The sequence below is a fragment of the Odocoileus virginianus genome, chromosome 13, assembly GCF_023699985.2.
Source record: "Odocoileus virginianus isolate 20LAN1187 ecotype Illinois chromosome 13, Ovbor_1.2, whole genome shotgun sequence".
In the NCBI taxonomy this organism is placed as follows: Eukaryota; Metazoa; Chordata; class Mammalia; order Artiodactyla; family Cervidae; genus Odocoileus; species Odocoileus virginianus.
Window position 1 is genome coordinate 61,459,894 of NC_069686.1, and position 71,463 is coordinate 61,531,356.

The 71,463-nt window shown below is 50.9% G+C and overlaps 1 long non-coding RNA gene across 1 annotated transcript; it reads left to right on the forward strand.

The window, feature by feature from the left end:
• Positions 1-44,089: 44,089 nt before the first annotated feature.
• Positions 44,090-49,334, forward strand: LOC139038010 (uncharacterized). Its single transcript, XR_011490908.1, has 3 exons — positions 44,090-45,933; positions 47,038-47,195; positions 49,008-49,334. It is a non-coding gene; the product is annotated as an uncharacterized lncRNA (long non-coding RNA).
• The last annotated feature ends 22,129 nt before the right edge of the window (positions 49,335-71,463 follow it).

Genomic DNA, 71,463 nt, shown 5'->3' on the forward strand with positions numbered 1-71,463 from the left:
CTCATGAGTTTTATAGAACAATCTGGCAGCCATGAGTTCTCTGAGAGCAATGCCTGGGCAACCACTCAGTGGGCACAGTGCGGGCATTGTCTCAAATCCTGGGCAGTGTGGGGGTGACGGCTGGAGCCCTTCTCCAGCCAGCAGCTATTAATACTAGGACAGCAAGAATAGTAGCAAGACAGTTGCTTGTTCATGGGCGTCATCTCATTTATTCCTCACCCCCAGGAGTTGGACGCTCTTTCGTACCTTCACTTGTCAGACATGGAGCCGAGGCTCAGAGAAGTTAGATAACTTAGCCAAAGTCACCCAGGCTTTCAGGCACAGAGCACAAAGATTCACACTGCTGCAGAGGTTGGGGTGCCTCTCCTTACTCTCTGGAAAGAGATGGGTTTTGCTCCTGGAGAAAACTTTTCTTTGGATGTGTTACAAAGCATGTTCTTAAACATTTTTAAAAGGCACAATAACTTTGCCATAGTGTTTCTTAGTTAAAAAAACAAAAAACAAAATATGGAGATTTGAGAGCGGTGGGTCCAGGGTGGGACAGAAGCACGATGGAGGATACCGGGGCACATTTGCTACCCCTCACCTGGCAATCTTCCAAAGTGGTGCTTCTCCATGGCTGTGAAGACGATGACAGAAAGATGAAAATCGGGAGGTTGGCGTTTCGGGACACAGGTGAAGCCAGGAGCCGCAGGAGTGCCCTTCAGATCTGCTTGCCTTCCCATCAGCCAGCAGTGTCCCTCATCCGGGCTGCCTCCCTCAGATATGAGAATAGGGAAGGCCATTAATGGGGGCCCTGAATACCCTCAATGTCCCCACATCAGGTCCTGACCTCCCAGGAGGGAGGAAATATAATTGCTGGAGATTTGATAGAATTATCAAAAATATATCAAGTCAGCTACCTAAATTGTGAAACATGCTGGAAAATGTCCTACCATATAAGAAACCATCTCAAAGCAAGGTCATGACTGTCATCTCTTAATAGACGCCCACCACCATATTCACATTATCTGTGCCACCTTCAGCACACAGACACACACACACACACACTCACTCACACAAAGACCTAAATGTTTTTTGCTTAGCCCATCATTCTGAAATGCATGGATTCCCTGCATCTGATCAGACTTCCATGCAATAGACGTTTTCCACCTGTCACACTTTTTTCTTCCAATTCACCAATTCTCTTTTCAGCCATGGCCTTTGAATGGTTTTTAATTTTAATGACTGCATTTTATGTTAACTTCTCAGCTTAGGGTTCTGGCTTGAAGCTGCTGCTGGCATGCCTTTAAGGCTTGCACTTCCACCAGGTACAAACTTGAGCTTTCAGCTTTTCACAGAAGACTTTAAAAACCGCACTCAGAGCTCTGAGCAGAGAGGATGCACCCCCTCGTCTGGGTTAGTCTCATTTTCAGAGACAGTGGCCTCTTTTCCAGTGTGTTAGCTTTTTGCAAAGGTCCGCACTCCAGCTGCCCCCCAGCACAGGCCCCAGGCCATATCTCCTGCCCCAAACTGGCATTAAACGCCAGCTTCCACCCCTATCCCCAGCGTCTCTCCCCATGGGAAGCTGAAACATCAGCCCTGACTGACCAGTGTCCCTGGCCATGTTGTCTCTTCGTTATTGGCCCTGGCATCTCCCTTTCCTTTAAGGTTGGCTCTGCATTTAAAACCTTTTTAAAAATATCATGTAGGCTTGGGCGCAGTGTTTCTCTGTGCTTGCATCAGAAGTGGGGGTCCCAACAATCCCACTTCTGGGCATACACACCGAGGAAACCAGATCTGAAAGAGACACGTGCACCCCAATGTTCATCGCAGCACTGTTTATAATAGCCAGGACATGGAAGCAACCCAGATGCCCATCAGCAGACGAATGGATGAGGAAGCTGTGGTACATATACACCATGGAATATTACTCAGCCATTAAAAAGAATTCATTTGAATCAGTTCTGATGAGATGGATGAAACTGGAGCCCATTATACAGAGCGAAGTAAGCCAGAAAGATAAAGACCATTACAGTATACTAACACATATATATGGACTTTAGAAAGATGGTAACGATAACCCTATATGCAAAACAGAAAAAGTGACTCAGATGTATAGAACAGACTTGTGGACTCTGGGAGAAGGCGAGGGTGGGATGTTTCAAGAGAACAGCATTGAAACATGTATATTATCTAGGGTGAAACAGATCAACAGCCCAGGTTGGGTACATGAGACAAGTGCTCGGGCCTAGTGCACTGGGAAGACCCAGAGGGATCGGGTGGAGAGGGAGGTGGGAGGGGGGACTGGGATGGGGAATACATGTAAATCCTTGGCTAATTCATTTCAATGTATGACAAAAACTACTGTAATGATGTAAAGTAATTAGCCTCCAACTAATAAAAAAATAAATAAATAAAATAAAATAGAAAAAAAAAAAGAAAAAAAAAAAAAAAGACCCAAACCAGGATAAAATTAAAAAAAAAAAAGAAGAAGTGGGGGTCCACTCTTAGGAGGCTGCTTGGCCTAGCAGCCTTTTCAGTAGCTGAGTTCACTCTGCTGCTGCTGCTGATGGTAATGATGTTGAAGATGAGACGAAGTCTCAGGGGTGGGGGACAGGGAGCGGCATGATTTGTGCCCCTCCCTCCCGCAACCACCAGGCTCTGTAACAATTGTGGGTGGCTGGCTGTCCCTCCTCTCTGCTCCTGGGAGAAGGTTGTCATTGGCTGAAATGACAGAGGTCCCAGAAGTCCTCTCTCCCGGGTCATCTTGCAGCTTTAAGACCCCCAAGTGACCCTGGGCTTTTTTAAGGCTGAAGTCCATCCCCCATCACAGGGAAAATCCATTCCCCATCACTGGGCAGAGTGCCTGGGATTCCCCCTCTCCCCGCCCAAGGGACAGGGCTGTGATATGGCTCCTTCTGCCCTGGGTAATTCAAGGTGAGTCCTGAAGGCCCTGGGAGGTTGGGTTCATCAGGGGACCATGGAGTGCAGGGCCTGGTTCCGTCCTGAAGTCCTGGAGGTGAGTGGGCGGGGCCTGGCCATCTCAGGCTGTCGCTCGGAGATGTAATCCCCTCCTTCTCCTTCCGTCTTCCTCCTGACTGTGTCTGCTGCCTCCTTCCCACACCACCCACCTGCCTCAATACGGACTTTCACTCCTCTGGGCCTGTTCAGATGCGGGGCAGCTCTGGGTGGGAGTTGGGTGCTTGCTCCTAACCCTCCACGTGACCTCCTCCTTCCAGGCTACAGTATCCCCCGCTGTAACTGCAGAGGTGGATAGGATGGTTTCCCGGAGCCCTTCCAGCTCTAGCATCTCTAGCATCCCTGGTCTGGGGCGGCTGGTTGGGAGCTGGGGAGGGCTTCCTGGTCTGTGTCTGAAATACAGAAAAAGCTTTATATGCAAAGATGCTTCCCAGAGCATCACTTATAATTGTGAAACACAGGGAAAAAACCCACAAGCCTTATAAGAGGGGTTTTGTTCAATAAACTGACACATTTCTTAGATTGAATATCCAGCATTCTGAAGAATTGCTAACAATATGGTGGACAGTTGGAGTGGTTTGAATATAGCAGAAAAATGTACCGTGTCACAGAGCCAGTGAAAGGGACGTGCGGACCCCTTTCTCTTAGCTCTGCACACCGATGTCCTCTGCCGGCTCCTCCTGTGGCCGGTCTTGGGCTGCGAGATGTGGTGACTGTTCTAGAAATCACATCCAGACACAAGCATATGCAGAGGAAGAAAAGGGACTTGCTCTTTCAAGATCAAGGAAACCCAAGAGGCCACAAGGACGCCCCTTTGCCCTCATGGCCTGGAAATAGGGGTTCACTGAGGTAGAGGTTAGATGCCAGGTCTGGGCCTCACCAAGACAGGCTGTGGCCAATTCCTGGGGTGGCTGCATGTGGGGCCCCCCATGCAGGGAAAATCCTGTTACCACATGAAGGGGAAGAAGCAATCCTCAAACTGTATATAATGGGAACTCTGTCATTATCTTTGTTGGTCTCCTATATATCTAAAGTGACTTCAACATAAACATTTTAAAAAATCTAAGATCATTTTCCTAGGCTAAGCTTTTGGAAAATCAATGAGAAGTGAATACATCATACTGGGGATGGTGACGTATTTTCCCCTCACTGTTTCCTTTCCTCGATTGATAAAGAGAAATCAAAAATGATAATGATCCTACTGCCACTGAGGTGTGATAAGGAAGCCAAGCTTGTAGTGTCTAAATATGCATGAGAGAAAGTGAAAGTGTTAGTTGCTCAGTCCTGTCTGCCTCTTTGCAACCCCATGGGCTATAGCCTGCCAGGCTCCCATGTCCATGGAATTCTCCAGGCAAGAATACTGGAGTCAATTGCCATTTCCTTCTCGAGGGGATCTTCCTGACCCAGGGATCAAACCTGGGTCTCCTGCATGCATATGAAACTTTAAAAAAAATGTTTTTTAAAATTATATCTATATAGTAATAGCACTCTCTGTTCTAGCCCAGCCTCCCCGTCAGCAGAACCAAGACCTGGGCATGCAGCTGATGGTTGATTCGGGGACCATCACCAGCAGCTAGAGTGAGGGGTCTGGAAAGTGAGAAGAGGAGAGAAAGCCAATTTAATACTACATCCATGTGGGCAACGGGGGCGCCACCTGACCGGAGCCATATATCCCAGTTGGGTGGGAGCGGCAGGCACAGTGGCCAGGACCCCGACGCTTGGGCCCTGGCCCATCCCCCACCCTGCCCAATGCACAGGTCAAATGCCCAAGGCCCTACTGTAACTACTGATAAAGCTGCCGAGACAAGCAGAGATCCAGCTCCATCTCTCCACTGGGAAGCAGGGGTAATAACAGCTCCTTCCCTGAAACTGGGAGGAGCCAGAGAAATGAAGCTGTGCAGCTTACTCGATGAAAAATGATGGTTCATGTCCAGAGTTTCCTCACCCCAGGCCTGGGGGGTAAGGGAGTACCTAACTTGCCCAAGGCCACACAGCCAAGAAGCAGCCAGCCTGGGCATTTAATCTGAGCCTTGATCCCCTAGTGCATGTTGCTCTCTGTCTCTCTGTGTGGGGTTCTGCTTGCTGGTTTCTGCGGCCATCACTAACACACCTGGCTGTAAGGCCAAACTGGCCATCACCTCGGTTCCCTGCTGGAACCACTGGATCCCAGAGGCTGTGAGCTGGCCCCGTAAGGTGTGGGGAGCCTGCCCCCGGGTGCAGCCGTGTCCCTGGAGCTGGCAGCATTATGGCTGTAGTGAGGAATGTCCTCTGGATAGATTTCGTGTCTGGCGATAGACTTGTGGGCTTGATTTAGCTGTCCGCCTCTGTTCCACCCAGAGCAGGCGGCGCACAGCTGCCGAGTGGATAAAAAACCAGAGAAGATCAGAGGAGTCCATGGGAGCTTGCTGAGGGGAGTAGGAAACTTGAATCTGAAGAGCGTTTATTGGTGCTGGGCCTGTGATCTCAGGGGATATGCGAAGAAAACCTATCAGGTCACATACCCATTTTACAAGAGTAAGAAACTGAGGCTCAGGGAGGTTAGGGAACTTGACCAGGAGGCTAGTCGAAGGAACTAAGGAGCTCTGCTCACTGTGGGGAAGGGCCTCCTGGGGCCCAGCACCTGCCCTGAGCTTCCTCTGGGACCAAACCCTGGGGGTTCCATGCCCTTTGCCCCTGGCCCTGCCAGTCTGCCTGTCATCAGAATCCAGGCCCATTCATGGAGCTCTCAGCTATGCAAGCTCCCTGTTTCCAGCTGGTGGGAGACTTCTTGCATTAGCCTGGCCAGGGGCCCAGTACCCTGCAGAGCAGGCCCGTGGGGGCCCCAGGATCTCCCTGTGGAGTGGCTGGTGTGGTTCAGCCAACATCCCCTGCCTTCTGTGTCTCCCTACTGCCTCTACCTTGCCTCTGCCCATCCATCTGGTCCCGCCCAGGTACTGCCTGCTTACAAGGCCTTTTCTGATGCCCCAGCCCTCAGAGCACTCTCTTCTTCTGTTGCCTCAGAGCCCAAGTGGTTCCCAGCGGTGGTGAGCTCCACCCTGGCTCTGTGCAGTATGGCCTTGCTCCCAAAACATCCCATCTGGCTGCCTGTCAGGAGGACTTCAGGAAGATGCCCCTCCAGGGCACCTGGAGACATCAGAGAGGTGTCATGGGTCTCCCTCTCTCCTCGGGCCCCTCCAATGCACTCAGCCTGAGGGGTGAGAGCAGGACCCTAGGCCCCGTCCCTCAGCAGCTAAAGGATGATGTCGTGTGTGCTGACCCAGTGGCCTGGAGAGGAGCGGCGCTGATGCGGCCACGGGTCTGCATCTCAGGGCTATGCATGCAGGAGCACGCTGCTGCCTGGTGTGCCGGATGGGAGATGAGTGGGCCGGTCTAGTCCTTTAATCCCAACCCTCTCGGGGACTGAGGTTCAGTGCTCTGCGCCCTGCTGTGCTCATGAAGCAGGAAGGAGGGGGCTGTTCGTGGCCGGCTCTGACCCATCGCCTGGGGTCTACGGAGGGCAGACTGTCCTGAGCTGACCGCAGGCACCGCTGCCTGTGCTGCCTCCCGGTGGCCTTCTGGAGTCTCTGGTCCCCTCCCAGTGGTGCTGTCCTCGTGGACACACTGCCTGGGCTATGCTACCTGCTGCCGCAGTTCTCAGTGGGAATCACTACAGTGTCCCAGGGAAGACTCAGACCCGCCTCTTCTGGCCCGGACAGGAGAGCAGTTGGAATGCTTGATTCATTCACGATGTGGTAATAATGCACAATCTGTTAGGTTTGCTGTTGCTGCCATTGATTCTCCACCATACCTATTATCACTAGAGTCACTTCAGACGGGCGATTTCAAAAACACATATCTGGGGGCATTATGGTGGGGTTATTGCAGTGGCTACTACGTAGGGTGTCAGGAGGCCTGAAACCTAGGCCTGCTTTCATATGTCTTTGAATTATTTACCTTACTTTTTTTTTTGGACTTGTCAGTATCATCTACACTGTTCAGAACAGAAATTTCCAAACAAACTGGTTTCAATAATAACACATTTGAAAAAGAAAATTTGTTGGTTAACATAAATGAAAACTCCTGTGGCTAGGTAGGCTTCAGGTATGGGTTGGTCCAGTGATTAACAACAGCTTCAGGCTCTGGTGCCATTCTGTCGTTCCCGTCGCCCTTCCTCATGTGGGACAGTGGGTGCTCAGTCCTGGCAAGACACCAGAAGCAGTTGTAGCGATCCCACCACACATCTCCTCACACCCCTGGGCCAGAGCAGACAGTGTCTGCCGCCCCTCACCCCTAGCAAAGGCCTTGATGTTCACACTGATTGGCCTATCTTAGGTCTCAGGCTGAACCCCAAATCAGTCGCCACGGCCAGAGAGATGGAATGTGCTGATTGGTTCAGCCTGGAACACAGATCCCACCCCCAAAACAGCAGGGAGGCTATTCCCCTGGACCGTGTGAAGAGGTCTGGAAGAAGGGAGGTGGTGATGGGTGGAGAGGAGGCAACAGCTACCCACTTTATCTATGTTTCAGATATGTCGTTTAGCCTTCATCTCTACTCCTTCATTTAGAAAACAAGAGAATTTGTCTAAAGTCCTTTCTAATACTGACATTCTGGACCTATCGGTCATCTTTATCTTCCACACTGAATCACTGAGACCAGAGGAATAGCGAGAAGTGGCCTTGCACTATCGACAGCGAAGGGTTTTCTGCTCCAAATGTAGAAACCATATCTTCACCAGCAACCAAACAGTCACTGTGTCCTTTATCTGCGCAAGGCCAAGTACTGCCACTGTGTGAGTGTAAGATCCAGCCCCTGGCCTCGAGGGCCTATTGGTAAATCTGTGGCATTCAACAAGCATTTACTGAGCACCTACTGTGTGCAATGCAAATTACAGACAACAGTGACATCTTCCGGGTGTGAGATTTCCACTTACTAAGTCAGTCCTGTGGGGCTGACAGATGTCACTAGACAAGGACAACAGAGGGCAGGGCAGAATGGAGCTGGTGCAGCAGTGACAGCCCTTGCTGTCCCAGGCAAGGGTGCTGGCTGGGGTGGAAAACGATTACAGTGGGAATGGCTTGGATGTGCTTTGAAGGCAAAGCTGGCTACAGTAGTTACAAAATTAGGCGCAACATGAAAAGGCAGGACTCCTGTTTAAAAGACAGGGAAGGGGACTTTCCTGGTCGTCCAATGGTTAAGACTCTGCCCTTCCAATGTGGGGGGTGTGGGTACGATCCTTGGTTGGAGAACTAAGATTCTATATGCCATGCAGCCAAAAACTAAAAAGGAAAGAAAGAAAAGGCAGGAAAAAGTGTCACTAAGGATACCAAAACTTAAAGCTTTTTCCTTTCTGATTCCTTTCTCTCTCAACTTGTCATGGTGTCTACTTGTTGGCCACTTAATGTCATTTTAAGTAATGACAAGTAAACACTTCATATGATGCAAATAAACTTATCTACAAAACAGAAACAGACTCTCAGACATAGAGAACAGACTGGTGGTTGCCAAGAGGGAAGGGGAGGGTGAGGAAGGGAAGGGGAGGGTGAGGAAGGGAAGGGGAGGGTGAGGAAGGGAAGGGGAGGGTGAGCAAGCAAAGGATTAGGAGTTTGGGGTTAGCAGATGCAAGCCATTATATATAGAATGGATAAACAAGGTCTGACTGTGTAACACAGGGAACTATATCCAATCTCCTGGGATAAACCATAATGGAGAAGAATATGAAAAAGAATGTATATCTATGTATAACTGAATCACTTTGCAGTACTGCAGAAATTAACATTGTAAATCAACTATACGTCAGTTCTTTAAAAAGTAAACATTTTAAATGATGAGCATGCATTTTACTGTTCATCTCTAGACTGTGCCAGGCCAGTTTTAAGCGTAAATAGAAGAACGTTTAACTCACATGCAGAATCACCAGGATTACACCAGTCTGTGTTTCAGAGTTAGTCCATGCATATGTATTTCATTTTTACCAGAGCAGCGGAAACGCAGCCCAACACTCACTCAACTGTTTTTATTTCACTTCTTGATATGCACACACTCTACCTTCAGTTTCCTGTTGGAAGGAAGAGGGACCCGGGGCTGCGTCATTGTTCCCTGTTCTTCAGGCCTCACGTCCAGCACGCCAGGCTGGCAGGTCCAGGAAAGAGGCAGAGTAAGAAGGAACGTGAACACTCCTCAGCCGTCCCTGTTTCCTGCATGCCGTTGCCTTCTGTTTGCATTGGGAGCGAGCTCTGACTCAAGAGGAAGCCATGGCCTTTCAAGGCAGTCCACGCCAAGGCCCACGCCTCCATGGACTCACCTGGTCCTGAGGGGGACTAATCCCTCTGCCCACCCCCCAGCATTGGACTTAACCCACAAAACACAACATCAAAGACCAAATTACTGAGAACTTCCCCATGGCAGCCCAGAGCGTTGACCCAAGTGTGGGGCCCTTGAGTGAGGGGCCTTGGGAAGATGCCTATGGGGCAGCCTCTGCCGGAAGGACAGGAATTTGTCCAGGGAGAGAGAGGGTGAGAGGGCATCCTGGGTGAGCAGAGGACAGGCTTCGGCAAAGATACCAAGATAGGAATTCTCCTGGTAGAGTTAGCGGGGGGAGGAGGGAAGAGTCTGATTAGGGATGGGGCTCCACACGGCTGGTGGTCAGTCAGAAGCCAGCAGCCTGCAGAGAGCCATACACCTTGAAAACCTCAACGTCACCATCAGTCCTGGGCCGTGATCAAGAACAGGGCAACTCATAAGCCCTCTGTATTGCCTTGAATTGGCCCCTCCCTGGGAGTGGGGGCTGGTGGTGCGCTTCCTCTCCCTGGGCTGTTTGTCCCTCAGTGTCATTATTTGCTGAGTTGGACCAACCCCAGTGATCCCAAGCTCCTTAATAAAGGGGTAGGTGGTACACTATATTTCAGCACTGCCCTTTAGTGCCAGACATCAGAACTTCAATAAAAATTTTATGGAAGGAAGAAAAGAGAACTCATTCTTTGGGAATTAAACTTTTTTTAAAAAATTGAAGTACAGCTGACTTACAATGTTGTGTTAGTTCCAAGTGTGCAGCAAAGTGATTATCTATTTATATTATCTATCTATCTAATATCTATACATATTATTTTCCATTATTTTCCCTTATTTTCCATTATAGGCTATTACAAGATATTGAATATAGTATGTGTTATATAGTAGGCCCTTTTTGTTTATCTATTTTATATATAGTGGTGTGTGTGTGTATGATAACCCCAAATTCTTAATTTATCTCCCAGGAACGATGCTTCTTTAAGTGTTTTAATTCAAGTAATGAACTTTTTTGAATTTTAAAGTTCCATCTTGAAAATGATCCATCCCTCCCATTATCCATTCATTTCGACAGGCTTTCCCTTCAGTAGACAGCAGGGAGCCACACCTGGACACAGGAGTGACTGCTGACTGATGGTGGGATGGGTGGGTCTTGCTGCTTCTGGCTGACGTCATCCTGAAAGCCTCAGCAGAGATACAGACATGGGCCCTCCTAAGATGGTGACTGCGTGTGACGAGGTCCGGAGAGAGCGAAGGAAGCGGGTGAATGGATTGTAAAGTGAAGATAAATAGAGAGGATAAACTAACCCTAGAGAAGACCAGAGCAGCCTGAGGTCCACACAGCTCTGCTGGGCCTCGACCCTTGGATTATTTCCAAGCTGTAGTGAGGCCGGGTGAGCAACTGAGACACTGGCACAAATTGTCCCTGGAGTTCTCTGGGAGAGAAAGAAAGAAATATTTACAAGCCTTCTGTGAACACGTCACATGGTTAAAAAGAGCAAGGAGGGACAGCCTTTGTCAGATTATATGTTGGCCTAACACTGTGTACCACCAAACAATTAACTAAAGATGTGGTTTCCCTGACTTGGTTTTCAAAATTCCAGTGCAATATAAACACTTAAATTCTTGGTGGATTTTTTCCCCCAATTTTCCTCCAGATGTTTGGAGGGGTGCAGATACCACAGTACGTACGTGTGTTTAAAATGCCACTAAATTAGGCAAGTGGGTGTGAGGGTGAGACTTTCTGCCAGCCTGCCCTGGGACAGAGGCACAGCCTGGAGCATGAGGTGTCTTGCACCTTCGGAGTGGGGGGTGGGGTTGGGGAGCTGGGCTGGAAGTTTCTGGAACAGCCAGGCACTAGACAGTGAGGAATGTACCCATGAGGCCGACACCCGCCTGAGCTGTCAGAATTCACACCCTGGAAATGCAGGCAGGGGCCGAGGGCGGAGGAGGACGTGTGTACATGGGGATGTGCAGAAAGACACTGCGTGTCCCTGGGGGCAGCTGTGGCCCGCATTGGGCTGGAGTGGACAGAGGCAGGGCTTGGCTCTGGAATCCTCACTTCAGATGTCAGCTCTGGGGGATCTGCGCTGCTGCCTGGATGGGGAAGCTGACAAGCAGCGGTTACATCACTGTCCAGAGGCTTGATGGAAACTGACTCACACCGCCCACTAAGTGCCTCTTATGCCTCATGGCCCTGGGGCCAAATGAATCTGCTTGATGATGTGTTACCCGGACAGTTGAGCAGTCCGAGGAAGAAAGAAAAAGTCGTCCTTGGTGGTTTTAACTCTGAGATTAAGGAGGGGCAGCAAAAAACACCCCAAACTACCAGCAAGTAAATGACACAAAGTCGGCCTTGCTGGGGAGGGAGAGGGCTTCCTTGCCTGCCTTCCTTCAGAGCACAGGCCAGGTGGGGCCCAAAGCACCCTGGCTCGGAAGATCCCTTGCCGCTGGGGAGGCAGAAGCCGTTAAAGATGACATATGGCTGTCAAAGGCTGCTCTCAAAGGCGCGCAGGCCCCAAGAGGGCCCCTGCCCACCCGAGGCACCTCTTTGGTGTCACGCTGTCCCTGGCCGTTTCCTGGGGTCATTCGCCGGCTTTGATATCGTGGTGGTAGACTTACCTGGGTTTCCACCTTTGAGACTGGGCCCTGGGGAGCTGTCGGCTCATTTACGACTGTCAAGCCCCAAGATAAGGCGCCCCCAGATCAGGGTCACTTCCTCATACGCCAGGGGGCCCTGAACTGAGCATAAATGTGTCAAACACCTGTAGCCCAGAGCTGAACAGCTCTCAGAGATGTTGACCCCCTGGCCCCAGCCTTCACCGGGCTCAGCCTGCTTGCCAGGAGATAGGATTTCTCTCCTTGTAGCCAGGGAAACTGAGGCCCAGAAGTAGTCAGGAGTCACTGTAGGAACCGCTAGAGAATGGCAGCCAAGAGCCTGGACCTTGAACTTGGAACCAAACTGACATACCCGACCTCCACTCACTAGCCAAGTGACAGTCAATCCAGCTAAGGTCCATTTGCCCATCTGTAAAATGGACAGATGTGTCGTATCACCTTCTCAGAACTTGGCTGTGAGCTTCAATGGGGATTCTGAGAAATTTCTTGCTGCCTCAGCCTTTTTTACCGTGAACGAATTGCTTTCTGGGGCAGCCAGGCACCTGAGCCCCAAGCTCCAGCTTAAACCTTGCGGGCTTAAGGACTTTTAGAATTTTGGGTCCAGCAGGGAGAATTTGCCTGCAGAATCCCAAAGAGAGGTGGAGGGAAGGCTTTGGGACATCCAGATGGCCCATGAGGACAGGGAGGTGTGGTAACACCGAGGCCGGGGGACTGGCCTCGCAAACGCAGAAACGTTCCGGTGACCCCAGCTGTTGTGGAGACGGCTTCCCGGGTGCCTGGGACTTCGGAGCGCAAGCGTGGGGCCCTTAGCTACAAGAGGACCCCTCTGGTCTGCTGGCTTAGAGCATGTGTGGCTACCAGCAGGAGATGCCCTCCAAGGACCGGCAATGCTGATGTGGGCAGGAAGCTGCCTGGCAGGCCTACCCCGTAGCTGCCAGCCACAGCTGCCCAGGGATGCCACTATCCACCACGCAACAAACCACCAGCTGTGACTTCTTGGGAGACCTCCAAAGCCCTCCCAACAGTCCTCAAAGGCTTATGAAGGGGCCAAGAAGGCCCAGTTTATGAGTGGGGTGTCTTGAAACTGATTTAATCATATGCAGATAAGTGAATGGGGCATTTCTTGTGTCCAGGTATCACAGAGGTGTTCACATGTTTCACCTACATAAAGAGTGGGCACACAGTCTAGGACAGACAGGCCTTCAGCAAATGTCTTGCACATGACTCTTGATAAAAGGGCCCTGAACTAAGACCGTCAGCTTCAGGGTGTTTCTGGTGGATGAGCCCGGCTCAGGCCAGGAGGGCACTTGGTGCTGTTTAACTCCTTCCCCTCAAGCTCATGATCATGCTACCACGGAAGCAAGTGGCCATCCAACTTCTGCTCCACAGAGGGCTTTGGGGAACAAGCATTGCTCCTCAAGGCCCCCAGGGTCTACACAGATTCTTGAGTGGGTGGTGTCAGGGGACTCTAGACCCCTTGCCCTTTGAAGAACTCCCACCCCTACACGATGTCCCTTGTGACAGTCACACGCTTCCTGGGTAGGATTCCATGGTCCTCATCATCCAAGTAGCCAGGCAACTAGAAATCCTCGCAGATGATGGACGACTGCATGGAGGACCACTTGGGGATCAAACTTCGGGCACCAGTGCCACAGGCCCAATCTCCAGGCCTCCCTGGATTCTCATCCTCAGTTCATGTACCCTGGGGAGTGTTTCTAAATAATGCAGCCATCCGGCAAATCTGCAATACCTTTATTTTCACCAAGGAGCACTTATTTCTCATGTCATCAGGCTGGTTACTGGGCAGCTATTTTCACACATACACCAAAAACTCCACAAAGCAAAACGTACCGATTCTAACAGTCTCTGTGTTGGCAAATTGTGGGCTGTATTTTGAGGCAATAGCAGCCCTTACAGTAGGGTTTCCTCAGGAATGGCCTCCTGGCCTGGGAGTCATGATTTGCAGCTTGGAACGCCCACCTCATTGTTTAATCTAAGTGGCATCCCCAAATGTCACATCAGAGCAGGCCCTTGGGAGCTTTTGCTCAGAGGACTGGAACCTGGGGGTGTGAATTGGTCCCTTGATGAAAATGTGAACTAGAGGGCTCTTTTCCTTTTTTTTTCTGAGATCTTAAGTCTTGCTCCCAATTAGCTTCTGAGCTCCTTGGGAACAGAGCCAGAGTTTCAGCCACACGATGCTAGATTCATTGTATTCGCCGTTTCTTTAAATATTTATTGAGTGAATTTTGGGAGAGTAGAAAAGTTAGCTGAAAAAGGCATTTGGAGAAAGGAGGGCCTTGGTGGCCAGGTGAAAGAAGCTGGATTATATTCAGGGGAGCCAGAAAGCGATGGAACACTTTTGAGAAGGAGAGTGATTTGACCAAAGTGATTTTTGACAAGGAGCAATTCATGGTCTGAGCAGCCGTCCTGGGTCCCTGGTACATACACGGAGCATCTGTCTTCCTGGCCAGGTTTCAGTTTAGCGCGGTTTTTTTTTTTTTTGGTCATGCTGCTCAGCATCTGGGATCTTAGCTCCCCAGCCAGGGTTCGAACCTGCACCCACAGCGGTAGAAGCCGGGAATCTTAACCACTGTGCTGCTAGGGAAGCCCCTAGCAGTTTCTTAAGAACAGGAACCATGGAAGATCTGCTGAGTACCAGACTCTGTGCCAGAAGTCTCAGGCCCCAGGTTGAACCCTCTCTCTCCCCCTTTTCTAGAAGAGGAAGCCAAGGCTGAGAGCAGTCAAGTGACTTGCTCAGAACCCCAAACAGGAAGGGTGGATGGTTTCTGTCTGGTGCAAAGCCCTCCCGTCACGAAGCCTCCACTTGTCCCCCAAGCCGAAGCATTGGATTCTGAGTCTCTCTGAGGTCTCTGGAATCAGAGACATGCAAAGCAGGCCGGTTCCAGCTCTTGCTCGGGAACAGCAGTGCAGAAAACGAAATGCTTTCAAGTCACAAAACCCACTCTCTGCATTGCAGGCCATCTGTGCTAAGTGGAATTCCACAGGGATTGTGGTCCTCTGGAGGTAGGAGGAGGCGCTTGATGGACTGCGGCAGCCGAGACCGGACCTCCGCTGACAGCAAGTCCCTTTAGACAGCTACATCCTTAGCTTCTTGGAGGAATGCTTGTGGGGTGGCTGGTATTTCGTCTTGTTGCAAGATGATAATGCTTAATTAGGACATTTTGCATAATAAGCCCGTGAATTGGATTGAGTTTGCAATATTTGGCACATTAAAAATTATTTTTCAGTTGAGATTAAAAAAAAATTATATTTCCCTGCCTACACTCTCATTCAATCTAGAGACCCTTAAGTTGTTCTATGTGGAGATGGATTATTCATCCTGATGTAGGATCAGATAGGAGGCAAACCATTTAAATAAGAAAAAATTTATTAACACTCAGCATGTAATGAGGGGAGTTTTATGGCTCAAGATAGCTATTAACACCCTCCTTGTCTTAGGCTCTGGGGAGCTCACATATTGCAGGGAGGTCAACAGGGACCCAGGGGCAGACAGACTTGGATTCTGCCCCCAGAACTGACACTTCCTAGCTGTGTGTTCTTGGGCAGGTTACTCAACCTCTCTGAGAACTGATTTTCTCTGTAACATCTGTATCTGCTGTATGTGTGCCCAGTCACGTCCAACCCTTTTGTACCCCATGGACTGTAGACAACCAGGTTCCTCTGTCCATGAGATTTTCCAGACAAGAATACTGGAACAGGTTGTCATTTCCTACTCCAGGGGATCTTCCCCACCCAGGGACCAAACCTGAGTCTCCTGTGTCTCCTGCATTGCAGGTGGATTCTTTATTTCTTGAACCATTGTGGAAGCCCATACTTTAAGGCAACTAATTGAATTGCCAATTAAACTAGGTAACAAATATGAAAACAACCCACTGGCTGCCCCAGGAATGTTGACTCGCGGCTGGTAGTTGATGCTTTTTTCTTTTTTAGGAGTTCCCAGCCGTGGAGGTAAGATTAATAGGGATTAGCTGTCACCTGGAAGAATGTAGTGGAGAGAAATCATGGGCTTTGGGATTGTTCAGATACAACTCATACTCTACCAATCACTAACTCCATGTCTTGAGGAGTTAATATAGCTCTTGGCACCTCTGTGTTCTTATGTGTAAGATGGGTTCATCACACTACCTGCCTGTCAAGCTGTGTTAGGCGAGCTCATGCCTGAGGAGGAGCAGATTTATAATTAAGACTCCGTTTGTTGGAGAGTGCTCAGGTCCCACCAGGATCCACCAGGGTACCCAGAAATATCTGTGGGCTGAATAGACCTGTCTCATCCATACACGTCTGAAGAGTGTCCACACGGGTTCAGATGTTGTGATCAACGAAATCCAAACTCTAAGGCGTGACTGAAGTCATTTTCTCTCAGTGGAAGTGGAAAGGGGAAAAGGGAGGAGCATAAATTGTATTTGGCACTAAAAAGGGTCAGCCAGAGAGGCTGGGAACTCTGGTCCCCAAACCAGCTAGTCCTGTGTGATGCTGGATCTGGAGGCTGGCTGGAGGTCAGGGAGAGACCGAGGAGGAAGCTGGTCCTCAGGAAACCCAGTCCCCCACTCTCCAGGCCCCATCCCTCTCCTAGTGACTCCCCAGAGGAAGAGGGGCACCTGCCTCATGATCAAGAGCTCTGGGGACAAGCCTAAGAGCTTCCTATGAGGTTGTGTTTCTATCCAGGCTCACTTCCCAGGGGAGCAAACTAAGACACAGAATGGTTAAGTGACTCACCCCAGGCCGCAGATTCAGGCTTCACACCCAGGCTGACCTGCTCCAGGAGGCTGGCTTCTGTCCAGGGCTTGGGAGAAGAGTCTGGGGACACGGCGGCAGTAGCAGCAAGGGCAGCGGGTAGAGAAGCTAATCCCAAGAGAGTGTGGGTTAGGCGGAGGCCGGTTCAAATGCACACTGCATTGCCAGCTCCACAGCCTCAGCCAGGAGTCTCAGAGCAGCCAGAGGACACGACTGTGCAGCTCGCCCAAGGCCTGCAGTCCTTCCTCTCCCTTTCTCTGACCTTCAGGTCAGGAAAGCAGGGAAGTGGTGTGAACTGCTTCTGCGATAAGTGTCGACCCACAGACCTGCACATGTCCGCTGCCCTTGCTGGAGGGGAGGGGGCCAGGGGACTCCCCTCACTGTGGTTGCGGAGGGTGACACCCTACAGAGCAAGACTCCTTCTGACAGGAACCAGGTCAGGGCCAAAAACATCACAAGAAAGATGCACACAGAAGAGACCCAGTGTTGAAGGGCAGCCCCACTATGGATGTGACCAGACCTTGAGTTGAGTCTCGCATCCAGACGGCTCAGGCAGCAGGCGTGGAGGGAGACAGAGCCAGACTAGGCCACTGCAGGACTCTGGGAGGCCTTCTGGAAAAGGCCAGCCAGCAGGCCTTGGGTTCTGTGAGCATCTGGGGAAAGGGCCATAGAAGGAACAGGGGCAGAGGATGCTGTGAACCCGGGTGTGGAGACAGGCAGGCGAAGGTGCGCCTGGGAAGCATCAGCTCACGGCATTCCAGAAGGCTGTCTCCTGGTTGCTCACGGCCTCTGGGAGGAGCTCTGGGAGCCACCAGCTGAGACTCAGTCTTGGCCAGCAGGGAGCCCACAGTCCAGTTGGGCAGACACACTATCCCAGAGGTTCTGAAACCTCACCCTGCCTCCTGGGGAGGCCCTGTTCGGAGGCAGGTTTACGAGTCCCTTGTCCTCAGTGTCTGCTTTAGAAGGTCTCAGGTGGGACCTGAGGTTCTGCATTTCTACCAAGATCCCAGATGTTGCTGCTCACTGGACCACACTTGGAGAACCGTGGGGTTATAAGATGTAGAGCATCGACCACTGGGCCATGTAGAAAACACACCAAAGACAGTGTTGCTAATAGAGCAGGGGACGGAGGAGGAGCTTCCAGTGGAAAGAGGTGTAGATGCAAGAAGAGTGGGCCAGGGGTAAGGGGGTTAAAGTGGGCGTGGAACCCAGCTAGACCACAGCCAGAGGGCGGAGAGCCTGCACGCAGCTGGGGAGTGGGGACGTTTTTCCGGGAAACACTGAGGACCTATTGGTTGGGAAAGGTGGACCCAAGATGCTAGGTTGTTAGAGGAGGAGGACAGAATTGAGGATGGGAACCCGGGCGGAGCCTTCCAGTGCTCAGAGCATCTCCCCACATCAATTACCGCATTCACCCGCCCACAACTCTCTGAAGTCTGATTCCACATCTTTTACCGCCAGGCTTGCCTGCCTGTTCCAGGAAAGGAAATCAAGGCTCAGAAGTTGTGCAAAGGCAAGTACAGTGTGAACTAGATGAGCTGTAGTTAATGCCACAATCCCACCACCTCCTCCAAGTTCAGAGTCAGGCAAGCCCTTCCCTTGTTCCCACTGAATAGCTGCCTCCATTGGGTTCATCCTGTGAATAAAATAGCAGGAAGTCAATAGTGGGCCACGTAACGTGAGAAAGGTAATCATTCCCCGTCAGGAAATCCTGTTGCTGAGAGTCCCCTGGGAATGTTCACTTTCCCACTCAGACTACTCCCCGCCCAGCACCCCCTCCCCTCCCCAGCTTCCCGGCAGTCTGCCAAGTTGGCTGCTACAGGTGACATTGGTCCAGAAATGCTGGGCCCTTGGCCAGAGCCTGACCTTCACCCTCTGGCCTCGAGGAGTCTCTCAGCGTAGCATCTCCTGGGGGGGAGGAGGCAAAAGAGGAGCCGGCAGAAGCCCCCCAGCACTCCTGGACTCTGCAGGAGGGTTGCGAGCCCTGGCTGGGGAGAGGGAGGCATGCTGGATGCTCAGACATTGTACCCTCCATGGCAAGAGGCCCTAGGACACGCATCCTGTCCTCCCTGGCTTCTGTTCCCTTGCCTGCAAGTGAAGCAGCAAAGGGAAGTGAGGTTTACACACGTGAATCTGCACATGGTAGGTTCTAGTCAACCTGCAGGAGATTAAGCAGGTCAGAGCCCCCAGGGCTCAGAAGCCACAGAGGAGAACCCCCCATCAACTCCTCTCATGCAGAGAACCCAAGTTCTGCCCCGGCAGGCAGCTGATGCCTCTGACTGACAGTTTCATTTGCTGGCGTTTTCTTCCACTGAGTGATCTTGTTTTATACGACACACATTCATTTTCACATGTAATTACCTCCCTTCTCCCACCAAATAGCTCTGCAAGTTAGGCTGTGTTGGGTTATCTATTCAGTGATCCATTCCCTCCGCAGATAGTGCTGCAGCATCCTCCAAGTGCCAGGCATGGGTAGGTGCTGGGAACACAGACGCGGTCCTACCCTTGAGGAAGTCTCCATCTGCTAGGGAGGCTAAGTCTGATAAACAAATCATATGCTCAGTTAGCTAATTACAATGATAGAGAGAGCTTCAAGGGAGAAGGGCTAGGTGCCCAGGGAGCCTCTAGCAGGGGACCGGGTTGAGCACACAACTCTGAGCTGCGAGCTACAGGAGTTCCTCTGTCCACTCTGCCACAGTCCCCGGTGGCCTGCTCGCCTTGCACCTGTAATCAAATTGCCCTGCTGACCCCTCTCTGTGCTGAGTGTGCGGCTGCTGCTTTCTTATCTTGACCATCTTGCTTAAGCTGTCCTCTTTTTCACAGTGCCAGCCTGAACCTGAGCTCTGCATGGTGTCCGTCCTGGGGGCCTCCGTCTCCCTCCCAGACCATGATCTCTACCTTCTGAAAGCTCTGATGCCCTGACAGAATAGGCAGTCTCTGCTGCGGAGACCTCACCCTCCCCTCCTCCTGACTCCCCAGCGTGCCCCGCCCCTCGCTCACTGCCAGGTGTGAGGCACCGGGATGAGCAGACCCAGTTCCCACGTCCCGGGGGGCTCACAGCCGTGCAGGCCGACGGCATGAAGTGGCCTGATGGACGCTGGCTCCCGAGGCTAGTGAGGCCCTAGCAGAGAAGGCTCCCTGGAGGAGGTGATGCTGAACTAAGTCTCAAAGGAGGGGAAGCAGACAGATGCAGCATTCCAGCCAGGGAGAGCCGTGAGAAGAGTCCCAGAAGTGAGGGGAGGCAGGGGTGGTGGGGAGAGAAAGGCCTGTTCTAGAAATGACAGATTGATGGGTACGGCCAGACCATAGAGTGTAAGGGGCACTCCACCTAGTTGGGGGCATCCAGAAAGGCTTCCTGGAGGCAGTGGCACACCACGTGAGACAAGCTGAAGGATCAACAGCAGCTGGCAGGAGGGAGGGGGCAGGATGCCATAGACACTGAGGAAGGAGGCTACAGTCACTAATCATGCTGTGTAATCACTCACTCCGAAACTCAGCGGCTTAAAGCACAAGAAGAAATAACCACTGGTTCTTTCTCATGGTTTCTGTAGATGGGGGATTTGGGAGCAACTTGGCTGGGGTTTCTGGCTCAGCGTCTCTCCTGAGGTTTCATTCACATGTCAACTGAGCTTGCCTGTGGTTGGAGGGCCTGTGGCCCCGGTGGCCTCCTCCCAAGCCCGGCTCACTGGCGGTGGCTGTTGGCAGAGGCCTCCACCCCTCAATCCCGCCCACCTCTCCAATGAACTGTTGAGGGTCCTCACCCAGTGGCCGCTGGCTTTCAAGGGAGTGAGTGAGCCAAGAGGCCAAGGTGAGAGCTAGAGAGGCTTTCATGGCCAAGCCTCTGAAGCCACATGCTTCTGGAGTATTCTATTTGTCCCAAAGGAGAGCCCTGCTGCAGGGTGAGAGGGGGCCAGCCCTGGGACCACGTCAGGTAGGTGAGGCCCTTGCCTTGTGTACAAACACTTGATATTGAAAGCAAGACATATTTTGAATAATCAAAATCAATGTGAAAACAACCATGATGAACAAAATATCAACGTTTAAAATAAAGACTGAACCCAACGGGGCTTGGATTAGGGTGAGCTGAGTGAGGTGAATTGGACCCTGTACAAGAGTGTGAATTCAGGAACCCGAGACAGTGGCAGGACATCCTGGAGACCGGATACCATGCCTAAGGATGAGGGGATGCAGGCTATGTGATGAGTCAGGCCCTCAAGGTGAAGCCCACTCCCCAAGTTCAGGGTCTAAGAGCCTGAGGGTCTCAGAAGCAGGTGTGCAGCCCAGACCCAAGGGCAAGGAGTGAAGGCTGGGGAGATCTGTTTCTCCACCAAGAGTCACTGAACCGAAGAGGAAAAATCTCCACCCACAACTCAGATACAAACAGCAATCTCCTTTGCAGGGAATTAGGGTTGGGAACTTTATTCCTTTCCCAGTGCTACAGTAACAAATGACCACAAACTGGGGGACTTAGAACAACAGAAGCAGTTATTAGCCAGGAGTTCTGGAGACCAGAAGTCCAAAATCAAGGAGTCGGTCCCTTCTGGGTGCTAGAGGGAGAATCTGTCCTGTGCCTGTTCTGTGCCTCTCTCCTGGCTTCCAGTGGGTGCTGACAACCCCTGAGGATCCTTGACTTGTGGACACGTTCCCATTCCATGTGATGCTCTTCCCTGCGTCTGTGCGCTAATAGCCTTTCCCTTTAAGGACACCAGTCATTGGGTCAGGACCCACTGCAATTTGACCACATCTCTAAAGGCCCTGTTTCCAAATAAAGTCGTATTCATAGGTACTGCGGGTTAAGACTTGAGCAGGTCTTGGGGGCAGGGGCACAATTCTACCCACAACAGGAGTATAGGATTATTCTAAGGGCTTGCTACATCATTAGAATTGGAAGGAAGACAAATATTTTAAAATTCACATTTCATGCATCTGCCTTTTCCAAGCACTAACAGGAAGCAGAAACGCTTTTGAATAAAAGTGAAAAAACAATAAAATATCTGGTTCCATTCTGCTATGATCTGATGGAGAAGAGTAGTAGAGGACCTGGATGAATGGGAGATGGGTGTGGTCCACCCTGAGACTGAGGTTAATAGATAATCCCAGAGATGCATCAAACAAGACAAAAAAGTTAGTGGCAAAGGCTCTAAGGATGGACCCGCCACTAGAGACTTCCAAAACCCCACTGCATATTTGCAACAAGTGGCATGAATTAGGAGCTCCAACTTTGTTGCTTTATCCCTGGGGTGAATGACACAGTAAGAACAGCATGTAGTCTGAACTTTGGGGAGCCTACACTCCTGCTCCAGACATTCTTGCCCAGAATTTTCCAAGCATACTTTAGTACTTGAAAATGTCAACACTGGGCAAGTGGGAAAGGATTGAAGTGAGTTTTGAGGTCAGGGAAAGCAAATAGGTTTTCTCTCTCATGCCCTGCCCCCACTGGTACTTGTCCAGGGCACCATGGGAAGAAGTATCCAGGCTCAGAGAACCATGATCGATGAGTGATATCTGCCCTGGGGTACAGAAAAGACAAGTGGCCTCTTTTCACATTTGCTATTCTAGATCCAGAACAGGACACTATGGCAAGAAGTATCCTTGCTCAGAGAATTGAAATCGATTAGTAATGTCTGCCTAGAGTGCAGGAAGGATAAGTAACCTCTTTCCACATTTGCTAGTCTAGATCGACCACAAGCAGTGTATTTTGAGGATGCGAATATAGTAAGACATAGTAGTCCAAGTAAGACAAAAGAGCATGCCTGAGACCTCTTTGTTGTTTCATAGTAGAACTCAGGTGTGTCCCATTCCGCAAGCCCATCCCAAACTGGATTCCCCCTCCTTGTTCCCATGTCAGTGAGTGGCACCAATGTCCACCCAGTGCCTGGGGATCATCCTTGCCATCTTTCTCTTCCTCACCCTGAACACTCAATTACCACATCTCATTCACTTCTATCTTACCTTTCCCTCGAGCCTGTTCTCTATCATCCTCCTGGTCCAAGGTTCTCAACAGGGGGCAGTTTTTCTCCCCAGAGGACATTTGGCATGATGTGGTGAGGCTGCTACTGGAGCCTGGTGTGTGCAGGGACCAGTGCTGGGGGAAGCATTCTGCAATGTACAGGGGAGCCCTCATCATGGTAGCCCACATCCAGCGCAGAGTATCAATGATGATGAGGATGAGGAAACCCTTCCATGTGACCATGTGACCATCATCTCTTGCCTGGACAAGCTCAAGGGTCTCCCAACTAGGCTTCCTGGCACCCTCTTGCTCCTACAGTCCAGTTCCCAGCCAGAAGCCAAAGTCTTCTGAACATATCAGTCCTACTCCTGTACTTCCTTGCAGACCCAGGCTCGTCCCCAGGGTCCAGAAGACCTGGTGAGATATGGCTGCGCGTCTCCAGCCACCCCTCCTCCCCTTTTGCTCCATCTCAGCACTCTGGTCTCACCAGCTTCCTTCAGTGCTTTGAGGGAGCCAAGCGTCTTCCTCCTTCGGAGCCTTGGCAGCGGCTGATACTTGTGTAGGAAACACCAGCCTTCCACTCCAACCTGTCTTCCTTATTAATTCCTGCTCATCCTTCTGATCTTACTACTTCCTTGGCCCTTCTTCATCCCCGGCCCTGTTCCTAGCACGTATCATAGTCTGCAGCCGTATATACAGCTGTGAGATTGTTTCATGACTGTTTTTCTCCTCTCACTGAATAGAAGAAGCACCCTGTAGGCAGGAGCAGTATTTGTCTTGATGAGTCCCATATTTTCCATGTCTAGTATTGTACCTGCATATATGTTCTCCATAAATATTTGTTGGATGAGTGAATGAAATAAAGGATGGATGGATGGATGGATGGATGAAAGAAACAACAGGTGGATGGATGAAAGGATGGATAGATGGATGAACAAATGGATGAATAACCTCAGGTCTTCGGACCCCTTGGCTCTTCATTCACTCAGTTATCACCACAGTGTCTCCCTCTTTTCCTTCTTTTCTATTTCTTTGCCCTTCAAATTTCTCTCCTACACTTTCTCCTCCATGAACTATTATCATAGGCAGCCAACGATGGTCTGTATTTATTGTACTGATTAAATGCCGTTCTTTGTGAAACAAATTCATTTGATTTTCTTATTTGCATATCCTTCAACGGATGTTGCCAGGAATGAAAAATAGTCAAATAGAACAAGGCATCTATGCTGGATGGACGCCTGGCACTGCCTGAGGCAGGCAGGAGACCAGGTGGCCTTGGGCTCAGAGTCAAAGTCAATGGCCAATAGGTCTTCAGCCCCAGCCCCAAAGGGGACACAGTTGCTGGCTCCCCAGCCCCCAAAAGAGGTCATTCTCTGGCTCTGCCCGATGGGAGTCTTGTCAACCTGCAAGTCAAAGTCAGATGTCATCTCTTCAGTGAGGTCCTCCCAGATCACCAGTCTAAGCAGCCCAAGGACCAAAAGCACAACCAAGAGGCAGAGCTCAGAACTGGAAGAGGCAGAAGCCCCAATAACATCTTAAAATCATGTGCCTGCCTTGCTTCTTTGCCATATGTGGTTGTTAAATGAACTGATCAAATCTTTCTTAGTTGGATATCTTGTTACTTGCAGCTAAAAGTACCCTATCTGGGACTTCCCTGGCTAAGACTCCACACTGTCAATGCAGGGGGACTGGGTTCAATCCCTGGTCAGGGAACTAGATCCTACATGCCACAACTAAGAGTTCACCCCACAACTAAAGATCCTGCATGCCCAACTAAGACCCAGTGCCAAATAAATAAACAAAAACAGAGGCGCTCTACCTGATACAGCCTTTACCACGTGGGTTAGTTGGCTAGAGTCTCCATAACAAAGCCATAACAGACTGGGGGGCTTAAACATCAGAAATGTACTGCCTCGCAGTTCTGGAGGCTGGAAGTTCAAGATCATAATGTCAGCAGAACCGTTTCCTTCCAAGAACCAGGTGAGGGCAGGACTGCTTCCAGGCCTCTCCCCTTAGCTTAGAGATGTCCATCTTCTGCCCGGGTGATCACACCATCTTCCCTCTGCACAGGTCTGTGTCCAGTCTTCTTATCAGGCACCAGTCGTACTGGGTTAGTGACCTCATTTTAATTTTTTTTCATTTATTTTTATTAGTTGGAGGCTAATTACTTTACAATATTGTAGTGGTTTTTGTCATACATTGACATGACCTTTTTAAAGGCCCTGTTTCTGAACACAGTCACATTTTGAAGTAAGGACTTCAAGATACAGATTTGGGGGATCTCATAACACTCATGGAATTCTCTTCCATCACACAAGCCCGTGAAAACTATCTTCTCCCTTCTTCTCCGAAGTAGGAGTTGCTGTAGAGACACTGCTCCAGCCCCCAGCCCCCACCCCCCCTCGCCAGTGTAATCTAGCCAACCGTCTAGGGTGAGAGAAGGCAGGAGGGAAGCCTCCCTCCAGAAACTTATATCTCAACAGCCGGAAGTAACTGCTATCATCACCTCCCATAGCAGGGGTCTTGTAAACATGGTCTCCAGCTCCCCTGTGCGGGTGACTCTGTCCCTGGTCCACACTGAGAAGGCCGAGCTCAGAGCAGTTAGGCACAGGCCCAGGGTCACACAGCGAGGATGACAGCCACGCAGATGTCTCCACCCTCTGCTCTCAAGACAGAACCTGCTGTTCAGCTGTGGGAGCCCAGGAGCCTCCCTCCCAGGGCAGCGTTTGCTGTATCTACCTCCACATCTGGGCCAAGGCCCTGTATTTCTGGGGCAGCCCCCCACTCCTACTCCACCCAGCAGGGGCTGAGCAGGAAAGAGGTATTTGGGCTTGACCTTTCCAGCTCAGTGAAAGCTCCCCAGGGGGCTGATCTCTGCTCAGTGACTCTCCCTCCAACTTTTTTTTAACTCTTAAAAAAAACTGTCTTTTTAATTTTTTGGCTGTGCCTCATGGCGTACAATACCCTAGTTCCCTGATCATGCATCAAACCTTCTAGAGTCCTAACCACTGGACTGCCAGGAAAGTCCCTCCTTCCGCCTTTTGTCTTTCACAGGACTTACTCTCCATAAACCTGTCCCACTCCCAACCCTGTTATGGTGTCCGCAGCCTGGAGGACCTGAACCGGTCCTGCTGGGGAGGGCACACCAGGATGAGAATCGTGACTCCACCTTGGGACCCATCGCAACCGTCTCTCCAGGCACACTCAGCCTTGAGGCTGTAGGTTTCAGATCCAGGGGTGGGGGGAGAGGCTGGGCCTTGTGAGCCCTGGAACACCCGGCTGGAGTCTTTGTCCCCTAGGCTGATGGGAGTGTAGTTAAGGTACCTGGGCTGGGAGGATGGGAGCAGTGAAGGCACTGTCCAAGGTCACCAGCTGCTTGGTGACAGAGCCAAGCTCACAGCCCCAGGTCCCTGAGAACCTGAGTCTGGACCTCCTGCCTGGCCAAACTGACTCTGAGTGGCAGCCCTGAAGAAGGAGGAGGTTGGGAGGCTGAGGGGCCATCGCTGAGCTGCAGAAACTGCAAGGGTTCTTCGAGGTCCTCATGCTGGACATCCTGATGATGGAGAACCTCATCTCCCAGGGCAGAACACAGACAGGGCAGAACAGACAGACAGCAAGATGTAGGGGATGAGAAGGGCATAAGCCCCTCCTCCTCCTTTGCACTGACTTTGCCAAGTGAGGCAGTCCCTCTTATCCGCATGAACAGAAAACTTCCTTCTTGCAGGGACGTTGGGGGTCTTCAAAAAGGTGGTGTGTAAAGAGCTCCCAGCCAGGGAGCTCTGGGGCTCCTGCCTCTGGCCACCTGACCATGCTTCCTCTCATCAGGGCACCTTGCACTCAGGCAGGCTCCTGGCTCATTGATTTACGACAGGGATGACCTGAGACCTCTCCCCAGGGACTCAGGATGCCAGTTTATGGTCCTGCCGCCTTCAGGGCTAGCTCATCTTATGAACAACAAGAGAGAAGCTTGGCGTAGCGGCTTGACGAGTGTTTGCTTCAACAGGTGCAGAGCGAGGCTCTTCCAGGCAGGGTCCCTTCCTCCCTGGAGCTGCTCTGGTCTGGACGACAAGGTGTGACAGGTCACAAGAGGGTCCCTCCAAAGCTGACAGGCCAGAGAGAGGACAGCCTTCCCACTGCAGCTCCCACGTGGGGCTGCTCTCTTGCCAAGGGTTCCAGGCTGGATTAGGGGTCCTCAAAGCCAGGATGAAGGGAGATGTCTACTCATTCTCACCTTGGGGAGCCTCAGCAGGGTCTCCTGGAGCCATGACGCCCACCTGCCTCCCCACCGAATTGGGCAAGATTCCAAGCTGAGCGTTTGCCCTCGGGGTGTGTCCTTCAATAATCTCCCCAGCAAAGACTGCACTCTGCATGTGCCCACAGATGATGGCAGCACCCCACTGGCACGGGGGCTGAGCTATTACAACGTGCAGTGAATGCGGTGTGTGTGAATTTCCAATTGTCACAGATAGACAGTATGGTGTCCTATAAAGCAAAGGCGTTGGAAGCAGTCAGATCTGGTTCAGTTACTTCAAGTTATTCCCTAAGCCTTGGGCTCCTTATCTGTAAAATGGGCTAGTCACTCATCCTTCAGCTGTTAGGATTAGATGAGCTAAGTGCAACAAGAGCATTTAGGCTGCCATCTGATTGGAACTCAATATTAATATTCATGAGGAAGGCAGGAAACAGGGGATACAGGGCAACCCTGGAAATGAGGGCGCCAGTCCCACCGGGACGGCCAGGCCCTTTGGCGGTCTGTTTTTCTTTTTTTTAAAATTGAAGTATATTTCATTTACAATATTGTATTAGTTTCAGATGTACAGAAAAGTGATTCAGATATCTGTATCAATCTATCTATATCTATGTATATATATTCCTTTTCAGATTCTTTTCTATTACAGTTTATTATAGGATATTGAGCAGACTTCCCTGTGCTACACAGGAGGACCTTGTTGTTCATCTATTTTATACACGGTACTGTGTGCCTGCTAATCCTGAACTCCTAATTTCTCCTCCCCCCTTGCCCTTTGGTAATCATAAGTTTGTTTGCTATGTCTGTGAGCCTTGCATATTGCATTTGTCATATTTTTAGATTCCACATTGAAGTGATATCATATGATATTTGCCTCTCTGACTTCCCTCAGTATAATCATCTCTAGGTTCATCGAAAATGGCGTTATTTCATTTTTCTAACGTCTGAGTAATATTCCACTGTGTATATGTACCACATCTTTTCTATCCATTCATCTGTTGATGACATTTAAGCTGTTTCCATGTCTTGGCTACTGTGAATAGTGCTGCTATGAACAATGGGCTGCATGTATCTTTTCAAATTAGAATCTTCACCTTTTCTAGACATACATACAGGAATAGGATGCCTGGATCGTAGGGCAGCTCTATGTGTGTCTGCAATTCTGGACACTGAGCTGTTGGCTGTGGTTACTGTCCTGACTGAAGAATTTTTACAGACAGAATCTTCTCATACCCACACTCCTGCACATTCATGTGCATAAGCCTGTGTCTGGGCACGTGCCTGCCTAGAGACTAGAAACCACACTGTTACAGAAGTGGCTTTGCACACGTGCGCTCCTGTGCATTGAGGTACATACCCACGTTCACACACATGCATCCAACGCATGTTGCACACAAAAAGTGCCATGGACACATGCACATAGACACACAAGCTTGCATTGCTGTATGCACACTGCACACACACAGAGTCCTGCAGACACATGCCATATATACCATATGTATACATACATGTGCATACCCCCCCACAGACACACACACACAGGACCCCATGCTTCCAGCGCATATGTGGGCACAGAGGAGCAGGTTGACAAAGCCCAGAGCCAGACCAGTGTGGTGAGCTTGGAGATTAGGGCCCAGGAAGGAGGGAAAAGCAGATGCTTCTAGCTGCTGGAGGACATCCCAAAGTAAAAATAGCCCAGCTCGGGCCCGCCAGGAGGGGTGTTGGGCAGCGCGGTGGCCCTGATGCCCCAACACCCCCACCTCTCCCGCCTTTGAATCAAGGTCTTCAGAGGACTCGCTTGTACAGCCCAGATGCCACACGAAGGAGTTGCAGTGAGAGGGCAGGACGCTCCAGCTCACCCTCAGTGTCAGGGCAGGACGTCAGGGCAGGACAGCTGCAGAGCTGGAGATGGAGGGAGTCCAGCATCTCTGACCCTGCTGGTACCCAGTCCACCCCGGAGCTGCCTAAGGACCACAAGGCAGCGGCACACGGCGACCCTCCATCCTCACTGCGCCTGGCTGACTGCTGTGGTCCTAGGACTGCGAGGGGAGGGAAGGAGGCCAGGGGCCTGGCTAGGAGGAGAGCTCAGCACTTAGGGAGCTTTTGTGATCGTAAGAGAGTTCAAACCTTGGTAAGCAGAGGCCTAGCTCCCATGGATCCAAGCTCGGACAACCTCCACTGAGGGAAGAGAAGTGAAAACCAAGGTTACTTAGGTTGGTAAAACTGCATGAATATTAAAAGACATCGCTGTCCTTGATCTGCACATTCCAAAGAGGTGGATTTCACTGTATGTGAATTATACCTCTGTTTCTATACCTCTCCTCTTTCACTCCTAATTTGATGCTCTTGTCCGGAACACTGCAATATTTTTTCAAGTCCATTATCTCATTAAACCCTCCCCCAAATCCATTTCACCTGCAGGGAAGGTGTGGGGCCTGGTTCAAGGTCACCAGGTGCTCCATGATAGAGTTGACTCCAAATCTCACTTAGCAAGACTGGCTCTTTCCTTCTCCCATTTATTCTGTCGACATTAAGTCACTGAATCTAGATGTCCAATATGAACTGGATCAGGGGTTCCTGAATTCCAGGATCCAACACAAACACCATCTGGAAGGCTATCAAAATGCCAATTTTGGGCCCGGTCCCAAGGTTCTGCCTCAGTGGGTGAGGGCAGGTTCCAGGCTGGGTGAGGGTGAGAGGGTAGGCTCCTGGGCACCCAGAGAGGATGAGACAGTGTCATAATGCATCTGTGTCCAGGTATTACTTGAAACAGAAAACCCTGATCAGCTGTTTCTCACAATCCAGGACAGCACTCTGACCTCTGCCGCTTATTAAACAAGAGGCAGTGGGTCACGTGGACATCTCATTAAATCGCCCTCACCATGGGGGGTGGGGGTGGGGAGGGATGACAAAGGGCAGAACTCAAAGGCTGAAGCACTTTCAAGGTTAACTATTGACCTTGGCAGAGGATGCCGGAGAGGGGCAAGGGTCCCAAGGGGCGGGGCCTGGGTGAAAGGATAAATTAGAGCATCTTTTGTTTGCCAGTCAATAGGTGCTTCCAGGGGAGCCTGGGAGGGAGGAGGGGACTTTGTTTGCCCAAGCGTTTAAACAATACTCCTGCAATCCTGTTTACACTCTTCATTTGCTCAGCAAACCTGCCGCTCGGAAATAGCTTTGGGGTAAACCTGGGCCCAGCTGCTGATGGAGATTGCCACACAACCTGCCCGAAGACTCCGGCCCCCAGGGCTGCTCATGACCTGCACAGGTGGGGGCAGGGGCTTCAAATGTACACAGTGTCCCACTGATTGTGTGCTCACAGGCGCACACACAGACACACACACACCTGACCCCACCTGACCTCATCTTGCAGGACAAGTGAGAGTTAAGCGTCCCGGTTCAAGTTCATTCCATCTTTTAGCTTTGTACCTGGCTTTTCAAAGGTTGGAACAGCCGCAAGGCTGTCTCTTGCTCTCAAGAGGACACTCCTCCTCCCTGTTCCTTTTTGCTAAGCTGCAGGGATGCGGCTGTGCCTTCAGGGGCTGCTGGTCCCTGGGCTGTAGGGGACAGGCCATCTTGCTCTCAACCCTTCCCACCACCACCACCCCCCTCCCCACCCCAGTAGTCCTGTAGCTGGGATCCCAGGGTCTGCTCACTACACCTAAAGCCAGGCAAGGGGATTGCAACCTCCACAGCAGGCTCTGCTGCTGGGTTCCCCAATCTGGGGATAGCTGCCCGAAGGTCTAGCTATGACCCCATAATGACCCCTGGAGGGGCTGGCTGCTCTGCAGTTCTTGGTTAGAAGGCTGAACCCTTGGCACGTTCACAAGACACTCTCAGCTTCCTTCTGGTTCCCTTCCATGCAGCTGGGAGTCCATGAGTCTGGGGGCACTGCCCCAAGCCCTTTTTATGCTTCATGAACTTGTGTCACTGAGGGGACAGCCCTGCTGCGGAAGTTGGCCTTCAGTTCTAGAAGCACAGGGAATGAGGTAAGTGGAAGCGTCTCCTTTGACCTTTGACTTTCTTTCTTCCCCACTATTGGGGTCCCACCTGAGCTGCCAAGGCCCCTGAGGTCCATGAAGCCTGGCAGCATTCTCTGACACCCCTCCCCCTCCTAAAGTCCCTCTGTCCAGCTCCAGGTCCCCTCCTTGTCACGTTCAGTGTCCGCTCCACCTTGCACCAGCTTAGAATAAGCCTCAGGGCTCAGAGCTCCAAGTGCTGCCCCTGATATATACAGGACAACGTACAGAACTTAGCAAACATTTTCTCCTGCCGCAGAGCCCAGCTTCTAAAGCTGCGGGCTGTGGCTTGGAGCTCCTGGCCTGGCTGCACATTCTCTTTCTCTTCGTGCCCTGTTGCCACCCTGATCTCCCGCTGGCACGGTGCCTCTGGCAGGCGAGCGGGAAGGTCACATAGAAGAAAAGAAGAAGAAACCTGCACAGGCCACTTTTTTAGAGGTATGGTCCCACTGTGTATGTAGATTTTGCCCTGGGGGAGGTGCTGGGAGGGCAGGGGGCAAATGCAGAAGTTGGTGGGGGGTGCTCACCTGAGCCTGAGAACCTCCTGGCACCTAGAGGACAAAGGAGCCCGCCACTTAGCACGTGGTAGATACCTGTGACATAGAATGCGCAGGTCTGCGTCACCAAGGTGTCAGCATTAAGAGATGAAACTCCTGGAATAGACTAGGGGCCCTCAAGAGGGTGTCCACCCCTGACCCCTGGGCACACGTGGAGATGCTCCCGGTCTTGCTCCTTCTTGGGTGGATCTTAACATCCAGCCAGACCACATGGGCCCTGCCTGCCCCTCAGAGTAAGCTTTGGTGGCAATGCCAAGACAGAAAGATACTGTCCCCTGGCGTGCAGGACAGAAGGGAGTCCTCTTTCAAAGCAGGAGACGTTGAAGGATGAAGAATCCCCCAACTTCTGTCTCTGGAGCCAGACACTGGAGCTCACTTCCCACCAGGCCATCCTAGAGCGGTATGGCTCCCCTCTGTCTCCATTTTCTCCCGTGCTGTGCAGAACAAGCTGGGGACACAGTGCGGGGGAGCAGTAGGTCTGCAGTGCACCCCAGTTAGGAAAGCAAAGCAGTCTTCTTGTGATACAGATATACAATGGAGTATTACTCAGTCATAAAAAAGAATGAAATAATGCCATTTGCGGTAACACAAATGGACCTAGAGACAATCATTCTAAGTGCAGTAAGCCAGACAGGGAAAGACAAATAACATGTGCTATCACTTACATGTGGAAGCTAAACTATGAGACAAATAAACTTTTATGAAACAGAAACACACTCACAGACATAGACTTGTGGTTTCTAAGGGAGGGGTGGCGGGTTGGAGGGAAGGCTTGGATTGGGAGTTTGGGATTAGCTGATGCAGACTATCACATGGATGAACAACAAGGGCCTACTGTACAGCTCAGGGAACTATAGTCAATCTCCTATGATAAAGCATAATGGAAAAGAATACAAAAAGAAATGTATATACATGTATAACTGACTCAACTGTGCTATGCAGCAGGAATGAACACAACGCTGTAACCCCACTACAATAAAGTAAGATTTTTTTGAAAAGCAATCTTCTGGCTGCCTTGCGAGGGTGGCTTTGCCTGAAGGTCGAGATAACCCCACCAGCATCACCCCGCGGTGGGAGTGGGGGCGGGGTGGGGAGCAGCCGCTAGAGTTTTGTTTGGCGCAGCGGCTGGCGTGGTTGCCTCGGTAGCTGAGAACATCGGCTCTGGTCACGCTTGCCTCCGCTCCAATCCTATTACTCCGTGCGGTTGGGCTCCGAAAATAGCCTCTGTCAGCCCTGTCATCACAGTTCAGCGTTTCCACCACCGGCCATTTATTGTTCCTCGGACACAGGCATCGTTAACCCCTCCGCTGCCAGCCGGCCGGGGGCACCTGGGCTGAGCGGCCCCCTTTGGGGAAACGGTTTTCTTTTCATTGTCTTCATCCAGGAGGGGCTCCAAAGGGCGGGGAGGTGGCCTCCGTGCCAGACCCTGCATGCAACCTCTCGTTTTAACTCATTTGAGAAACTGACAGAGGCGCTGGCGTTTCTGTCCGCATCTAACGCAGGAAGGAGATGAAGTGACTTGCCCAAGGTCGTCCCGCCGGGATACGGGGAGCGTGGGTACAGACCAGACCGCCTGACTCAATGGCCGTGAGCGGGCCCCGACCCCACGCCTCTGAGCCGCATGGACGCACCGCCAGGCGCCCATCGGGACGCGCAGCTGTCCGCAGACGCTGCAGGGCCCCCTGGGGAGGAAATCGCAGGGGCCCCGGGGCCGCCCCGTGTGCTCTTCCGACTAGGAACACGCGTCGTTCTGTTGCTTTTGGTACCAGATAAATCTTTCTCTCAAGAAAATGAAGGTTTCTTCTACTGCACCAGGTTGGCCTCTCAAAAGAAAACAGCCGAAGACCAGCCTGGAAAATGGATGCGTGTGTGACACCGTCCTGAGCGTGGAGCCGGCTCACAAGGGAACGCAGCCAGGACAGACAGGTCCTGGGATCAGACAGACCCAGAGTCGTGGGGGCTTGAGTAAGGTGGTGTGAGTTCTGGGGTTGGCGCAGGGCCTGTTGCTAGTGATAACATCTGGAATACACTGAGCTTCCGTGTGGCCAAGACTGTCCTGAGAGCTATTTATTAACTCACTTAGACTCGTCAGGCAGATTTTGCTATTAGCCCCATTTTACAGGTGAGAAGACAAGCTACTTCATCCTGCAAGTAGGGCTGGAAACCAGAGCCCTGGCTTTGGAGCGTATGTCGTGTCTTCATAATTAGATGTGTTCTCCCGATGACCCTGGCCTGCCACTCAGACATGCAGACTTTTCTGTACCTGCCAGGCCTGGAGCAAGCAGTCCCAGGGACCAGCCGGGCGTCCTGGCAGGATGGAGGGGCGCTCCGGCTCAGTGGGCACTGGCCGAGTCCCTTGCTGTCAGGAGGCTGTCTCCACTGGGCTCTCTCACTGGGATCTGGGACAGTCCCAGACCCTCTTTCTTTTAGGCCTGGAGATGGTGGGGGCGGATGCCTCAGCTGACTTACACCTTGGCCTTAATTTTGAAAATAGATCTTTTTATTATTAAACTCTCTGATCCTTCTACTTTGAGTGCAAGATCTGTTTCCTACTGTTACGCTGACTGGTACAGTCGCTAAAAATATACAAAACCATTGCAATTAATAAAAAAAAAAAAAAGCAAAAGGACTTCCCTGTTGATCCAGAGGTTTAGACTCTGTGCTTACACTTTGGAGGGCACAGGTTTGATCGTTGGTGGGGGAACTAAGATCCCACATGCCATCTGCAAAAAAAAAAAAAAAATGGGTTTTAGTGGACCTGAGTTTGAGGCCCTGAGATGGGCAGCTACCTGCCCAAGACTGCTTGTGAGTTAGTGGCCCAGACGGGCCGCCTCCTGTGCTGTCCCCTCATACTTCAGGCCCTCTGCTCCTGTGGGGAGAAGGGAATGCAGTCTGCCCACAGGTAGGGAGCCTCAGACCCAGGTGCAGTGTGCACTGGGCCCAGGTAGGCCTGCCGAGGGGTGAGGGGGGTGTTCTTCACTTGGTAGAGGCCAGCTGTTCCCACCCAGGACAGAGGCTGCTGGCTGATCAAACTCTCAGAGTTTTGTGAAGGGCATCTCCACTTCGTCTGTGAGCTTTCTGTCCCGCCACTCCATCTTTGTTCCTTCTGCTAAGGGAAAGCAGTGGGCTGGCCAAGGGCCCAGACTGCCCTATTCCCCTTCTCTCTCACCTGCATGTGGATACAACAAAGCTCTCCAACCCAAAATAATGCCTAATGCATCCCTACATGGCCAATGATCATTCCTTACTCCTTGGCTTAGCCTAATGCTCCGATTACATTTGACATTCAATTGGGACAGACTGAATGAATTGGTACCACTGTATAAATGAGCTTAGCAGAGCTCTACCTGAGAAAATACTTTGATAAAAGGAAGAATGTATGAGTCACAATTCTCAACTAAATCTTACCCACGTCTGAAAGGGCATTTTTGAGCCTTAACCTCGTGAGAACTGGACCATAAAGAAGGCTGAGCACTGAAGAATTGATTTCGAATTGTGGTGCTGGAGAAGTCTCTTGAGAGTTCCTTGGTCAGCAAGGAGATCAAACCTGTCAAACCTAAAGGAAATCAATCCTGAATATTCACTGGAAGGACTGATTCTGAAGCTGAAGCTTCAATACTTTGGCCACCAGATGCAAAGAGCCGACTCACTGGGAAAGACCCTGATGCTGGGAAAGATTGAGGGCAGGGGGAGAAGGGGATAACAGAGAATGAGATGGTTGGATGGCATCACCGACTCAGTGGACATGAGTTTGAGTAAACTCCGGGAGGTTGTGAAGGACAGGGAAGCCTGCAGTTCACGGGGTCACAAAGAGTTGGACGTGACTGAGCAACTGAACAGCAATAACAAGACAACCTCATCCCCGGACTCAGGCCCTGGAAGCCTCCGTGTCCCGCTCTGTCTCGGCATTGCTGCCCAAACTTGACTGTTTGTGGGCTGCTCCCCAACTAGCCAGCAGTTCCTCCAGGCCAGGATGTGTATCACTGAGAGTAAATAACAAACACCTCCCCCACCCCCATCTGAACTTAATAATGTTTGTTTCTCTGTCACACACCACTCAACGTGGCCGTTTCTGGTGGGTGGGTGGCCTTCCACTGGGTCATGCAGGACCCCGGGGCCTTGAAGCAGCACCCACCATGGGAGCCAAGATATCTGCACACATGTGACTAGGGAAGAATTGTAATATGGCTGAAACTGAATTTTGAATTTTACTGAGCTTCCATTTACATAGCTACGTGTATATAAGTGGCTGCCATCTTGGCTGCCGCAGCCTTGGAATTTTCACCAGATCTTCTGATTCTAGCTGGAAGATGGAGGAGATTTGGAGATCATTTTGAGACAGGCCTGGGAAGTGGTATTTGCCTCTTTTGCCAGTGTTCTCCTGACTGAAACTCATCCTCTGACGACATCCACCTGCAGGGGACCCTGGAGCTATAACCTCACAGGGTTCACCCCGGAGACAGAGTGAGGATTTTGGCAAGAGTGCAGTGGTCTTTGCCACCCACTCTACTCCATTTCCATGCTTCCCAGACCTAAAAGTGCCTGGCAGGAGACTGGCATTCAAGAAAAGGTGGGGGTTTTTTGGTTTTGTTTTGTTTTTTATCGAATAGATGTGAACACGAGAAGGTGCATGTGTCTAAGTATCAATATGGATAAAGTGGTGAAAAAAAGAGTTAATGCTAGGCAGTGAAGTCAGCTCCCAAGGGTTATTCAGCTCCCAGGGCCTACCGGGAGCTCCAGGCAACCTCAGTGACCCCAGATTCTCCCTTCCAGGTCCCAGAATACAGGGCAAAATGCAAAATCTCAAACACAAGCAAATAGCATCATTTAAATAGCAAATATTGACCCTGCAAGGAGATAAGCAGAATACAAAGTGCAGAAGGACCAAGGCTGATCTGCTTCCGGCCGTGGCTCAGTTCTCCCGCCTCAGCCTCCGCCGTGGCTCAGGGTCTTCCCTCCATGGCACCGTCGTGGGGGCTGCCCCAGGAGCTGGCTGAGGCCGTGACTGGGGGCCGGGTCCTGGTGGTGGGGGTGGGCAGCATCGGCTGCGAGCTCCTCAGAAACCTCATGCTCACCGGCTTCTCCTACATCGACCTGATTGATCTGGGTACTAACGATGTCAGCAACCTCAACAGGCGGGTTTTGTTTCAAAAGAAACATGTTGGAGATCAAAGGGCCAGGTTGCAGGAGAGTGTCCTGCAGTTTTACCCGAAGCTAGTATCAGAGCCTACCATGACAGCATCATGAAGTGTGCTCTGATTATTATGTCCCAAAATTGTATTTGCTGTGAATTTTTAATTAAACCTTCAAAGTATATTTTTATTAGCTAAATAAAAAAAAAAGAAGGACCAGGGCAAACTCCCAGCCAAGCCAAGAATGTGAGAAGGAGACTCAGGGCTGGGACCCCGGGTCAGGGACAGAGTGGGGGTGATGCCTTTATGTGACCCTGCACACAAACCACCCAAAAGGGGCTTGTGGGCTGCATTCTAGGAACCAGGGTCGCTGTCAGAGGTGGGAGTGGCCACTGGAGGGATCTGGGGGTAGGAAAGGGGTGTGGGGGAGAGCTCGGCTAGGGCGTCAGGGATCCTGAACTTTACCTACAACTTGCTGTGGGCCTGCAGGCAAGCTCCTCCCTGCCTGGGCTCCTGCAGCCTGCACAAGGAGAAGGCTGGACATATGATTTCTAAGGCCCCTTCAGCTCGAGAGACATGAGACTGACTGTCATCTCTGTCCCTCAAGAAGCTGCACAGACTCCAGCAAGACCTTTGACCTTCAGAGGCCTCAGTTTGCCCAGCTATAAAATTGGAGGAATGTTGCTAACTGGAGTCTGTGTGAGAACGCTGAGCCTGAGACTTAGGCAAATGGTCAGAGAAGCAAGAGACAGAAGGCCCATCTCCTTGGTAAACCTGGGCCTCCCTGCTCCGTGTTGAGGGCTGCGGGTCTGTGGGGGTCACATGATGTGGTCACATGAGGTCTGTCTCCTTTAAGGAGATGGGAGATCCTTGAGGGCAGAGGTCCTACCCAGGAGGGAGGCAGGGAAGCCTGATTTGTCAATTTCTATGGTGTGGGTATCTCCACCATGGCCAATCCCAATCCATGAGGACTTCACAGAGAGTGGAGCTGAAAAGAGACGTGCACCGGGACAGCAGGCTGGGGGCATTCCTGGGGTAGTCCTCACAGGCAGCCCCAAGTGGGGCCTCCCTTTCTGCAGGTCAGACCCCGCGTGAGTGTGTCAGAACCCTCAGAGCAGGTTGAGGCACCCCTGGGCCCGCCTAGCAGCCAACCTCAGCCGACACTCCCACCTCTGCCCCTCTGCACTGCTGCAGGACAGCAAACCCCTGCCGACTTCAGAGAGGCTGGGGCAGGGGGAGCTTAGGCAGGGCTCTGAGTGGCACTGACTGTGGTGGGCTGGTCTGGAGGGGCCAACAAGACTTTACTGGCACGCTGGCATGTCTGGGCAGAAACTCAGGGTCTCTGCAGGGTGACTTCTACCTGGGCTTCTTCTGGAGCAGTTGCTTTCCGAGAGGGTGCATCCCCGGAGAAGCAGGGAGGCCTCCTGGGCTTTTCTGATGCAGGCTCAGAATCCAGGCAATATCACTTCTGGCCCTGGATTCAAGGGGGAGGGGAATCCAACTTCACCTCTTGATGGGAAGTGCAAGGATCTAGTGCAGACAAGTGCACGTGGGGTGGGATAGAGCTGTGGTCATCTGTGGCCACCAAAGGGGACACTGCAGCCAAGCTGTCACCCAGGTCACCGTCTCTGGTGCAGCCCAGGGAAGGGTAGGCTTGGAGGGTCTGATTCACAAGGTATTGTTAATACTAAAAAAACACTGGGTTATGACTTTCCAATAATGTGATAGTTAAGATGATCTGAGCAATAACTGTGTGCCACACAAGGACTGTTCTCGGTGCACACACAGGTTATCTCATTTCTTTCTCAACAATAATCTTATGGGCAGGGCCTGTTATTCTCCCCAGTTTACAGGTGGGAAAACTAAGGCATGTAGCAGACAACAGTATCCGACTTCCCTGGAGGAAGCACAAGCAGACACCAGCATTGGGTCCCAGAGCCCAGCTGAGCCCATAATATACCCTTGCGTTTCCTTCCCAGGGAAACCATGGAAGGAGCAGCAGGTGACTGCCAGTCTGCCACTTCCTAGCTGTGTCACTACTTTCCCGACCTCCTCTGAGCCTTGGCTTCTGTGCCCATGAAATGGGAGCTCCGGGCTTGCTGGAGGATGATATGGAATCATGTATAGGAGTGCCAGGCATGGGATTGAGAGAATGAAAACACTACATTTCCTTCCTCTGCCCCCTCAGGAAAGAAACTTGAAGAAAATGCTCAGGACAAAACTATCTTTTCCCCGTAGGATGGGGACAGTGGAATTCGAGTGATGCTGTGATGAAAACCAATGGTGAGCCCCGTGGAAAGGGTAAAAGGTAGTGATAACTGAGGCTGATACTTACCAAGTGCCTCTGAGTGCCTCCTATGTGCTGGTCTTCCTACTAGATGCTTTATATCCCAAGCCCTCCCCAAAAAAGTTGCAGGATGCGATAAAACTCTCAATTTAGAGAGTTTAAGCATTAGATCCAAGTCTCAAAGCAGTAACTGCAGAAGAACAAGTCAAACCCAGCACTCTCTCATTTCCTGCATCCCCTGCCATCTTGCTGGGGCCCTGAGAGGCAAGGTTGAAACACAGAAGCTCAGTATTTGGAGGAGAAGTAGTTTGAGAGTCACCTCGAGGAAGGGAATACGACAGCCTGCTGTCAATGGCATAAATGAGTTGTTGGCCTGTGGTCAAGACATAGATCCAAACTCCTCTTGGAGCTAAGAGGCCCCTGCCTGCTCTGGGTCCCAGGGACCCTCGGATCTCAGCCCCTCCCGCACCACCTCTGCTTGCCCCCTTGCCGTTTTTGCCAGTCATGTTCCTGCATTTACAATTCCCACTTTGGAGCACTCTGTCCTCAAGCCTGGGCTTGGTCCCTTTTTACCTCATCCAGGTCTCTGTTCCAAAGATACACCCTCAGGGAGTCCTTCCCTAACCACTCTGTCATTACACCCACCCCATTCTGTAGGGTTAGGCTGCCTTTTTTTCTCTTTTGCCAAATAGCACTGGGTACTCCCTGACCTTACACTGTATATTTGCCTTCTTATTTATATTTGTTTTCTGTCTTCCCCACCACAGTGACAGACCCAGGAGGTCAGGGGCTTCATCTATGCTGGTCACTGCTGTAGTCCTGGGGCTTGGAGCAGGGCCAGCACACAGCAAGTGTGCAATACACAGACACAGGGCCAAAGACTTGGTTCGCAGGGCAGGGAGAGCCTTGTGACTTAACAAGCACGCTGACGGAGAATCTACTTAGGGTCTTGTTTTAAATCAAAGCTTCATTGGCCTGAATGAATGGACACATCATTGCCCGTTGATTCCAGAATTTTCAGCAAGTCTTTCCTAGGAGGGGAAATGTTGCTCTTTGGCTGAGGGTGATCACCTTACAGGCAGTGCCCAGAGAGGGCAGTGGTTATAATATCTTCACAGGACACACTCAAGGCATTTACCCCCCAAAACCCGAGGGCTGGGCTACTTAATGGATGGGCAACCGTGCAGGAGTGCAGGGCCCATGCTCAGAAGTGCTCACAGGGCTAAATTTAGTACTCTGTCATCACCATCTTGAAATTCTTAACATTTTAACAAAAAGCCTGCGTTTTCATTTGCGGTGGATTCCACAAATGATGTAGCCAGTGCTCCCCAAAGAACTGGCCAACAGTGGAGTTTTACACTTTCCAGATGTTGGTTATCTGTGGACGGAGATTCTTTGAGGGGTTGCTCATCCACAGCCCTGAGACCACTATCTGCATCACCAGTTCAATTCATTGGGCACCTCTTGTGTGTTGGACTCTGTGTTAGACCCTGGAGAAGCAGAATGAAGGAGGCTTGGCACCTGCCCCTGGAGCTGCCAATCAAGCAGAGAGACTGGCAGATGAAAGGAGAGGTTAGGGTAAACTGCCTGCAGTGAATAACAACATCGGCCTGCAATGAGCTAGGTGCTATCTGGACCATCAAGTTGGGATAAATCCCAGGAAATCTGGCCCCCAAGCCTACACTGTCCCCACCCTCACTGAAGCCCCTGCAGAGACACCAGGAGGAAGAGGGGAGGGAAGCAAGGTGGCTGGCTCTGGGACACCAGATCTGGACCTGGCTGGGGCCCAGGTGCCCGGGAGCAGCCGGAGCCAAGGATCCTGACAGGCTCAGTGGGATGGACTTCATCATCTCAAGTTTGATGGCTGTTTTGTGGCTGAAGGGAGCCCTGGAAGAGTTAGAGAGCTCCACGTGATGACCTCTTGTTGAAGAGCCTTCCTGCAGTTACCCCAGCAGGTGGAGGAATGGAAAGGGAAGTCCTTGGAGCAGGGAGGGAGAAGTTTTTTCAAAACATCTCTGCTCTCCACCCCTCAAATCTCTCCTTTATGGGTCCATGACTACAGCAAGTGATGTACACGGATCTCCCTCCATCCTTACAAGCAGAGGAGGGTGTTTGTTATTAGCCTCACGTTTCAGAGAAGGAAACAGAAGCACAAGGGGCCGGGGGGTGGGTGTGGGTGATGTGCTCAAGGTCACGGGGTCAAAAAGCGGACAGACAAAGCATCTAGGGACTTCAGGGCGAGGGTGCCCCAGCAAACCGCCAGACTCAGGCCAGCGCCAGCTGGGGACAGTTTGCCGCGGGGAGTCGAGTGGGGGGCACCTTGGTCCTCGGAGGTGATGCCCAGAGCCCCAGAGCCCCGGGGAGGAGCCGCCAAGGGGCTCGGCTAAAAGACTCGGCAGGAAAAGAGCCTCCAGCTCCCGGGGCGCTAGGCATCTGCGCGCTGGGGGTTCACGGCGCCCGCCCCGCCGCCCCACCGGCCGCGCTTCCGCCTCCTCCGGGCTGTGCCGAGCGGATGCGCTGCCTGTGTGTGAACAGGGCTTGTTTTCCCTTCACGCCCTCGGGCTCCGTTTTTATGAAGAACTTCCTTCTGTTGGCGCTTTGGGAATATTCATTCCTGGCTTGCGTAGCGCGCGGGTGACAGTTGGGCTGGGAAATGTACCCGCGGCTTAATTAGGGCATCACCAGACCGCGCCAAGAACCCGCCCCCGGACCCCAGGGACCCCAGAGCCTGCCGCCCGCTGCGGGGCGGATGCGGGGGTGGGGGTGGGGGGGCGGAGAGGAAGAGTCGCCGCTTCTGCCTGTGGGCGCACCATGCTCCCTTCTGCTTCAGCCCATGACTCCAGGGTCCCAAGCCTGCCCTCCGCCCTCTCACCCCAATTCCTTCTTCTCCCCTCCCCTAGCCTTCGCTCACCCACCCGCTGGAGGTCCCTTCTCCACCGTTGGGCGTCCTAAGGCCTCCTGCTACCCTAGTCCTTGGACAGCCCTGGGTAGGCGGACCACCTGCTCTCCGTTTCCTGCATCCTCACCAGAGCATCCTCAGGAGAACAGGCTCACATATAACTTTCACCCTGATTTTGAGGAAGCTGAAAGTAACATTAAAAGGAGGGCTGGCAAAACTGGGTATACACATCATCAACCTACATGATTCAAGGCAGAGTGGGGGAGACCTCACACCCTAAAAGCCCAGAAGAATACTGCAGAGGAAGGCCAACTGGATTGACAGTAAATGTCAAGCCAAAAAATAAATATTGAAAATTTGACTGCATATTATATTAGAATCCCACTATAAAAAAAATCTGGAAAAATATTTGCAACACATATGGCAAAGGGTGAGTTTCCTTAAATGTGAAAGCACTCCTACGGTAGGAAGAAAATCAACCGCCCCAAAGAAAACGAGCAAATAGCAACAGGCCACTCTCAGGAAGTATGAACGGGGGCTCAAGAAATGAGATGTGCAGCCTTACTCATGATGACAGAAACATGGAAGGGGGAAATGACATCGTGGTGTGAACTGATAGAGAAACAGCATGATGGGGGGCCTCATGGGAAAAGGGCTGCAGCGAGGGGCTGTGAGACGCTCCCACTGAGCGGAAGCCAGGTCTGCATCGGGAGTTCAGTGGATGGCAGGGCACGCCTGATGAGTTCAGTGGGCTGTGCAGGGTGACGCTGGGGTGAGTCTTCACTCAGACTCCGTGCAAACCTCCGCAGCCCTGCAGGCAGCTTCCTTCTGTTCTCCCAGCCTTGCTTTTCTCATCTGTAAACTGAGGTTAGGATGTGCTTCCAGGGAAGACTGAGAGGTGTGAGCAGAAGGGAAGAGTCCAGGAATAAAGATGGAAGCTGAGAGAGGGAGACCTAGGAGGAGAAAAGGCAGGGTTACTGTGGGGGAAGGGAGGGCATTTGAGAGTGGGAGATATGGCCTTGGGGCTGAGACAATTCAGGTACACAGGAAACAGTTATGGAAGAAGCAGCCTTGGGCCTGCCAAAGGGAAGGGGTAGAAGAGCTGGCCTTGGAGACCACACTTTCAAGGTTATTTGGTGACAGAGGAAAGGGAAGAGCTTGAAGGAGGAATAAGGATACAGAGGAGAGGGGGTCAGGATGAATAATCTATAGGCTGTGAAAATGACTTCAGGCTCCTAGGACTCTCAGCAGCATCTCAAAGCCAGGCCTAAGACTAAGTCTTACAAATGTAGACTTTTTATATGATTTTATAAATCATATTTTATATGATATGATTTATAAATTGTATTTTATATGATCCAATCTAGCAGAAGTCCCACTTACAGTTTCAGGGCAGAGACACACCCAAAGTCCATCAGAGCACGGGCCAAAATCCAGCCTCCCCAGCACTGATGGAGAGGATGGTGTTTAACCCAGAGCTGAAAGGACAGCAAAGCCAGAGGAGCAATTGGAAGCAAATTCGAAGAAGGAAGTAAAAAAAAAAAAAAAAAAACTGGCATAAGAGGAGCCCAGCTCCATAACAAGCATCAAGGTGGACAGGAAAACAGACTGGGGGCGGCCAGAGCTGGGAGCAAACCTGAAACACGTGCTCACAGAGTGGTGACGGACACATTCACCAAACACTTGTCAAATGCATCCCTGGAAGGAGGCTTGTGAGACCTGATAAAACCAGTTGTTCAAGCCTGAGCCTGTGAGCACAGTGAGGGCAGGATAGCTTTGAGGCCACGTGCTGCTGGAAATGTCGCTTTGGGTCTCAGCACAGGCCGGGTGGGGCCCAGTGGTCCTGCACTTGCAATTCTTTTTTTTTTTTTTTCTTCAGATTCTGTGTTACTTATTACTGTCCAAATACATGAAGTTCTGATGAAATAAAATCACATGGTACAGATAAAAACAGGCCATGAGAGCCCAGAGTCATTTTAGGGCCAAATGGCAGACCACTCAACAGTTCACTTTTAGGAATTTGAAATGGCTTAAAATAGATAAGGTGGTGTCTGAGAAAGAAGAAAAGAAGAAAGAAAAGGAGAGAGGGAAGGAGGAGACAAGAAACCATTGAGGAAATATTAACTCATAAGAAAACCCAACTTAGAAAGAAGTGACAAATGAATAAAAAATGCACAAGCCCTGTGCAGGTTAATGCAATACTAAACAGTACAATACATAGGCCTCATGCTGCTGCTGCTAAGTAGCTTCAGTCGTGTCCAACTAGATGTTGTCCCATAGTCGTGTCCCATAGACGGCAGCCCACCAGGCTCCCCTGTCCCTGGGATTCTCCAGGCAAGAACACTGGAGTGGGTTGCCATTGCCTTCTCCTCATAGGCCTCATAATACTTTTGTAATCTGCCCTTGCAACTCTTGAGGCAGGCATCATGCTTCCCCTACAGAAGAGTAATCTGAAACGGCAGAAGATGCTTTGCTGGGGCCGCAGAGCAGAGCCCAGGCTATTCGGATTCACGGGGCTCCTTTCACAGAGCAGGAAATCCTACTCGCCTTGGATAGAGAATGGGAGAAGTTATTAGGGCCCCAGGGCTCACAGGTTCCAGGGGCTGTAGGAGTGTGGAGGGCAGGTGGGTGAGGGAGAAATGAGAGCAGGACCGAGGACCTAAGGAACAGGCAAGCACAGACTTCATCACAACATCCCCGAGGCAGTCAGGCCAGGGTTCCCCAGCGGGGGCCTCCGGTGAAGACTTGGAGAAACCAACAAACGGACCTGATTGGCTACTGGTCAGCCAATGAGCAGCCCCCTCTCTACCCTTGGTCCAATTCGCTGGAGGCTGGGCTTGTGCAAGGCAGGCCCTGTTGGAAGAGAAAATTGGACACAACAAGCAAATTAACTAAGGTCTGGGTTATGTTGAGTGATTAGTGAGATGAAAGATTCCCTGGCATTGGGGTCCATTCTGCCCCTAAGAGACTTTGTGACACACTGCATTCCCTCGCCAAGCCTCAGTTTCCTAAATTGCAAAATGGTAGTTATAATGGGTTTGTCACAGGGTTCTTGTGAAGAGAAAATGTGATGATAAACAGGAGAGTGTTTTGTAAACCGTAAAACTAGAGGCGAGTCATTTTATTTCACACCCAAAAGAGTCAGTGTTGTTGGGTTTTACTTTACAATGAAAGTAAATCCAGCCCCCAGCCGGTGCTGTACACAGGTCATATCCTCAGCCCACGTGAGAAAATGCTTACCAGGCTTCCTGCAGAAGGCATGGTTGCAAACTTGGTTGCACCGTCTTGGCTCTGGTGGCATCTCTGCCTCAAGCGAGGCTGGTTAGGCCCACGTTTCTCCACCTGCAAAACAGCATCCTTGACCTGATCACACACTGCTGAAGGATGAACTCACACCCTGCTTCCTCTTCCCTCTCTTCCTCTCTGGGGTTTCGTGGATGGCAGCAGCTGAGAACAGAGCCCCTGGGGACATTTCTGTGCCCCCACCAAACTCTCCCTCCTCCAAAGGCCTCTGACACTCTGCCAACTGCCCGCACAGCCCAATGCCAGACAAGAGTGCAATTTCCATCCTCCTTTCAATGTTTCCAGTGCGTCAGTAACATTTCCACAACTGGATTATAAACCTTATCGGTTGTATTTTGCCTCTTTTGTAAACATCGCAGCTGTCTCCGTGTGTGACCAGAACGGGCACCCAGCAAAAGTTCTTTGGAGGTCATGGACCCTAGCAACTCTCCTGCAGAGGAGGGTCCCTGCCTTGAGGACCCCTTCCCTTCCTGCGCTCAGCCTCCAGACCTCACAGTCCTCGACATCCCCACAGTTTCAGCTTCCTGGACCCCGGATCCTGGGGCCAGGCGAGGAGGGGCTGCCGCTCCCCGAACTCTCACTCAACCCTGCAGGCCTGGGTGTCATCTCCTGCAACAGCTGACAACGACGCCTCCACCGCGCTGGTGTCACTTTTAACACTGCACGTTCGCACCCGCGGCTGACTGTCTGCGCAAGGAGGCCCCAGCAGAGCCGCGTGCAGCCGCACCCCACGTGTGGAGCTGCTAAGCCGGCAGTTGTTCAGCAGGTTCTCTCGGCCTCACCTCCAAACGTGTTACTTCTGGAGAGAACGACACTGCGGGGCTGCAGGAGTACGCAGAAGCAATGGCGGGACCTGCCTGTACTTACTTCGCTGGCTGGAGGAAGCGAAGGCAGGCCAAGAGCTGGGGCTGAAGCCTGCCATCTGCACACAGCTCCCTAGGTAAGGGGGCAGAGAGAAAAAGGGAAGGGGAAGCATGTCACCACGGCACTTTAAAAGTTTTATTAGAGCTGCATGTTGACCACATGTTTCCAAAGAGTAGTTCCTAATGTAATGGTAGAGACAAAAGCAGCTGGCAGAACCCTATACATAATGTGATGTCCGCTCTGAAATGTGCAGGGTAGACATGAGATAGGTGAGCAGTGGCTCACCTACCCTACCGCCCCCACCCCCTGCCGGTGCAGTTGGACAATTTCACTTCCTCAACCTCCCCTAGAGCAGGCTTGGCCATGTGACTTGCTTTGGCCAATGACCTGTGAGGAAAGTAAATGCATCACTTCCTGGTGGCAGTGTTTTAATTGCTGGCTGGGGGCTCCCCAGCCTCATGCTCCACACAGCCCTGGAACATTGGTGATGTGCAGGAACCAGGAGGTCACAGGAGCCACCTCGGGGGGAATAGCACCCCTGAGAGTCACCAGGACTCACGTGGTCCGGATATGAGCAGAAATAAACCTTTGTGCTGATAAACTGCTGAAATATCTGTGTGGTTCCCCCAGCAGCATGAACTGTCCCATATTGACTGATACTATAAATAGATGCAGGGAGTTCCCTGGTGGCCTCATTGTTAGGATTTGGGACTTGCACTGCTGTGGCCAGGGTTCAATCCCTGTTCGGGGAACTAAGATCCCACAATCCATAAGGCCCCCCTTCCCTGCAAAAAGGCAAAAAATATATATTAGAAAACATTGCAGTTACTGATGATTTTTGTTTTTCAACTTCTTTAAAATTTCCAGATGTTGTGTAGTCAACATATAATATTTTTGTGTTTTTCACATTTATTGAGATATAATTGACATTGACATATAGCATGTGTTTAAGGTTTTCTTACTTTTATGACTTTAAAAGGTTGTTAGTTTTACCCACTGCTAGCTTTTTAAAGTAAAGAAATGTGTCCTTGGAACGGTGCTCGAGGTTTCAGCTATGTCATTTAATTTCATCCTCACAAAACCCTAAAAGGATTTTCCTGTTTTTAAAAAGGAGGTGTCTGATCTTTAGAGAGATTAGGTGACAGGTAGTCTACACTCATTATCCCATTTATCTCCTCAGAGGCTTGAAGTATTTTGTTCCAGTTTTAAAGATGAGGCTCAGAGAAGTTAAGTGAGTTGCTTAAGGCTAATCACTTGGGAACTGAAGGAAGCAAAATTGAACCAACAATAACCAGGACGGCAGACTTAGTTGTGGGATGCTTCTCCATGCAGGCTCAGGTATGATCTCATTTTATCCTCTCTGTAACTCTACAATGTAGGTATAAGTATTATCTCAACTTTCTAGATGAAAAAACAGAGGCTCAGAGAGACTAAGCAACTTGCCTATTATTAGGGTCATACAGCTAATAATTTGTGGAGCTGGGACTGGTGTCTTGGTCTATCCAAATTTTGGTCAGCTCATTTTGACCTGAGTTCTATCTCTGGATTGGGACGATCCCCTGGAGAAGGAAATGGAAACCCACCCCAGTATTCTTGCCTGGAGAATTCGATGGATGGAGGAGCCTGGCGGGCTACAGTCCATGGGATTGCAAAGAGTTGGACATGACTGAGGAACACAGTTTCATTTTGCCTGGAGCAGAAGTGATACAAAGGTGCCTTTAGTTATTTCACACAGGAATATTTTAAAATCAAATTTCTATTTTAATCAAAATATTTATGCAGAAAACATTTTAAATCAAGTGATCCTATGAGACTGATAATCAAAAGTGGCAATCCATCCTTCTTTTTACCACCTAGCCCCCTCCCCAGAAGCAAATACTTTCAACTCATTTAGCTCTTCCTTCTGACATTTACTTTTATATTTCTAAATACCATTCTTTACATTATTGTTTAGATATGCATTGGCTTCCTCCTGTATAAGATTGCTAACGCTCCACCAAACCCCCACTTTCCCTTCCAATACAGTTCTATGACAGTTGCTAAATGAAAACTCAGCACTTACATTATTTATATGTATAGCATTTTTAAGTGTTAGCCACTCAATCGTTTCTGACCCTTTGCGACCCCACGGACTGTAGCCCACCAGGCTCCTCTGTCCATGGGATTTCCCAGGCAATAATACTGGAGCGGGTAGCCATTCCCTTCTCCAGGGCATTTTCCTGACCCAGGGATAGAACCCAGGTCTCCTGCATTGCAGGCGGATTCTTTACCATTTGAGCTACCAGGAAAGTCAGTAGTATTCATAGCTAAACAAAATACTATTTCATGGTTGTGCATGTTATCTTCTACAGTTTCCCCCACCTCTGGAGTTAGTAATTACCTCAAGTTTTCATTTAATTTTTTTTCTTGTAGCATCATTAATTCATCCCACAGACAGGTCTAAACATCTAGCAATACATTCGAACATATCTGGTAATCTATAAGTTCTGCATTTTTCTTGAACTCTGTCCTCCTGCTCCTAACTGACCAGTTGTTCTCCTGGCCACTGTCTAATGGAAGTCCTGACATTTCTCTTCATCCTTAGCCTGAGAATTCCCTTCACCTCTGTCCTGTGTTGATTCCTTATTTCTTAGATCCTAAGCCATTTTCTTTCTTAGTTGACTCCCTTCATTTTGTTGTAATATGTACGCCAGTAGCTTCCTTGGAAACTGCATATGGGATTTCAGTTATTGGATAATTGATTGACAGTTTGGCTGGTTGCCTAAATCTTGGTTGGAAAATCATCTTCCCCCAGAATTCTGAAGGCAGCTCTCTATCAGCATCTGGTATTCTGGGTTGATGTTAAGAAGTCCAATGATTCTCATTATGAGACATTTTTGGTCTCTAAAATCTCTAGAATTTTTATCTCTAGTGTTCTAAAAAACTTATTTAATAAAATTCAATATTTATTTTGATCTTTAAAAAAGTTTTGAGGGGGACTTCACTGATGGTCCAGTGGTTAAGACTCTGTGCTTCCACTGTGAGTGGTGGGGGGTGATCCCTGGTTGGGGAACCAAGATTCTACATATGCCCCCCAAAAAAGCTTTAAAGAAGTTAGACTACATGAATAATGCCATAAATTGATTTTTATATATTTGGATCTGAAACCAGGGGAGATTGTAGAAATACCGCAATACCATCGCTATCTACTGGAGTCCCAGCTAATCAAATGGGAAAGAGGCATCAACCTGGAAAGGAGGAGGTGACCTACTCGTTTGAAGACTGTTTGACTGTTTACTTGGAAACCCACAAGAAACAACTGAAAACCTTATTGAAATGACAAAATAATTGAGTAAGTTAACTGGGTACAATTAGTTTTGCGTTATCAATAGCTTTGAAATACACAGACAGTTAATTAGCTAGTACTAAAATACAATGGAAGAAAGATTCCATTAGCAAAAGCAACCTAACAATAAAATTCTTTTAAAAAATGCAAAATCTATGTGAAGAAAACTTTTTGAATGCTACTGAAGAATACAAATGTGAATTTACACCATATTCTTGAATAAAGAGATTCAGCCTAGAAGGATAACAGTTCCCCCTAACTACAGTAACATAATCACAATGACAACACCAGGAGGATTTCTCATAGAACTAGACAAGTTGATTCTAAAGTTGATGTGGAAAAATACCCAAGCGAGATTAGCCAGGAAAAGTTTGAAAAAGAAATGTAAAGAGCAGAGATAACTCCATCAGATATTTCCATGTCTTTAAATCTATTATACAACTAAAATAATGAAAAGTATGGTATAAGCCCATGGAGAGATATATAATTTAGAAATGATAGGAAGTCACCCAATATATATAGGAAGTTACTATATAGTCAAGTTGGCATTTTAAAAACAGGATTTATCCATATTTGGTATTGGGACAATTGGCCACCCATCTGTAAAAGAAATGAATTTAGATCCTCACTTCATATGTTACACCAAAATAAATTCTATGTGAACCGAAGGTTTAAATGAAATCATGAAAGCCTTAAAGGACCAGGAGAAAACCAAGGATATTGAATCTCTTGCTACTTCAGCTCAATGCCTGGCAGCAGTGAGCAGTCCCAACTTGTGGGTTGTTGATTGAAGAGCAGATTGATTGTGAGGCGCTGGACTAGATGTCATGCGTGTAGCTGCCAATCAGAAGGCCTGGACTAACTGTGTTCCGTGGCATGTGTTGGTTCTACCAGCATTAAAACATTTTTGGTTTTGAGCTAATATTTTACAACTGGGAGTTTCCCCATACAAATCAGGATTTCAGACTGCCCCCGAAATGTCTAAATGTCTGGCAGCACTGGGTCCTCACTGCTGCACTGGTGGAACAACGAAACGGGCCCTTGACTTTTGCACTGAGGTTGAGGCTTGGGCTCCAGTGACTAGAGCAGGTGAAGGGGCATGGGGATCCTGGATGTGGGAGCCCTGAGTTGAGGGTGAGCGAATGAGGTTTTCATTGGGCATGGGGGACAGGGGGCAGTTCCTAGGCTGTTGTCACTCAGCCTAAGAAGAAAACATAGCAGAAGCAACAGGAGGGAGTGGCTTGGCCAGAGGGAATTTGGGGTGTGAATCCAAGAGGCTTGGGGACAGATGAAAGGGGTGTGTGTATGTGCGTGTCAGCGGTGGGCAGGGGAGTTCTTGGAGGAGGAGCTAAGAAAGCACCCCAATATTCTCACTCAGGTGGGTAAATACTCATGAACACATAAACCAGATCCAGGCATTCTCCTGCTTAAAATCCAAACTCCTTGCCTAAGCCACCTGGCCATGATTCATCTTCCATCCTTTCCTCTCTCTGCCTTCACCTTGCACACCAAGCCACAGAGGCCTTGAAAATTGCTCAGCTGTGTCTGATTCTTCGCAACCCCATAGACTATACAGTCCATGGAATTCTCCAGGCCAGAATACTGAAGTGGGCGGCCCATCCCTTCTCCAAGGGGTCTTCCCGACCCAGGGATCGCACCCAGGTCTCCTGCGTTGCAGGCAGATTCTTAACCAGCTGAGCCACAAGGGAAGCCCACTGAAGTGGGCGGCCCATCCCTTCTCCAGGGGGTCTTCCCGACCCAGGGATTGAGCCGGGGTCTCCCGTACTGCAGGTGGATTCTTTACCAGCTGAGCCACCAGGGAAACCTTGGGCAATCCCAAAGCTGCCTAGGGCTTTTTGCCTCGGAGCCCCTGTTCTTGACATTCCTTCTGCCTGACATGCTGTTCCTCTGGCTCTTTAGTTGGCTGGTTCCCCTTGTCTTTCAGGTTTCCTCTTAAATATTCTGTCCCAAAAGAGGTTTGGAATATGCCAAGGGACAGCAAGAAGGCTGATTCCATGAGGTCCTGGAATTTTCTGGGTCATGGGGTCCAAAAAAGCACACAGATTTCTGAATGCAAGAAGGCTTTGAAGGGGCAGCCGGTGCTGGGGGCGCAGTGATGGGATCTGATGGGCCTCCCGAGACTCCCTCTAGCACCTACTGGGGGAGGAGGTCCCACGGCCAGAGTGGGAGTGAGAAGGAGAATTCAGGGCTCTTGTCCAAAAGAGATGGCAGGGGCAAGGCATTAGAGCGAGGTCCTGAGGTGTTTTGTGCACGTGCAGGGTGGGCGGGGTGAGAGCCGCGGGTGTCAGGAAGGAGAGTCAGGGAACTGCTTGGGTTCCAACGCTGGCAGAGGGGAGGGTGGTGGTGCTGGGGTCCTAAGGAAGGGACCCGAGGGCAGGAACGCACTGGGCAAGTGTTGAACAGCCCCTTTCCGCGGTGGGCCCACGGCAATCTGAAGGTAGCAGTGCAAAGCCGGGGGTGTGTTAGTTGGGCCAGCAGACAGCGTCAGTCAGGTGGTGGGGTGGGATGGGGAAGTGGATGTGCAAAGGTCTGGAAAAGGGAAGGATGTAGCTGCAGATCCTCTGGCCTGGCCTCAGCCTGACCAACAGAAGGCGCAGGGCCAATGACCCCAAAGGAGGCAAATTCTACCTGTGACATCGAGTCAGTCAAGCTCATCTAGAAAGTGAAGGTCTATACCTCTGTGTCTCTTTTTCTGTCTTGCATATAGGGTTATTGTTACCATCTTTCTAAATTCCATATATATGCTTTAGTATACTGTATTGGTGTTTTTCTTTCTGGCTTACTTCACTCTGTATAATGGGCTCCAGTTTCATCCACCTCATTAGAACTGATTCAAATGAATTCTTTTTAATGGCTAATGGGAAAAAGAATTTTTTTTTAATTAAAAAAAAGAAAGTGAAGGTCTGATGTTGGAGTGTGAAGGCCATCCCAAAGGCCTAGGTGCCTAAGGACATCTTTGTTATTCCCAGAAGGGGTGCCATTTAGCTCAATTAATATGCTAAACAGGACTTAATCTGGTCCTATGTTTCAAGCCGAGCAGGGTTACCACTCTAGTGGCTAGTCCAGGCTCTAGCCCTGGATCCCAGGATTCTCAAGCCACGTACTATGCCTCTCTGGGCTGCTGTTCCTAGTCAGTAAGAGTGCATTATTACAGAAAGCAGGCAGTTGGAGAGCATCTAAAACTGTTAAGGGCTTCCCTGGTGGCTCAGATGGTAAAGAATCTGCCTGCAATGCAGGAGACCCAGGTTCGATCCCTGGGTTGGGAAGATCCCCTGGATGAGGGCGTGGCAGCCCACTCCAGTATTCTTGCCTAGAGAATTCCATGGACAGAGCCTGGTGGGCTACAGTCTATAGGCTCTCAAAGAGTCGGACATGACTGAGCACAGCAGAGGCTGATTGGAGCATACACATTCATGACCCATAATTATACTATTGAGCCTTGAAAGGGGCCCAGTCTCACTTCCTCACACTCAGAAGCAAGCCCAATTATACCCACTGTCCAGCCGAAGTCAGGAGACTGCAAGGTTCACGCGATGAGCAGGCAAAGCCCTGACCCAGCGCATAACCACCCTTGGTGCCTCCTACACCTTTTTTTTCTTTTGGCACTCTCCTCCAACACCCTCCCCTCTCCTTGGTCCCCAGGGGAAAATGCTTCTGTAGGCAGGGTTCTGCTATTCCAGGGACAGCTCCAACCCTTCTTCACTACTCCTGATTTGAGTAACTTAATGAAGCTCTTATTCTGTGCCCACACTCTTCTAGACTCAGAGGGTTCCAGAACAAAACCAAAGATGCCAGGCCCTGGTGGGAGACTCAGAGTGAGACTATCTCAAGGGATAATGAGCAAGAAGAAAGGGTAGGACTGACAGGCTGGGCTCTCTGTGGAGGTGACATGTGAGCAGAGACCAAAATAGGTCAGGGGAGGGACAAAGGCCCTGGGGCAGCCACCCAGGAGCCCAGGGAGGTTGGTGCATGGGAGCGAAGGGGTGTGCACCCCAGGATGGGCACTGGGGTGCTGGCTGACACTGGGGCCTCCTCTTCTGGGTGTCAGGAATCACCAAGTGCCCTGGGGTTCTCAGTGGCAGCCAGGATGATTCAACGTTGAGACTTATGTCTGCTGGGGTGTTCAACCTGCCGAAGGTTCTGAGCAGAGGACTGACCCAAGCTGCCATTCTAACATAAAGGTTTTTTTTGCTTTTGCTTTTTTCTCAGGTTTAAAATCGTTTTATCTTTAAGCCCTGATTTTACAAAATGTGCTAGTTCCAAAGGGGAATTACATTTCCATCTGAATTTGTTCATGTAGATTGCATTCCAAATACATTGCAGCTAAGATGTGTATACATTTTTACATGCGTGTTGGAAGAAAGCACATAGAAGCAGCTGCTTTTTTTCAGTAAACTTGGGCTGTTTTCCATCTCTTTGGGTCAGTGCACTACAGTCAGGTGAGGGGAGATTTATCTGGACCTTGTAGTACATACTGAACCACTGGGTGATGATTCGTCTTCTCTGCTTATACAGCCCCTTGGTACATTAGGCCAAATGTCTGATTGCAATTTTTGAAAGAGGACTCTTTGTAGATGGCATCTCTCACTTAATTCCTACCAGCCTGCTGCTTTCAGGTCAAGAATAACTTGGTTCCTGCCCTCCGCTGTGGATCAGTATCTGCTGACATGACCCCCAGGCTCTGACTCCCACCTGGAAATGTCATGAACGGCCCCTACCCTACACCTCCAGCCCCCGCCAACATAGGGTTTTCTTGACAGTCACTCTGATTGTGTGTGGAGACCAGGTAAGGGCCACAGCAATCCCCAGGCAATAGATGGGTCTGCTCCATCTCCCTGTAGCCTTGGGAAAGCGTCAGATTCTGGAGTGACCCAGAGAGACGGGGGTGAAGGATGACATGTTTCTAAGGAAATGTAAGGCTGAGAAGGGGAACTGCTTTTGAGAGTTCTGTATATTACTCTGCCCTGCAGGGCAGCCCATCTCCACAGGGAAGAAAGGAGGTTTGCAGGCTGCACATGTGGGGGCTCTTCTGCCCACATACACACGCACTCCCTGTTTCAGAGCTTCCTATTCTGCTTCTGAGCCAGGCCCAGAGCAATCCGGTCTCTCTGGCATCAAACAAGTCAAGCCTGGGGTTATCCCATGCATTCCAGAAAAATTCCAGGCTGCTTCGATCGCATGTGTAGCCCAGACATAAACTACCGATGCACGATGTGGAAAGCCCACTGACAACCTTCCTGCTTAGAGTCCACTGGGTTACGCAATGTACTTCAAGCGCTTCCATGTTCCAAATCTCCAAGCACATTCCAGAAACATTAAAAAGCACAGCTCACTTCTTCCAGTCTCAGCTCTAGGGATTGATTTCCCAGTGCTCCCCGTTGTTGGCCCAAGGGTCTGACCTGGGATTTGACAGCCAGACGACTCAGTGGGAAACCCCTCTGCTCTGGAAGGGGCATTCCACAGGCGGTTGACAACTCCATGAGTGAGGGACCGGACTCTGGAAGGGGAGAAGAAAAGGTTTTTGTTTTTGTTTAAAAAGTGTGCTCCAGATGTCTGTAGAGGGTCACATTGAGGGCTTCCAGAGGCAAAGGTATGGACTATGGGAACCGTACACAGTCTTCCTGATATTAACATGTAATTTTCTTCTTTTTAAAAAAATTAATTTATTTTTTGTTGAAGTATAGTTGATTTACAATGTTGTGTTAATTTCTGCCCTACAGCAAAGTGACTCAGATATACACACACATACATTCTTTTTCATATTCTTTCCATCATAGTTTGTCATTGGGTATTGAGTATAGTTCTCTGTGCTATACATTAAGACCATGTATATCCATTCTAAATGTAATAGTTTGCATCTGCTAATCCCAAACTCCCCATCTATCCTTCTCCTACCCCTCCTCCAACTTGGCAACACAAGTCTGCTTTTTATGTCTCTCACATGTAGCTTTCTTATTGGAAACCAAACCAACACAGAAACAGATTCATTTTTGTTCTCAAAGGATTTCTGAGATAAATTGAAATTATTTAGTTAAGTGGTCAATCTTTTCTTTTAACAAATAAAGTTGACAAACTTTATGCTGTATGCTTAAATCAGTCCTGAATATTCATTGGAAGAACTGATGCTGAAGCTGAAGTTCCAATACTTTGGCCACCTGATGCAGAAAACTGACTCATTGGAATAGACCCTGATGCTGGGAAAGATTGAAGGCAGGAGGAGAAGGGGATGACAGAGGGTGAGATGGTTGGATGGCATCACTGACTCGATAGTCATGAGTCTGAGAAGGCTCTGGGAGTTGGTGATGGACAGGAAGCCTGGCTGGGGGGGGGCGGTGGGGTCGGACACAACTGAGCAACTGAACTACAGTGAACTATAGTGCATGTTGTGCAGGTCACACCCACTTGAGAGCATCCGGCCTGGGGGCAGGTGAGGCCAGTGCCAGCCCCACGCTCCACGCTCAGAGCTGTCCCCAAGCCCCAGGCCCACGAGCCCAGCGGAGGGCCTGCCTTTTCCGAATCCCCATGAAGGTGCTGTGTGGGCTCAGAGCAGTATGCTCGTGGCAGGAGCTGCAGATTGATCTCTAACGTCTGTGCTCTTCTTTCTCAGTGTTAGAAGTATTACCAGGATCCAGATTCACCTAGAACTACATTTCCCAGCCTCCCTTGCAGTTGGTGGCCATGTGACTAGTTTCTAGCCAATAGAGTGTGAACAGAATGGTCTTGTGGCAGCTTCTTCGAGCTTTCTAAAAGGACAGCTGATATATGACCTCTGCCCCATCTTTTTATCCCCTATTTTATTCTGAAAAATTTAAAATATATAGAAAAATTGGAATAATTATATAGTGAACTCTTACATACCCATCCCCTAGATTCTATATGATCTATCCATCTATCTACCATCTATTACCTATCTATCATCCTTCCTATCCCTCCATCAACAACCCTATTATTTTGGATTCATTTTAGGGTAAACTGCAGGCACTAATATACTTTCTTCCAAATGTGTCAGTGTATATTTGTTTATAATATTTTGATGTACAATTTTTACATATAATGAAATGAACCAACTTCAAGTGTACATTTGGTGAGTCCCGACAAATATATTAAGAATCAGCAGCCCAGAAAGTTTCCTCATGCCCTCTCCCAGTCCATCGTCAACCTTCTTCCCACTGCTAGGCAACCATCGTTCTGATTTTCTCCACCATTAATTAGCTTTTCCTGCTCCAGAATTTCACTTAAATGGATCATTCATACAACATATACTCCTGTGACTGATGGGTTTAGGTCAGCATCACGTTTTTGAGGGTCACCTTTATTGTAGTTTCTATTGATGAGTGATCGTCCACAGCATGAGTATATCCATGCCCCTGTTGAAGGACCCTGGATTATTTCCAGGCTTGGGCTGTTATGAATAAAGCTGCATGTATTGAGAAACAGTTCCCCCGTGGGTCTCTCACATTTTTACCATATTGTAAGTGAGGGACCAGCTGCCCTTTCAGGGATGTTTCTATTTTGAAGAGTCTTGGAAAAGAACATGTCTCCCAGTAGAGCAAAGGGCGGGTGTGCTTACTCCCCATTATAAAAGCTCCAGGTTCCCTAAGTCAGGGTTCCTCTCCTATAATGCCTCACTGCATGTGCAGGATCCATCTGGTCCCATTCACGTTGCCCCCTGAGATTTGGGAATAAGAGGAACTGACGCAAATACACTGATGCTCTTGCTACTTGCTGTGCTGTGAGTAATAAAGTCTATGGTTCTCGCATCTTCTGCCAACCTCTGTAAACCAGTGTCAGGATGACATGCTAGCCTTCACAGTGAGTAAAATCTCAGCCCCTTTGTACTTCTTGACACTGAACATTCTTCTAACCTTTGTTTTGATGACCATATGTTTGCCTCTTTCCTCTTTGTCCTTCTATCCTGCCACCTGGAATGCAGATGTGATGGCTGGAGCTCTAGGCAATCTTGGCCCTAGAGGACCACAGCTTTTCTCTAGGGGTAGTGATGCAGGAAGGGGCAAGAAGCCTGGATCTCCTGGGTCTTTACAGATTAAAATCGCCATACCAGCCCTGGAATTTAACAGGACAGATGCTTTGCTTACTCTATTGTTACTGTGTTCTTTTCCGATCCTATCTAATGCAACCCACATCATCACTCATCCCTTCCGAAATGTCTTCCCCTTCCCTGTTCTCAGTGAACACTGTACTAATCTCATGAATGACTCTGTCAGGCCTCTAGTCCTTTCCACAAGGATTACTTCCCATATCTCAGTGCCCAGTGCAGTGTATGGCAACCAGGAGGGGCTCAGGAGATGCTAATAGACCATCCATACGTGAACAAATCCATAAAAGAGAGGTTCAGGTTAATCATGGTGGGAAAGGTCCATCCGCCAAGTGGTGGAACAGAAAAACATTAGATTGACAGGGAACGAGTCCGAGTTCCAGCCCTGTGCTGTGTGACCTTGGGCATAGCACCTACCTCTCTGGGCTCAGTTCTCTAGCTGCGCTGCAGTGTGGGCTTTGGCTCAGATGATGAGTGTCCGTGGCCCCCACTGGCCCTGAAGTGCTCTACTAACCCTGAAATCTTGGCCTTCCTGGCCATGCTTTCTGCTTCTTCTCATGTATCTTCTGCTGGACCAGTGGCATCTCTTGGTGGCCAAAGGAAGACCCATCCCTTGCTGGGCCTGGGACTGCTCTCCACCCAAGGTTGGGGAAATGTAGGTGCCTGGGCCGCTTGGCAGCTGGGGGAGATTGGCAGCTTTAGCAGCCCAGCTGGTGGCGTCAAGTTGCTGGGTGCCTGGTCACCACATTAATCTGCTCTTGGTGCCACTAATACCAATTTGTGAGCAGACAGCCAGGATCAGACAGGCCAGCTGTCAGGCAACTGTGGACAGCTCAGTATGTGGTTTGATTTTTATGGCTTAGGGCTGAAATTAGAAATTAATTAGCAGATTTAAGTTTCTGGAGCTGCTTCAGACAGGTAGCTCCCAGGGACCGAGAGACACCCGTTCAACCCAATGACCCTGGCCCAAGCAGCCTGGTTCCATCCTGCCAACAGCCAAGGCATCAGTTCTGGCTCCAGCTCTGCCACCGCCCTGCTGGGTGACCTGGCTGAGTGTCTTTCCCTCTCTGCTCAGCCTCCTCGCCTGGACCACAGAGGAGTTGGGCTGGATGCTCTTTGCATCTTCCCAAATCCAACATCCCGTGATTCTCATTTGGCCTAGGATGCCCAGCATGGAGTAGAGCCTGGCAAGCCCTCTGTTCCCACTGCCAGTGGGACAACTTCCTCCATGGCACCCCTGTAATCTTTCCAGGATCCTCATTTCTAGAAAAACCAGGCAATAAAGTGGAATGATCTGTGGTGCAGCTAGGTCACTGCCTCCATCGAAGCTCCCACCATTGCAGGGAAGGAAGCCCTGTCTACCTGAGTCACCCCTCTCATCTTGCGGTCCCCATGCTCCCCTTTGTTGCTCATGGGATTCTGGCCACAGCAGCCTTCTTTCAAATCCTCTAAGTGACACCTTCCTGATGGCCACAAGGTCCTGCCACTCTCTGCCTGGTGGGAACCTCTTCCGCACATTCCCCGCCCCCCAACTTATCCTCCTCCAGGACTTTGCTCTGATATCTCTGCCCTGCCGGACTCCCGTTAGCATTCCCTGTGCATTTCCATGGTATCTCTCAGCTCAGTGGGAAGCATGACCCTTGAGATCACTCGTCATTTGACGTTCATCTGTCCCTGAGTCTCCTCAATGCAGGAGCACATCTGTTTTATTCATCAATTTTGTCAGTGCCCACTAGTTATCACCCACTCTCTGTCCCACTCGCTCTCACACAGTGGCAGGTCTCCTGATTTTAACTTGACCTGTGTTCACCCCAAATAAAGACCCCATTCCCAGTCTCCCTTGCAGCCGGGAGTGGTCACGAGCCAAGTCCTGGCCAAAGGATATAAGTGGGCAGGAAGGGAACCACTGCCAGCTGTGCCATCCCCCTGCATTTCTGCTCCTGGCAGGAGCCAGGGGTGAAGCAGGGGCTACTTTGGGCCCTGACAATGGGTTTCATTCCAGAAGGGCTGAGACACAAGATAGTGGGGTCTGAGCGACATGCCAGCTGGACTTTGACAAGACAGATAGTCAACATTAGGGTCCCCCAGAGAAACAGAGCAAATGGGGCATATAAACATAAGTGCATGCATGCTAAGTGGCTTCCGTCATGTCCGACTCTGTGACCCTGTGAAACGTAGCCCTCCATCCATGGGATTCTCCAGGCAAGAATACTGGAGTGGGTTGCCATGCCCTCCTCCGGGGAAATCTTCCCAACCCAGGGATTGAACCCGAGTCTCTTACATCTCCTTCATTAGTAGGCAGGTTCTATACCACTAGGGCCAACTGGTAAGCCCATATAGATATATACCTAAGGGGAAATAGTATAGGCATCGGCGCATGTAATTTTGGAGGCCAAGAAGTACCACCATCTGCTGCCTGCAAGCTGGCAATCAGGGATGCTGGTGGTTCCACCCCAGTCCAAGCCCAGAGGTGCAGGAACCAGAGGAGCTGATGGTGTGAATCTGAAGTCCCAAGAGCCCGAACACTGGCGTTGGAGGCAGGAGATGGACATTTCAGCTCAAACAGAGAGCAAACCCATCCTCATCTTCCCTTTGCTTCTATCCTTCACCCTCAAAGGATGGGGTGATGTGCTCCCTCTTCTCTGCATGGGTGAGGGTATACTGATCCCAAAGCTAGTCTCTGCCAAGAACACTCTCATGGACACAATCAGAAATGATGTTTCATCAGCTCTCTGGGCATCCATCCTAAAATGAATGATGACAGAGGGCTAGTCCTCTGCCTTGTTCTAGCCACTGTCATTCTGGGTGTGTATCATGGTAACAGTAGTAGTGTTAGATGTTCAGTCGTGTCTGCCAGGCTCCCTTTTCCATGGGATTTTCCAAGCAAGAATACTGGATTGGGTAACCATTCCCTTCTCCAGGGATCTTCCTGACCCAGGGACTGAACCTGGGTCTCCTGCATTGCAGGCAGATTCTTTACCATCTGAGCCACCGGGAAAGCCCCTTATCATAACTATACCCCAAACCTAATTACTCCTAATTACCGCTGTCTGTGGTAGGCACTTAGAAAGTATTAGTTGATTAAATGAGTGAGTAAACAAATGAAAATGAGTGAAGTTTTGTGTTATAGAACTAATGGTCTCAAGCGGAGGGAACTATAGTCAATACCCTCTGATAAACCATAATGAATGGGGACCGTGTTGGTTTTCTGTTTTATATATGGTAGTTTGCATGTGTGAATCCCAAACTCCCACTCCATCTCAGCGACTTCTTATGAAAATTAAATGAGGTACCCGTGACAGGCATCTGGAAGAAAGAGGCTGACCCAGTACAGTGAACAGGCCTCTTGGTCACAAACCCGGCTCCAGACACTACTGCCTGCCCTGGTCGTCTGCGTCTGAATCACGTCATTTAGTGCCTGGGGTGTCTCCACCGCTCAGGGTGTAGGGGGCGCCCAGAACTCAGACTTGCCTGAGGCGACATTCACTGAGCCTCCAATCAGTATTTGAAAAATCAAGACATCGCTCTCTCTCTTTCACATGCACACACGCGCACACACACACACACTCTCAGTCACATGTGCACACATACATACATGCACAGGTATACACCCTGCATTTCAAGATAAATCAGAAGACTGGGCCACCCTAGACTCCAGTTCCTGCTGGGTACCAAGCAGCCGCTGACGAATAGCAGCTGCCAGCTGCCCCTTCAGACAGGAGCTTGGGCGTTCTGCCCCCCAGGCCCCCCTGCCACCCTCCAGGTGACCCCTCAGCCGGCCCGTCCCGATCCCTGCAGTCCTCTCAGCCCCTTGCTGCTCCGCGTCTGTGGTCTCATCTGCTGGCATCTTCTCGCTTGGCACCCTGGCTCCCGGAGCCTGGAGCACAGAGGCAGATGCAAGTCCTCTGCTCTTTCCCCACAGTGCCCCGCTGTGACTACGCTTTTCAGGACAAACCACGTGCCCACTGTGGGCTGGACCTCTGAGCAACTGAAACTGGACCAGTGCCTCTTTAGGGTAGATCAGAACTCGGTTTCTGTGCTTCTTGAGGGTGTGTGGGGCAGGACGCGGCACCCAGGGTGGCTTTTGAGGCCCCAGGAGCGGACGATCTCAGTGCTGCAGGCAGCTTGGATCCCCGAAGGGCTGCACGGCCCCTGCCCGCCTGGAGCCTCCGTCCTGGACTGTTGGGTGAGAGAGTGATGTGTCTCTCTTGGGCTCGAACCGTTACATGTCAGGGTCTCTGTGCTACAGCAAGTCAGGCTGCCCTACCATCACCTTCCAGAGCAGACTTCCGATCCTGGGACGTCCAGGAGAATTTGGATGTGCGTGCAGGCGGAGCACAGACATTGGCAGACCGGCTGGGCCGTCACCACACTGCTGTTGACAAAACTCCCTCCTCAGAGAATCGGAGGCGAAGGTGAGGCCCCATCAGCCCAGGAGTGGCCAGGCCATGACCCTGTGGGGGTATCCCAGCCTTCAATCCTGCCACGCCCTGGCTGCATCCCACCACGCGGGGTCCTAGAGCCTGGCCTGGTGGCTGCTACAGCTTTGGTCCCCCCCCAGCACCCTGGCCACTCTCCTCCACGTCTCTCCCCGACACAGGATTGAACAGCCCCTCATCCGTTCTCTAGAGCCGGCGGCCTCTCACTCCACTTTCCCTGGTGCCTTTATGAAAGGCAAGTGGTAATACAGGTTTCCAGGACTCTGTACAGCAAAGCCATTGGGTCCTCAAAAGTGGAGCTGCCTGGGGAAAGGGGAGGGGTTTGGGGGAGGGATAATTGAGGAGTTTGGGATTAACATACACACACTACTATATATAAAATAAATAATCAACAGGGATTTACTATATAGCACAGAGGACTCTACTCAGTTCTCTATGGGGCTAAATGGGAATGAAATCCAAAAACGAGGGCATGTATGTATACACGTGGCTGAATCACTGTGCTATATACCTGAAACTAACACAACATTGTAAATCAAGTGTGAAAGTGAAAGTCACTCAGTCGTGTCCAACACTTTGTGACTCCATGGACTGTATAGTCCATGGAATTTTCCAGGCCAGAATACTGGAATGGGTAGCCTTTCCCTTCTCCAGGGGATCTTCCCAACCCAGGGGTCGAATCCAGGTCTCCCTCATTGCAGGTGGATTCTTTACCAGCTGAGCTACCAGGCAAGCCCAAGATTACTGGAGTGGGTTGCCTATCCATTCTCCAGCAGATCTTCCCGATCCAGGAATCCAATTGGGGTCTCCTGCATAAACTCTGATATAAAGTAAAATTCGAAAATGAAAGATTTGGCCCAAGGGGAAAAAAAAGAAAGTACTCGATGCATATTTGAATAAACAAGCAAATGGGGGGAAAAAAAGGAGAGTTGTCTCTCTCCGTCTTTCCTGCTGTGACAGTTACTCCCAGTCACAAAGCCCTGCGTGGGGATGGCTGTGGCCTGCCTCATGGCCAAGGAAGGGGATCACAGGCTGCACTAGCTGGATATGGGAGCACCACCCACTCTGGCAGCCGCTTCACTAGCAAGCTTGGGCAGCAGGGATCATGTCGGGCCAGATGCAGTGGGACACCCCAGGGTGGAGTCCTTACAGCTGACAGGCTTCTAAACAGCCCCTACGCCCATCACTGGGGCTTACAGCTGCTTTTATTTTCATTCCTTTTCCCCCAAAAGTATGAACATAAAAATGACAAAGGATGCTGATTCTACATCCCAGTCACCTGACTTTTTGGGCTTTCGGAGGAACTGGCAAACCCCTTTGGCCTGATGAAGCTTGAGCAGGTTCGTCTGCAGGGCTGGTGGTCACTCCAAAGCCAGATGACAAGGTTTCCATGGCCCCAGGTGCTCCTGAGTCCCATCTCTATATCCTTCTCCAGGCCACTTTGCAGAAGGGGGCTGAGGGCTGGCTGGAAAAAGCATAGACTACAGAACTCAGCGCCCGTGTTCAAGTCTCTTCGTCCACAGGTAGCAGTGTCTAGGCGTTGACAAGAATCATAACTGCCTGAGTTCTCAGTCTGATCATCTGCCAAAGGGAAGAGGAATGCTCACCACACACACTTATTGTGAGAATCGATTAACTACAAGTTCCCGGCATCTACCGTGGGCCAGACATGTGACTATAAAGAATGACAAAGCCTTTCCAACCTCATCTCACTCACCCCTGGTGATGGTGGCTTCCTTCGTGACATCAGGGGCCAGACCTCAGTGGCTGTCCTCACTGGAAGCTTAGTGTTGGCCCTTTGCCTCTGCTCACGCTCTTTCTGCTCACGTGGGCGTGTGCCTCTGTGTGTGTGTGTGTGTGCTCACGTGCTTGCAGACGCGTGTGCTAAGGGGAGGGGGTGGTTCAGAAGCACGTGTGCTTGTGATCCTCTGTGAGTGATGTCAGGTTGGCAGCTTCTCAATGGCCGTCAGGGGGTCCTCATCAAGGCCCTTCTTGCGGCATCCCAGGGACCCCTCTCCAGCCCACCCCAGCCCAGTCCCCACACTCCATTCTGCCACCACCAGGCCGCCCCAAGATCAGATGGCTCCCCTTTCCTGCCTCACCTGTCTCTACCCGGCACACCTCACCTTCTCCAGGTGGGCCTGGCACTGCCTGCTGCGGGCACTAAAATACGCGTGGGCACTGCTTGCCCTCAGGAGGCCCGCAGTCTCCCGGGGAGGCGGACCGGCACACCAGGCTGTGGAGCAAGGCAGGGCGTGCCAGCAGTGGGCCCTTGCTGTGGTTGTTGGCGGCGGGCGGCGCCCGGCAGTGTCTCCTCTCCCGAGCTGGGGTCTCCAGCCCTGCTCCCTACTCCAGGCAAGCCTAAGGGCCTTTTCGTCCTTTCCCCAGTTGTGCAAGCTAATAGCACAAACTGAGCTCCGAGCGATAAGAAAGGTTCCCCAACTTCCCAGGGGGAGTCCAGCGTTGAGCCTGGCCTGTGCATCTGCTTCTCTCCTCGCCACCCACCTCCGGTCGTCGAGACCTCCAGCCCTGGGGCCCGGGCTAAAGGCTGCCCTGCTGGCTCCACGAAGAGCGAAGTCCACAGGGAGCTCTCACCTCTGTCCGCAGAGGCCGGCAGGGCTGGTGCTCCCTGGGGGCGTGGGTGGGGCTGTCTGCAGGCCAGCCCCTCCTGCAGACTGTGCTGGTGGACTGTGCTGTGCCCACCTATGAGTAAGTCCTGAGCCCCTGTCATGCTCCGGGCCTCACGCTCAGAGGCCACAGATCACGGGAGAAGTCCCTGCCTTCTGAGGGATGGAAGATGAAGATAGGAAGCTGGGCTGTAGCAAGAGGCAGGAACCCTTGGGGACAAGTCCTGTGGATGCTCCAAGGAAGGATATTGTGGATCGAGAGGTGAGGATTGTGGGTGAAGGGGTGGTCAGGGAGGGCTTCCAGGAAGAGGTGAGGAAGGGACCACAACTCTTGAAAGGAATAAGCTATCCTTTGTGTACATGCCTGCTGCTCTCCACTTCTGAAAATGCCCCCTTCAGCACATATGATGGTTCCAGCGAAGCACATAGCCACTTCTAAAAATGCCCCCTTCAGCACATATGATGGTTCCAGCGAAGCACATAGCTCAGAGCACGGGGACTTAGCTTGTTTGAGGGAGCTGCCAGGACTGTGGTCCACGGAGAGGAGTCTTGGAGGTCCGGCCACGTGTCTGGCCACCCCTGGGCCTTGGCTTCAGTTGCTGCGTCTCAGCTGTGGCTCCTCCTAAGTCCTCCACTCCCGGCCCCCGCCCCCGGATCGCAGCCGCCCGCCCCCCGCCCTGCACACTGCCTGCTTTCAGCCTGTCACTCTCTGGATCCTTCTCTGCGTGTTGTGCCTCCAAAAACCCCAAGAGGGAGCATCTATTTGGCTGAACAGACACCGGGCTCTGGGCCATGTGCTCAAGCCAGGCTACCAACAGCTGCTCTGGGTTAAGACTCCAAGTCTGGTGTCCCCAGCTGTGGCCAGCGCCTTGGGTCGCATGGAGGCGCCCCTCCTCCGAGGGGCCTCGAGAGCCTGGTGTGTGTTGGGGGGTGCATTCTCAGAAGCCCTCATGTCCAGGACCACCCCAGTAACCCCAGACCCTCAGGGTAGCCTCGGGCAGCAGCAGCAGAGACCCACTGGAGCTGTGAGACGTGGTCGGTGACACCGTCCCTGGGATCCTTTGCCCCAGGGCCTCTAAGGGACTCGGTGGCCACAACACCACCCTTGACAAGCCCTGAGCCCTGTCCTCTGACCCAAGCCAGAGGGGCCAGCTGCTGTGAACAGCTTGGCACTTGCCAAACCTCAAGATTTTTTCGGCAAAAGAGTTTGTTTTTTCTGCCCCACCAAATACTTGTCCTCTTTGATTATGCCATTGTTCTTTCCAGGGAGATCTGATTTTAAAACAAAAAAACATGTTTTCTAACCAATAGGACACAGACATGTGCCAACACATATCTGATCTGAAAGCAATTCCTTGCTCAGTCTCAGCTTTGTTTTGGAGGGACGGGACAGAACATCGTCCCCAGCTGTCTGGAGCATGGGTTTGGCCCTGGGGAGGCTCCTGTGTTCCCTTCAGCTCGGAAGTCTGCCTAGAGGTGTCCTGCCGTGAGGGTCACATAGCTTCCAATCTGGAGGGTGAGGCGGGGCCAGGCGGCAGCAGGATCATCTCTTTAAACAAGGAGGAACCAAAATACCCGTTTGTGGTGTTATGAAGCCCAGATGTGTCTCCACACACAAGGCGGCTCTAGAGACAAAGCCACTTCCACGTTCAGGCCAAGGGTGGTGCTGTCAACATTGAAGCTAATAAGTAATCTGTCGCTGGGTGAAATCTGTTTTGTTTTGCGGGGGTTTCTCTGCCTCTGGGAGCAGTTCTTTCACCCCTGGATGTTCCCCTTCCTTACCGCACCTTCTCCTCGCTCCCGGGATGCTGCCCCCACAGGCCTGGGGTTCTACCAAACTCTGTGGTGTTCTCAGCCACCGTCGCGGGGCCAAATCACACCCCGCTCCCACCCCTGAATAAGAGGGAAAACTGCCTGGTCCATCCAGTAGCAAGAAACCTAGAAGATGAGGGGTGACTCTTGGGTGTCTGGACTTCTCTAAGGCCCTCACAGAGGCGCGGAACAGGGGCAGGGGCAAAACTGAGATGGGGATGGGTGCTCAGCCGTTCACAGACTAAGGCTTCACACACACATATGGAAGCTCTCTGGGCTTCAGTGTCTCCTCTGGGCCACGGAGCCAATATGTCATGCCTCATGAGGCTCACGCGAGATGAGGCCGTGAGGCCGTGTAGCTAAGGCTACATGCGGAGAACCGTCCCACGTTTCCTAGTAACACAAGCCTGGATTTTGCTGGGCACAAGGCTACTCACAGTGGACTGTGTTTCCCCCGGTGCCTGAGTATGGCTGTGGGATTAGCCAGTGAAAGGTAAGCACAAACGCTGTGTGGAGCTTCTGGAAATTTCCTTTGCAGCCAGGACTTAAGTTCACGCTTGGCCCACTTCTTTGTCCCACCTTCATGCTGTGATAAATTGTGATAACCAGGCTTATGAATTCTTCCTTCCCATCCCCATTAGTTAATCCCTGTCCACGAAGCCCAGTACTTTATGTACAACATGTCATTCACCTTCCCAATTACTCTGCCATGAAGACATCTTATCCCCATTTTACAGATGTGAAAACTGAGGCTCAGAGCAGGAGCTGGTGTGCAATTTGAACCCGTGTCATAGAGACTCCAAAGCCATGTGCAATTTTCATTCATTCAGTGAACACTAACTGAATGATTTCTGTGAGCTGGGCTCAGAATGAGGCCCTGGAGATGAGCCATCATGAGCCACACCCACAAAGGGCTGTGGTACCAGTTTTGGAGAGGGTGCTGGATTGTGGTCCCAGGCTTCACTCTCCTCTCTGCTTTCCTCTCAGAGCCAGGTGATAACAATTGTCAGCCCTACAGGCTGTTAGGCCAACCATCCGATTCTCCCACTTTGCCACCTGTGGGCACCTGAGAGAACATCTTTCCTGCTTCCTCTGGGATGATACAGGAGCCCCTTGGAGGGATGCTGCACACTGGCTGTGTGGCTTCTGGGGTGTGTCTCCTAGACCACCACCCTACAGGGTACTGGAGAGCTGTGAGCATGTGCAGCACCCCATGAGATGCAAATGGAGACACTCCAGACCAAGCAGACCCAGAACTGCTTGGTATTCAGCATTCACCTCCTCAAAACCTCTCGTGACTCGAGAGCCGTCTGAGTCAGGTTTATCCACTCGGCCCTGTCCTCTACACCATCCAAAGGACCACAGCTCAGCACCTTGTCTTAAGGATGCCCTGCTACTGGTCCCAGAATTTTCTCTTGAGCCACTGACACCTATCCTGCAAGCTCGGATATGTGTGCCGGGAAAAGACAATAGTCACAAGAGCAGCCTGGCCTGACAAAGAATGTACAATGCCCTCAGGTTGCAAAGATGCCAAAATGTAGAAAAGTGTCATGGTGGAGTCCATCAAATATGACAAGAAGGGAAGAGGGTGGGTGCCATCTTCAGGAGAGATTGGCCAGACAGTGCCCAGTCCTCCCCAGGTGGGCTGGCTGGGCTGTGCCAAGATTTGGTGGCGGGGGGTGGGGGGGGCGGGGAGTCACTGGGGTCAGAATTCTACTGGCTTGGTGACCTTCACTGACCTTCCTGTCCTTCTGTTTCCTTGCGTGAAATGGGATCTATAATATCTAACTCATATGGTGCTTGTGAGGCTTCAGTGAAAACGCGTAGAAAAAAATGCGAGTGTAAATGCTTAGCCAATATGGGAGCCTCCACATGTGTGGTGGTCAGGAGGTCAAGAGGTGACATCACACAGGCCTGGCCCAGCTCTGGCAGCCTTTGTTCTTAATCCCTCCATAGGTAACAAGGCGGTCATGGAGCCCATCTTGAGGGGCTGAGAGGGTGAATGAGGGAAGGCTGCCTGGAGGAAGAGGACAGTCCATGGGCAGCAGCCAGAGTTCCTGCTCCCCCTGCTTCTCCTGAGCGGGCACCCCCATCCTGGCCCCTTTGCCTGATCAGCACAGAGCGAGGGCCTCAGTCCCCAGCACGTCTGCCCGCTGCCCCAGCCGGGCCACCTCGACCTCTGCCAGTTGTTCCCAGTTCTTCCCAACCTCTCAGATCTCCAGCTGATCAGCTCCCTGGGCTCAGGGACCAAGGTCAGAGGCAGAAATAAAGACACAACAGTTTAGCTGTCTTCAGTCACATTAGCTGTTGTGGGGAAGGGCAGTAAAACAAAGATGAGATAGCAGGTCTGACACAGAACACAGAGTGGGGTGACCAGGGATCAGACGGCAGTCTCTTTGCCAGGCAGACCTAGGTGCTGTCTGGATGGCCTTGAGGCAGTCCTTTCCCCTCCTGGAGCCCCTCCCTTTGGGCTCAACACATCTGTGATTATAACCATCCTTTGTGTTATCTCAGGCTTGTAACGCAGTCTGGGAGCATCACTCATTCAATGGACGTGAATGTGAGCAAACTCCGGGAGATTATGAAGGATAGGGAAGCCTGGAGTGCTGTTGTCCATAGGGTTGCAAAGAGTCGGACACGACTGAGTGACTGAACAGTAAGTCTTGTACGTGCAGAAGACCCAGACCTTCATCCTGAGCCCAATGCCCTTCTCTCCCATCCCGGGCCCTGGGTGTCTTCACCAGCTCATGACTCTAGTGCCATCCAAGATCTGCTCCCAGATGATCAAGCTGGGCTTTTCCTCTGAACATAGATGCACTCAGCCCACTGTGGGCTGGTCATCTGCCCTGAGGTCTGGTACATATCTCTGTATTAGTGTGTTCAGAACTGAACCTCTGGGCCACCCCAGGTATGGACCATGCACTGTGGATGCAGCTATGAAAAGAGAGGGGCCCTAGCCTCCTAGGAAGGGGAACCCCAAATCATCGGGGGTGAGAAGAGACTGCACAGGAACTGCTGAATGTGCCTCAAGATGGCTGAGCTGCAAGGGTGATGTGGGATCTGGGGTCCTGCCACATCTTATTGACCCTGATTGTGCCAGGAGAGGGGTCCCTGCTTCCCTGCTGGGGTCAGCCCTCCTCTGCCTCCCACCACGGACCTCAGGATTTCATCTCTCTCCAGGCAACAGAGAAGTGGGGATACAGGAATCCACTTCCTGGGGTTCTAGGGAAGGCTGTTACCTGTTTCCCACAGAGAGTGAACCTGCCCTAAAGGTGCCCTGTAGTCACCCAAGCGCTTCAGCTAGCCCACGATCCTCGGGCCGCCCAATTTACCCACCAGCATCACACACCCCAGCTGCATCCTTCCTCGATGAGTTATTTTTCCCTTATTGGAAAATCACAACAGTAATATTTTTTAGTTGCTAAAAGTTTATGATAAAGAAAGGAACAGAAAAGACAAAAAGTCAATCCTCGAACCAGCCCCTCCACCCTTCCCGCCCCTGTCCCACAGAGCTCTGCCCCCACAGAGGTTTCCCTGCACAGGCGTGTGTGTGCATCTTCATAAATGCGCGTGCAGGACTTTAAACAATACAAAAGGGGTCCTGCAATAGTTGTGGTTCTGCATCTTGCTTTTACTTTCACTTACTAAGCTGAGAACATTTTTCAGGGTCAGAGTGGAGGTTTCGTCACCAGCTGTACAATTCTTCGTCATGCGGCCCACCTTCCTGCCTTGGGATACACGCGTGACCCTGCTGTCTTCTCGTGCTAGAGGAGACGCCGAGGCATGGGACACCTTTGCATTTTGCAAGGAAAGATTGCTAAAATGGGAATTTCTGGGTCACAAGGGGCATGCACTTTAAATGTGGCCAAGTCTGCCCAGGTCGCCTTCCCGCTGGCAGCAGGGACCATGCTGGTCCCGTGTCTGTGGCACCAGGGACCTGCATGCCCAGCCATGTACCCCTTCCCACCGTTTCAGCTCTGCCCTCAGTGGCTTCTTCTGGTGACTGGCGAGCTTAGGGGCCCCTCTTACTGTTCGATGGCTAAGAGTGTGTCTCCTTCTCTGGGTCACCCCTTCCTCTCCTTTGCCCACTTTTCTCTGGTGGGCTGGATATGTCTTATTCGTGGGCTCATGGAATTTCTTCAGACGTTGTACTATTAATTGCTTGTCTGTTGTACATGTTTTAAATATTTTCTTGAGTCAAATATCTTTTAACTTGGTTTCTCATGTAATTTTGCCATGTATGGGCTTTTTATCTTTATGGAGTCAAATCTATCAGCCTTTTCTTTTATAGCTTCTGCATTTTGCGTCTGGCTTGGGAGGATCCTCCAAGATCTTGAAAATATTCTCCTCTCTTTTCATCCATTGGTTTTATAGCATTTTTTAAAAATAGGTTTTATGGATTTTTTAAAATAGGTTTTATAGTGCTTTTGCCTTTTACAGCCTTGATTCTTCAGAAACATATCTTGTGGTGTGACACTCCCTTTCTTGGGAAATCTGATGCTCCAACTGGTCCATCTTCCGATCCACCCATTCCTTCACTCATGCTCTCCACAACGTCTGGAGTCTTCATGTTAAGTCGTTTCAGTTGTGTCCAACTCTGCGATTTCACGGACTGTAGCCCGCCAGGCTCCTCTGCCCATGGGATTCTCCAGGCAAGAGTATCGGAGAGGGCTACTGTGCCCTCCTCCAGGGGGTCTTCCTGACCCGGGGATCGAACCCGCATCTCTTATGTCTCCCGCACTGACAGGCAGGTTCTTCATCACTAGCACCACCCGGGAAGCTGCCGCAAATGCTGAGGGTACAGCAGGGCCTGTTCTCACAGAAGTCACGTCTGGAGAGGATGACAAGGAGCAAAGAACAAACACGCGGTTGGCTAATACGATTTCAAGTAACATGGTGGGAAACGCAGTAAGGGATGGAGGGTTAACACAGAGGTGATATTTTAAATGATGTGGTCACAAACGGACTCTCTCAGAAGACAGCCAAAGCCCGAGATGCTGACGATGCGAGGAAGGAGCGGCTGGATCCCCAGGAAGACAGCTCGGGACAGAGGCAGCGGCAGGTGCAAGGCCCCTGACAGGAACCCACTTCTTCAGGTCAAGGATGGCTCTGTTCCAGGAGGATGCTGAAGAGGGGTGGTGGGCAGGATTATGGGGTCTTGGAGGCCCCTGGGAAGGGGCAGGGTTCACTCAGCTATTGGGAGAACTGGGTGGTGGCCTTTGGTACTTGGGATGGACTGGGAGGAGGGGGCATGCAGGTGGCCGATGTGATACAGGGGGCCCCCAGGCCTCAGTCCTCAGCCTGCACTCTCGCCTCTGTGGTCTGC